The sequence below is a fragment of the Manis pentadactyla genome, chromosome Y (assembly GCF_030020395.1).
Source record: "Manis pentadactyla isolate mManPen7 chromosome Y, mManPen7.hap1, whole genome shotgun sequence".
NCBI classification, from domain to species: domain Eukaryota; kingdom Metazoa; phylum Chordata; class Mammalia; order Pholidota; family Manidae; genus Manis; species Manis pentadactyla.
In genome coordinates this window covers 6,427,158-6,499,246 of record NC_080039.1, presented here as the reverse complement: position 1 = coordinate 6,499,246, position 72,089 = coordinate 6,427,158, and the positions used below count along the sequence as shown (strand labels likewise).

Genomic DNA, 72,089 nt, shown 5'->3' with positions numbered 1-72,089 from the left:
AAGGGTTTGTTTGTGTTTATACAGAGGACCAAAGCCTAATTTGGCTACCCAGAAAACGAACTAAGATATGATATGAAGAAGAACTTGCAACATCAACATCCTCTGGAAGAGTCATTCCAGAAGATGATCATCAAAAATCTTCAATAAAGATCCTGGTGCTGTTGAAGTTGCAGCTGCATTTATCGCACCGGTTCCTGGACTTGCCATTGGCATGAAGATGGAGATATCTAAGCTGGCCTGTGCATGCAGTAAAACAACAAATTTGACTGGATCTGTACTGTCGGAACTCAACCAAGAATTAGGAGAAGTGAAAGTTGCAGTTCTCCAAAATTGTGCGACTATAGACTATATACTGTTCAAAGAACATATGAGATGTGAACGGTTCCCAGGAAGGTGCTGTTTTAATTCGTCTGATTTTTCTCAAACTATTCAAATTCAGTTAGACAATATCCATCATATCATTGATAAGTTTTCACAGATGCCTAGGGTACCTAACTGGTTTTCTTGATTTCACTGAATATGGCTGGTAATTGTAGGTCTGCTTTTGTTATGTAGCTGTATTCCTATTATGTTAATGTCTGTACACAATTTAATTAGTAGCTTAAAACCTATACATGCTGATGTTACTCTTCAAGAAGATATGTCAAAGAAATAATCAATCTTCCCATGTTTTCTCCCGTCTGCTACTTCTATAGCTTTTCTTCCTTCCTAATTACAACCCTTTAGAAGAATTCGTGCCTAATATCGAAAACTGCCGACTATCATAATTCTTCCAAGTGGTAAAGATACCTCAAGACAAACGCTGGGCGTAGAAGCCACAGGGCATAAATCTGCAAAGAAGTAAAAAGCTAACCTCTTCAAACAATATTGCTTCTCTCTCACTTACCAACTTTACATTTCCAAGCATGGCCCTGGAAGATGAATGGTTAGCCAGAGACAGGTAAGATTCCTCAAGGGAGGAACAACCTAAGACAGGCACAGTCACAGGGGGGGCCATCAGGTGAGAAATTGGGGACCAACAGAGGTGAGGCTTAGAACCCCAGCCCCCCTGTTTTGAGAGAAATCTTCTGCATCTGTGGATGTTTTGTTGCCCTTGTCTAGCTTGGATTAACACATAGGCTACAGGCACACACCTGATCATCTACATTTGCCTTCTTACAGCACTAAATCATGTTTTCTACCTTTATCTTGCATCTACCTACCACTTCATCACTTTATAAAAAAATAATAATAAAAAGGGTAAAATGTGGGATTCACATATAAATCAAGTATAAAAATCAAACGAATAATTATATCTGACTTGTTTATAGTTCATGATGCGTGATCAAAACTGAAAGTTCCTGTGATATGACTGCCCTTGCACTGTTCACCATGTAAGAACTTATTCACTATGTAAGAACTTGTTTGTTATGCTTCAGAAGATTGGAGACTGTTGAGAATTAGGCTTGGGGTTGATTAATGATTGTGCATTGAGTCCCCTATACAGAATTTTATTGTTAACAACTATTTTGTCAATAAATATGAGAGATGCCATCTCAAAAAATAAAAATAATAATAATAAACAGATTGTCCATATTCCCCCTCAACCATAGTTATATTATTTTGTACGAAGTTAAATATACTTTTTTGACTTTATGGTTTTAGCTGTTTCTTGTAGAATTTAACCAAAGAGTGTGGTTGAAAATGATTAATATCATACAAAAATTCAATGTAAATTTTTAAGTTTCCTTTATCTTGTGTATTAACATTGATTATTTTACAGTATCTCTATAGCACTAAAATACTAAATACTGCATCTTACACTGTACTTTCAAGATACTCTTCAGATCTATGTGAAAACTATGCCTTAGTTTATTGCCTGGCCCTTTAAATTTGTTTTCTGTATTCCTCTTCCTGAAAGTAAAAATTCCCTCTCCTTACTCCATGCATTTAGCTGTTTGTCCTAAATAGGCTCACTATGTTTAATGCCTTCATTTTAAAAGCCTCAAGTATTTGTTGCTAATATACTTATTTTTTAAGTCTTCTATGTTAAAGATTATAGTGTGCTTTATGAAGTAAAGTTAAAAATGAAACATTATCGAGCTGAGGCAGAGCAAAGATGGTGACATGAGTAGAGCTGCAGAAATCTCCTCCCAAATCCATATATATTTTTGGAAACTCAATAAATACAACTATCCCTAAAAGAGAGACCAGAAGATACAGGACAACAGCCAGGCTACATCTACACCTGTGAGAACACAGCACCTCACAAAAGGAGTACGATAAAAGCTGTGTCCTGGCGGGACCCTTGTGCCCCTCACCCCAGCTTCCGGTGGGAGGAGAGGAGTTGGAACAGGGAGGTAGAGGGAGCACAGTACTTCTAAACACCCAGCCCTAGAAATATGCACTGGAGGACAGACATACAATGTGTGGAGTGCTGGATACTAGGGGAATGGGACAGTAGAACTTGAGAGTGGGTCCCTGCAGCCAGTGCCCCTGGGAAAAAAAGAAAAGCAAGTGCTTTTTGAAAGACTTAAAGGAACAGGGACCCCACAGGTGGACAGAAACATCATGGGACACTTAGCCTAGCAGCTGGGAATCCAGGGAACTCTGGGTGCCCAGCAGTGCAGCTCAGAGGCCCGAGCAGCCTCCCATCTGTTTCCCCTCTGATTCCACTCCACAATACAGGAGAAGCAGACTGAGGCAGCAGGGAAGAGCTTCTTTCACAACAGCTGGGCAAGAATTAGAAAGACTGTCTGCATGCAGCTGCCCAGCACAAGCCAATAGGGGTCACTGTTCTCCCAGGAAAAGAAGGACACAACTAGCAAGAAGAGATGTTCTCCCAGCCAACACATGCGCCAGTTCCCCACAACTATCTCTATCGCCATGAAAAGGCAGAAGCATTTGATACAGACGAGACTAACCCAGACATCCTCTCCTGAGAAGCAATCTGGGCAGATATACCTAACCAATATCCCTGAAAAAGAATTTGAAATAAAGGTCATAACCATGCTGTTGGAGCTGTAGAGAAATACACAAGAGCTAAGGGATGACGTCTGGAAGGAGATTACAGAAATGAAAAAACCTCTGGAAGGATCTATAAGCAGAATGGAATTAGAAGCAAGATACCATTGATGGAAGAATAGAAGCAAAAGAAAAGGAATGCATACAAGCTGATGCAGATACAGATCAAAGGATATCCAGGAATGAATCACTATTCAGAGAACAGTGTAACCAATCCACGCAGAAAAGTATTCACATTATAGGGGTACCAGAAGAAGAAGATAGAGAAAAAGGGATAGAAAGTGTCTTTGAAGAAATAATTGCTGAAAACTTCCCCAAATTGGGGGAGGAAATGATCATTCAGACCACAGAATTACACAGAACTCCCAACAGAAGGGACCCAAGCAGGACAACACCAAGACACATAATAATTAAATTTGCAAAGATCAAAGACAAGGACAGAGTTTTAAAGGCACCTACAGAGAGGAAAAACGTCACCTACAAAGGAAAACCCATGAGGTTATCAGCAGCTTTCTCAACAGAAACTCTCAGGTCAGAAGAGAATGGCATTATATATTTAATGCAATGAAACAGAAGGGCCTTGAACAAAGAACACTGTGTCCAGCACGATTATCATTTAAATATGAAGGAGGGATTAAACAATTCCCAGACAAGCAAAAGTTGAGGGAATTTGCCTCCCACAAATCACCTCTACAGGGAATTTTAGAGGGACTGCTCTAGATGGGAGCACTCCTAATGCTAAACAGATGCAACCAGAGAAAATAAAACCAAAGCAAAGAGAGCAGACCAACTAGATACTAAATAAAGGCAAAAGGGAGGCAGTGCCAAGAAGGCGGCATGAGTAGGACAGTGGAATCTCCTCCCAAAAACATATATATTCTCAAAAATACAATAAATACAACTATCCCTAAAAGAGAGACCAGAAGACACAGGACAACAGTCAGACTACATCCACACCTGTGAGAACCCCATGTCTGGTGAAAGGGGTAAGATACAATCCAAAGGCCAGCAGGACCCGAGGCCCCTCACCCCAGCTCCTGGTGGGAGGGGAGGAGTCAGGGCGTGAAGGGAGAGGGAGCCCAGGACTGCTAAACACGGCAAATGAAGATAACATTGAACATTTGGTAAACACGAATCTAAAACCTGCAATGGCAATAAGTACATATCTTTTAATAATTTCCCTAAATGAAATGGACTGAACGTACCAATCACAAGACACAGAGTAATAGAATGGATGAAAAGCAAGACCCATCTATATGCCGCTTACAAGAGACCGACCTCAAACTCAAAGACATGTGCAGAATAAAAGTCAAGGGATGGAAAAAGATATTTCATGCAAACAACGAGGAATAAAAGCAGGTGTTGCAGTACTAGTATTTGCAGACAAAACAGACTTCAAAACAATGAAAGCAAAAGTGATAAAGAATGACCATACATAATGATAATGGGTTCAGTCCAACAAGAGGATATAACCATTATAAACATATAAGCACCCAAAAGAGGAGCACCAATATATGTGAAACAAATATTAACATAATTAAAGGAGGAAATAGAATTCAGTGCAATCATTTTGGGAGACTTTAACACACCACTCACTCCAAAGGACAGATCTACCAGACACAAAATAAATAAGGACACAGAGGCACTGAACAACACACTAGAACAGATGGACCTAAAAGACATCTATAGAACTCTACATCCAAAAGCAACAGGATATACATTATTCTCAAGTGCACATGGAACATTCTCCAGAATAGACAACATACTGGGCTACAAAAAGAGCCTCAGTAAATTCAAAAAGATTGAAATTCTACCAACCAACTTTTCAGACCACAAAGGCAAAGAACTAGAAATAAATTGTACAAAGAATGTAAAAAGGCCCGCAAACACATGGAGGCTTAACAACGTGCTCCAATAAAATCAATGGATCAACCACCAGGTCAAAATAGAGATAAATCAATATATGGAAACAAATGACAAAAACAACACAAAGCCCCAATTTGTGTGGGATGCAGCGAAAGCAGTCTTAAGAGAAAAGTATACAGCAATCCAGGCATATTTAAAGAAGGAAAAAAATCCTAAGTGACTAGTCTAATGTAACAATTATCAAAATTGAAAAAAGAAGAACAAATGAGGCTAAAAGTCAGCAGAAAGAGGGACACAATAAAGATCAGAGAAGAAATAAACAAAATTGAGAAGAATAAAACAATATAAAAAATCAATGAAACCAATAACTGGTTATTTGAGAATATCAACAAAATAGATAAGCCTCTAGCCAAACTTATTAAGAGAAAAAGAGAATCAATACACATAAACAGAATAAAAAATGAGAAAGAAAAATCACAATGAACCCAATAGAAATATAAATAATTATTAGAGAATACTATGAAAACCTATATGCTAAGAAGTTGGAAAACCTGGAAAAAATGGACAACTTCTTAGAAAAACAAAACCTTCCAAGACCTTCCAAGGAAGAAACACTAAATCTAAACAAACAAAATACCAGCAAAGAAATTGAAGCAGTAAACAAAAAACTACCCAGGAAAGAAAAAGCCTGGACCAGACGGATTTACTTCAGAATTTTATCAGACATACAGAGAAGACATAATACCCATTCTCCTTAGAGTTTTCCAAAAAAGAGAAGAGGAGGGCCTACTCTCAAATTCATTCTATGAGCCAACATTACCCTAATAACAAAACCAGGCAAAGACCCCACCAGAAAAGAAAATTACAGACCAATATCCCTGATGAATATAGATGCAAAATTACTCAGCAAAATATTAGCAAACTGAGTACAAAAGTACATCAAAAAGATCATACATCATGACCAAGTGGGATTCACCCCAGGGATGCAAGGATGGTACAACATTCGAAAATCCATCAACATCATCCATCACATAAACAAAAAGAAAGACAAAAACTACATGATCATCTCCATAGATGCAGAAAAATCATTCAACTAAATTCAACATCCATTCATTATATAAACTCTAAGCAGAATGTAACAGGGCAAGTTACTCAACATAATAAAGGCCATATATGATTAACCCACAACCAACATCATACTGAACAGTGAGAAGCTGAAATCTTTCCCTCTGTGTTCAGGAAAAAGACAGAGATGCCCAATCTCCCCACTGTTACTCAACATAGTACTGGAGGTCCTAGCCATGTCAATTAGACAAAACAAAGAAATACAAGGAGTCCAGATTGGTAAAGTGGGAGTTAAATTGTCACTATTCACAGATGACATGATACTGTACATAAAAAACCCTAAAGACTCCACTCCAAAACTACTAGAACTGATATCGCAATACAGCAAAGTTGCAGGATACAAAATTAACACACAGAAATCTTTGGCTTTCCTATACACTAAAAATGAACCAATAGATAGAGAAATCAGGAAAACAATTCCATTCTCAATTGCATCAAAAAGAATAAAATACCTAGGAATAAACCTAACCAAGGAAGTGAAAGATCAATACCCTGAAAACTATAAGATGCTCTTAAGGGAAATTAAATAAGACACTAACAAAGGGAAACTCTCCCCATGCTCTTGGCTAGGAAGAATTAATATCGTCAAAATGGCCATCCTGCAAAAGCAATACAGATGTGATGCAGTCCGTATCAAATTACCAGCAACATTCTTCAACAAACTGGAACAAATAGTTCAAAAATTCATATGGAAACACCAAAGAACCCGAATAGGTAAAGCAAGCCTGAGAAGGAAGAATAAAGTGGGGGGGGAGGGATTTTGCTCCTCAATTTCAAGCTCTACTACAAAGTCACAGTAATAAGACAATTTGTACTGGCACAAGAACATTGGCACAGACCAGTGGAACAGAATAGAGACTCCAGACATTACACCAAACATATATGGTCAATTAATATAGAATAAAGGAGCCATGGACATACAATGGGGGAAATGACTGTCTCTTCAACAGATGGTGCTGACAAAACTGGACAGCTACATGTAAGAGAATGAAACTGGATCACTGTATAACCCCATACACAAAAGTAAATTTGAAATGGATCAAAGACCTGAATGTAAGTGATGAAAACATAAAATTCCTAGAAAAAAAACATAGGCAAAAATCTCTTGGACATAAACATTAGCGATTTCTTCACGAACTTATCTCCCCAGGCAAGGGAAACAAAAGCATAAAGTAGCCAAGTGGGGCTAAATCAAGCTGAAATTCTTCTGTACAGCAAAGGACACCATCAAAAGAACAAAACGGTACCCTACAGTATGGGAGAATACATTCCTAAATGACAGATCCGATGAAGGGTTGACATCCAAAAGATATAGAGAGCTCATGCACCTCAACAAACAAAAAGCATATAATCCAATAAAAAATGGGCAGAGGAGCTGAACAGTTTTCCAGCGAAGAAATTCAGATGGCCAGCAGACACATGAAAAGATGCTCCACATTGCTAGTCATCAGAGAAATGCAAATTAAAACCACAGTAATATATCACCTCACACCAGTAAGGATCGCCACCATCCAAAAGACAAACAACAACAAATGTTTGCAAGGATGTGGAGAAAGGGGAACCCTCCTACACTGCTGGTGGGAATGTAAATTAGTTCAACTATTGTGGAAAGCAGTGTGGAGGTTCCTCAGAAAGCTCAAAATAGACATACCATTTGACCCAGGAATTCCACTTCTAGGAACTTACCCTAAGAATGCAGCACTCAAGTTTGAAAAAGATAGATGCACCCCTATGTTTATCGCAGCACTATTTACAATAGCCAGGAAATGGCAGCAACTTAAGTGTCTATCAGTAGATGAATGGATAAAGAATATGTGGTACATATACACAATGGAATATTATTCATCCATAAGATGTAAACAAATCATAACATTTGCAACAGTATGGATGGAACAAGAGGGTATTATGGTCAGTGAAATAAGCCAGGCAGAGAAAGACAAGTATCAAATGATTCACTCATATGTGGAGTATAAGATTAAAGAAAAACTGAAGGAACAAAACAGCAGCCGTCTCACAGAATGCAAGAGTGAACTAACAGTTACCAAAGGGAAAGGGACTAGAGAGGATGGGTGGGAAGGGAGGGAGAAGGATGTGGAAAAAGAAAGGGGGTATTATGATTAGCATGTACAATTAGCATGTAGGGGGAGAATGGGGAGCTGTGCAACACAGTGAAGACAAGTAGTGATTCTATAGCATTTTACTATGCTGAAGGACAGTGACTGTAATGGTGTGTGTGTGGGGGGACCTGATGAAGAGGGAACCTACTAAACATAATATTCTTCACGTAACTGTAGATTAATGATGACAAAGTAAAAATTTTTTAAAAAGGTAGCTGAAAGATGAAAAAAAGTCACATTATCATAATATCTTATTTCCAAAAGTATAGTTCCATTTTTGATGTGTTCTTTTAAAGTGGGGATCTTTTATAGAGGCCATTTTATTGGAAGTTATGGCAACTGATGGACCAGACCAATACTGACAACTTCACATTTGAAATATATAACAGCTAGCACTTTTCAGCCACAGTGTATAGGATGGTTAACTCTGTGCTATACGTATGCCATATTACTACAGTATGGCCCAGGTGAGGTCTTGTCACAGTCTACAGCTAAGCAGAAAAATCTACTAAGACATCATCTTAAACAAAGTACACCAAAGGGAAAAGCCACACTAGTGAGAGGACCAGCAATATTGAATGAAGACAAGGGGGCTGTTTGCTTTTGTTCACCAACTTAACTGAATATTTGTTCATTTCTTTTCAGTTTATTTCTATGTGAAATATAGCTAACAAAACAGATGAGTCCATTTCCAAAGCATCTCTTTACCCCTAAGAAAAAAGTAAATATTTATGTAATATGGATACAAATATTTCAAAAATAAAAAAAAATAATGTTTATTGTTTAGGCATTCTTTGAGCTGAATTTTTTTTCATCTGCTGGAGCTGCAACAACAAATTAACATAGACTAGGTGGCTTAAAGGACAAATATTTATTTCTCACAATTCTGGAGGCTGGAAAATCAGCAATCAAGGTGTCAATAGATTCACTATCTGTTAAGAAACCTCTTCCTGCTTTAAAGACTGTCTTCTTGCTATATCCTCACATTATGGAGAGACAGTGGATTCTGGTCTTTTTCTCTTCTTGTAAGGCCTCTAATCCCATTGTGGGGGTTCTATCATTATGATATCAGCTAATCTTAAATGTCTAATGAAGTTCCCACTTCTAAATGCCATTACATTGGGCTTCCACAAGAATTTTGAGGGGACACAAACATTCACTCCATAGCAATTAACAGTATTATCAAATCATTAACAGAGATATAAGATACATTTATAATGAATTATTATAATCAGATATATAATAGACTAATAAAATTTAAGCAAGTGAAGTGTTTAAGAAATTGTCCTATAATTAAAACTGGACAGGATAAATTCCCGGTGTCCTATGCACTACCTAGCAATTCATCTGGGCATTATTTTATTTAAAAGTTTTACAGAAATAGTGCTTGCTTCGGCAGCACATATACTAAATTGGAAGGATACAGAGAAGATTATCATGGCCCCTAAAAAAAAATAAAGAATAAAGTTTTACAGAAATAGATTCGTATACACGGAAAACAAGACTGGTGGTTGTCATAGTGAGATGGGTGGGGTGGTGGATGAAATAGGTGAAGGGTACAAAGAGATGCAAACTTCAAATCGTAAAATAAGTTAGTCACAGGAATGAAAGTACAGAATAGGGAATATAGTCAGTAAAGTGTGATTTCTTTGTATGTTCACAAATGGTAACTACACTTAACATGGTGAGGATTTAATAATGAAGTGTAATTGTTGAAAAGCTATGTTTTATGTATGAAACCATTAAATATAGCATATTACCTATATTTCAACTAAAAAATTGAAAAAAGGATGAATTTAAAATTTGATAATTTTATATTCACTAGGTTATTTCCTATTTTGTAGAGGTAGAATTATGTGCTTTATGAAGTTGAAAACTGGTAGAAATACAGATGACTTTTTATCTAAGCTATGCAAGTGGATTATGTCCAGTAAATGTACATTTGATTGCCACTCAGAAGGAAAAATTAAGCCAACATACTACATTTCATTGTTTTACAAGATATAAACCCATTTTATACATATTGACAAATTTATGTCAGTATTTCTACCAACTGTCTTTCATTTAAGTTCTCCTTTGAACCAGTCTGATTATATTACTTGTCCTATCATTAGCTACTGTATTAAATACAATTTTTGACTAACGTTCATTTTATATTTGTGAGTTATGATTTCAAATTTCTGAAAATATACTTGAGCAGATATATAAAATACAGTGAATTAAAAGGTGTAACATATACTTCACTCACACACTGTTCTGTATTGGGTGCTGCTTTACTGGTCTGACCATTATTTCCATCAGAATCATCAGTGTAATTGTCAGTTGTGTCCTTTCAGTAGTGAAATTTATTTTAAAATGACTGATGTGATTCTTTTGCTTGTTGTATATATAAAATCCCAATATAATTGTAAAATAATGTATGAGCCCCATGGCCCAGGAACAAAAAAATGTATAAAATATACTTAGTAGTTAACTTACATATCTAACTATTACAGAATAAAATTAAAACATATATAATTTTGAGTCTTTTACCTATGGTTAAAGGAAATGGTTGTGCAATGGTCCTCTGTGGATTATCCTTTCATTTTGAAATTCTTTCTGACTTTGTGGCGTTCACTTATCATCTTCTCTATCCCAATACATTCCAAGTTCCAAAATATTAAAATGAGCATGAACTTGGCAACTGGATTTTGCATTAATCACAGGGTGTTTTCAATATATCTGTGTACAGTTCCTTCAAGTTCAAAATTTATTACAGAGTTGTGACTAACTGTAACTTGGACATGTCTGGGTTAGATTTGGTGGGAGAAAAAACAAAATATCTAGGTAAGGTAATGAGCCGTGAAGGAATTTCAATGTAGGATGTGCTTAGGTAGGTTTGAAACACTCTGACAGGAAGGGGACTAAGGAAGTTTTCTTCAAACTGCCTTTGGAGGGCAAAATATTTCTATTGAGATTATTTATTTGGAACAACAATGGAAGGCCGGTGAGATGAGGAGAATGCCCCAAGCCAGTCTTTGGCAATGCTACTTAGTAACATCTACAGTGAGCCAACTTAGGCACACCTGTTAGTTTTCAAGATAAAAATTCTATACTAAAAAGAGCACCTGGTTTGTTCTTCTGGCTCAGCCCTCATTCTATTAGTGTCATGACCTAGGTTATATCAATTAACCTAAACCTTAGCTTCCTGAATCTGTAAAAGTGACTCAATTGCCTTTGCATCCTCTACAGCTTTAAGATCCACATATATGGGATCACTAGTCTGTCTCTAAAATTTTTCTATATAAAAGCAAATGCAGAAAATAGATGGGTCAGGTTGATAAATTATTTTAAAATATACAAGTGGAATATGTCTCCTCTTTTATAATTAGTAGAATAATGATAAAATTCAAATTTATTTGCCTTTAGTATTTGCTTGACTCTGGGTGAATTTTGTCGTGTAATTTGGCCTTAGGATCCATTCCCCCCAAAATAGAGGGCTTTGTCTTGCATCTCTTTTACTCTCCTTAAGGTCTTTGTTTTCAGAAATGAAAATAAAATCTCTCAGTGTGTTTAAAACAGCTTCAGAGACATTATTTTGCTATTCTCTATATTTAATGAAGGTGATTTCAATACAAGGTTTAGAGCCACTTCACCCTTTATCTCTCTTCTTTTTTATTCTTGATTGTGAACAAAAGTAATTTCCAGGTTGACAAGGAGGTAGAGGGAAAGGTAATTATGATAGCAGGTAAACCCACACTTAAGAGAGCAAGGCCCTTTTTTCTGATTTATATATGCTGCAATTATTTATACTCAGTAGTGAAGCATTAGGAAACTAAAATAAAGAATAGATTTTCATAAAGACAGGCTCTGAGCAAAACAGTATTGCCACATAGAGTGAATAACAATATAAGGTGCTAACTAAATTTGAATCTCAGATAATGCATATTTTTATCTCTTATTTTGAGGGGGCATCTCTCATATTTATTGATCAAATGCTTGTTAATAACAATAAAATTCTGTATAGGGGACTCAATGCACAAACATTAATCAACCCCAAGCCTAATTCTCAACAGTCTCCAAACTTCTGAAGCATAACGAACAAGTTCTTCCATAGTGAACAACCCACTGTTTAAAGTACAAATTTAATCTCCCGTATTTTGTGCAGTCACTTATCTGCAATTAGTGAGATAACGATTTTTCCAGATTGGGAAGATGTTAAACCCAACTTGGCCATAATTGGGTCTATCTTATGCCAATCAAATTTTACCGACCAATGAGAATAGCCTAGGACGAGAAACGAGCTGAAGGGGCATTTCTATCAGGCTCTTAACGGCCAAAAGGCAGTTCTGTCACTGGTAAGAGGGAAAGTAAAAATATTATAATTTATTGGTTTAATACAAAAATCCTTCCTCTCTTGGCAATAGTTGATGATATCGGGAGAAAGAACTGATACTTAATAAAGACTTAGAATGATTTTCACCACCTGCCTGATGTAAGTCCTAGGTAGGTCGGCGAAAACGAAGCTGCTGATCCACACTTAAGTTTCTGAGGAGACCGACGGGTGTAAAGATTTTTTTTTTTTGGAGAGGGCATCTCTTATATTTATTGATAAAATGGTTGTTAACAACAATAACATTCTGTATAGGGGACTCAAAGCACAATCATTAATCAACCCCAAGCCTAATTTTCGTCAGTCTCCAATTTTCTGAAGCATAACGAACAAGTTCTTACATGGTGAACAAATTCTTACACGGTGAATAAGTTCTTACATGGTGAACAGTGCAAGGGGCAGTCATCACAGAAACTTTCGGTTGGTTTGATCACGCATCATGAACTATAAACAATCAGGTCAGATATGATTATTCGTTTGATTTTTATACTTGATTTATATGTGAATCCAGCATTTCTCCACTATTATTATTATTATTTTTATTTTTAATAAAATTCTGAGATGGTAGGTAGCTGCAAGATAAAGGTAGAAAACATAATTTAGTGCTGTAAGAGGGCAAATGTAGATGATCAGGTCTGTGCCTATAGACTAAGTATCATTCCAAGCTAGACAAGGGCAACAAAACATCCACGGATGAAGAAGATTTCTCTCAAAACAGGGGGGGGTGAGGTTCTAAGCCTCACCTCTGTTGATCCCCATTTTCTCACCTGATGGCCCCCCTGCGACTGTGCCTGTCCTGTCTTAGGTTGTTCCTCCCTTGAGGAATCTTACCCGTCTCTGGCTAACCAGTCATCTTCCGGGCCGTACAGGGAAATGTAAAGTTGGTAAGTGAGAGAGAAGCAATATTCTTTGAAAAAGTTAGCTTTTTACTTCTTTGCAGATTTGTGCCCTGTGGCTTTTATGCCCAGCACCTGTCTTGAGGTATCTTTACCACTTGGAAGAATTAATGATACTCGGTAATTTTCTATATGAGGCACGAATTCTACTAAAGGGTTGTAATTAGGAAGGAAGAATAAAAGCTATAGAAGCAGCAGATGGAAGAAAATATGGGAAGATTGATGATTTCTTTGACATATCTTCTTGTAGAGTAACATAAGCATGTATAGGTTTTAAACTACTAATTAAACTGTGTACACACATTAACATAATAGGAATACAGCTACATAACAAAAGAAGACCTACAATTACCAGCCATATTCAGTGAAACCAAGAAAGCCAATTAGGCACCCTAGGCATTTGTGAAAACTTATCAATGATATGATGGATACTGTCTAACTGAATTTGAATAGTTTGAGAAAAATCAGACAAATTAAAACAACACATTCCCGGGAACTGTTCACATCCCATATGTTCTTTGAACAGTAGATTGTCTATAGTTGTGCAATTTTGGAGCGTTGCAACTTGCACATCTCCTAATTCTTGGTTGAGGTCCAACAGTATAGATCCAGTCAAATTTGTTGTTTTACTGTATGCACAGGCCAGCTTAGATATCTCCTTCTTCATTCCAATGGCAAGTAGGAACCAGTGGGATGAATGCAGCTCCAACTGCAACAGCGCCAGGATCTTTGTTGAGGTTTTTGATGATCGTCTTCTGGAATGACTCTTCCAGAGGATGCTGAGGTTGGAAGTTCTTCTTTGTATCGTATCTTAATTTGTTTTCTGGGTAGCCAAATTAGTCTTTGATCCTCTGTATAAACACAAACAAACCTTTTGCCCACACTTTGATATGACCTTTATACCATTGTGAAGAACTTATTGGAGATTGTCACACAGGAACTGCTTTTTTTTTAAGAGAAAGGAATATTATCAGAAAAATGTACTTCCATAGCTGATCATCTGACACCCTTTAAATGATCAAAATTAAGGATTTGTAAAGCATGTATTAGTCGTTGATTTGCAGTTAGTTTTATCCTATCAGGGAGTAATCCCCTTTTTCTTTCTCTTTTTCTTTTCTTTTTCTTTTCTTTTTGCTATCATTAACCTACAATCACATGAAGAATATTATGTTTACTATGTTCTCCACTATACCAGGTCCCCCCCACAAACCCCATTACAGTCACTGTCCATCAGCATAGCAAAATGTTGTAGATTCACTACTTGTCTTCTCTGTGTTGTACAGTCCTCCCCTTTCTCCAACACCCCCCTTTATGCCTGCTAATTATAATAACCCCTTTCTTCTTCCACCCCGCTTATCCATCCCTACCCACCCATCCTCCCCAGTCCCTTTCCCTTTGGTACCTGTTTGACCATTCTTGGGTTCTGTGATTCTGCTGCTGTTTTGTTCCTTCAGATTTCCTTTGTTCTTATACTGCACAGATGAGTAAAATCAAATGGTATTTCTCTTTCTCCACATGACTTATTTCACTGAGCATAATACCCTTTAGCTCCATCCATGTTGTTGCAAATGGTAGGATTTGTTTTCTTGTTATGGCTGAATAATATTCCATTGTGCATATGTACCACATATTCTTTATCCATTCATCTACTGATGGACACTTAGGTTGCTTCCAATTCTTGGCTATTGTAAACAGTGCTGCGATAAACATAGGGGTGCATCTGTCTTTTTCAATCTTGAGTGCTGCATACTTAGGGTAAATTCCTAGGAGTGGAATTCCTGGGTCAAATGGTAAGTCTATTTTGAGCATTTTGAGGAACCTCCATACTGCTTTCCACAACGGTTGAACTAATTTACATTCCCACCAGCAGTAGGAGGGTTCCCCTTTCTCCAAAACCTCGCCAAGATTTGTTGTTGTTTGTCTTTTGGATGGTATGCATTCTTACTCATGTAAGGTGATACCTCATTGTGGTTTAATTTGCATTTCTCTGATAATTAGCGATGTGGAGCTTCTTTTCATGTGTCTGTTGGCCTTCTGAATTTCTTTTTTGGAGAACTGTCTGTTCAGTTCCTCTGCCCTTTTTAAAATTGGATTATTTACTTTTTGTTTGTTGAGGTGAGTGAGCTCTTTATATATTTTGGATGTCATACCTTTATCGGATGTGTCATTTACAAATATATTCTCCCATACTGTAGGGTACCTTTTTGTTCTATTGATGGTGTCTTTTGCTGTGCAGAATCTTTTCAGCTTAACATAGGCAAACTTGTTCATTTTTGCTGTTGTTTTCCTTGCCCGGGGAGATATGTTCAAGAAGAGGTCACTCATGTTTATGTCTAAGAGATTTTTGCCTATGTTTTTTTCTAAGAGTTTTATGTTTTCACAACTTACATTCAGGTCCTTGATCCATTTCAAATTTACTTTTGTGTATGGGGTTAGACAATGGTCCAATTTAATTCTCTTACATGTAGCTGTCCAGTTCTGCCAGCACCATCTGATGAAGAGACTGTCATTTCCCCATTGCATGTCCATGGCTCCTTTATCAAATATTAATTGACCATATATATTTGGGATAATGTCTGGAGTCTCTAATCTGTTCCACTGGTCTGTGGCTCTGTTCCTGTGCCAGTACCAAATTGTCTTGTTTTCAATGGCTTTGTAGTAGAGCTTGAAGTTCGGGAGTGAGATCCCTCCCCACTTTATTCTTCTTTCTCAGGATTGCTTTGACTATTCGGGGTCTTTGGTGTTTCCATATGAATTTTTGAACTATTTGTTCCAGTTCATTGAGGAATGTTGCTGATAATTTTGTAGGGATTGCATGAAATGTGTATATTGCTTTGGGTAGGATGGCCATTTTGATGATATTAATTCTTCCTACCCTCGAGCATGGGATGAAATTCCATTTGTTAGTGTCCCCTTTAATTTATTCTTAAGGGTGACTTGTAGTTTTCAGGGTATAGGTCTTTCACTTTTGTGTTTAGGTTTATTCCAAGGTATTTTATTCTTTTTGATGCAATTGTGAATGGAATTGTTTTCCTGTTTTCTCTTTCTATTGGTTCATTGTTAGTGTATAGGAAAGCCACAGATTTCTGTGTGTTAATTTTGTATCCTGCAACTTTGCTGTATTCAGATATCAGTTCTAGTAGTTTTGCAGTGGAGTCTTAAGGGTTTTTTATGTACAATATCATGTCATCTGCAAATTGTGACAGTTTAACTTCTCCTTTACCAATCTGGATTCCTTGTATTTCTTTGTTTTGTCTGATTGCTGTGGTTAGGACCCCCAGTACTATGTTAAATAACAGTGGGGAGAGTGGGCATCCCTGTCTTGTTCCCGATCTCAGAGGAAAATTTTTCACCTTTTCGCTGTTCAGTATGATATTGGCTGTGGGTTTATCATATATGGCCTTTATTATGTTGAGGTACTTGCCCTCTATACCCACTTTGCTGAGAGTTTTTATCATGAATAGATGTTGAATTTTGTTTAATGCTTTTTCAGCATCTATGGAGATGATCATGTGGTTTTTGTCCTTTTTGTTGATGTGGTAGATGATGTTGATGGATTTTCGAATGTTGTACCATTCTTGCTTCCCTGGGATGAATTCCTCTTGGACATGGTGTATGATCCTTTTGATATATTTTTGAATTCTGTTTGCTAGTATTTTGAGTATTTTTGCATCTACATTCATCAGGGATACTGGTCTGTAATTTTCTTTTTTGGTGGGGTCTTTGCCTGGTTTTGGTATTAGGGTGACGTTGGCTTCATAGAATGAGTTTGGACGTATTCCCTCCTCTTCTATTTTTTGTAAAACTTTAAAGAGAATGGGTATTATGTCTTTTCTGTATGTCTGATAAAATTCCATCTGGCCTCGGGGTTTTGATCTTGGGTTGTTTTTTGATAACCGTTTCAATTTCTTTGCTCATAATTGGTTTGTTTACCTTTTGGGTTTCTTCCTTGGTTAGTCTTGGAAGGTTGTATTTTTCTAGGAAGTTGTACATTTATTCTAGGTTTTCCAGCTTGTTAGCATATACGTTTTCATAGTAGTCTTTAAAAATTCTTTGCATTTCTGTGGAGTCTGTTGTGATTTTTCCGTTCTCTTTCTGATTCTGTTGATGTGTATTGATTCTATTTTTGTTTTAATAAGTTTAGCTAGAGGCTTAACACATTTTCTTTATTTTCTCAAAGAACCAGCTCTTTGTTTCAGTCATTTTTTCTTTTGTTTTATTCTTCTCAATTTTGTTTATTTTTTCTCTGATCTTTATTATATCCCTCCTGCTGACTTTAGCCCTCATTTGTTCTTCTTATTCCAGTTTCGATAATTGTGATGTTAGACTATTCATTTGGGATTTTTCTTCCTTCTTGACATATGCCTGGATCGCTATATACTTTCCTCTTAATACTGCTTTTGCTGCGCCCCACAGAAGTTGGGGCTTTGTGTTGTTCTTGTCATTTGTTTCCATATATTCCTTGATCTCTATTTTAATTTGTTCGATAATCCATTGATTATTTAGGAGCATGTTGTTAAGCCTCCATGTGTTTGTGAGCCATTTTGTTTTCATTGTAGAATTTATTTCTAGTTTTATACCTTTGTTGTCTGAAAAGTTGGTTGGTAGAAATTTAGTATTTTGGAATTTACTGAGGCTCTTTTTGTGGGCTAGTATGTGGTCTATTCTGGAGAATATTCCTTCTGCACTTGAGGATAATGTATATCCTGTTGCTTTTGGATGTAGAGTTCTATAGCTGTCTATTAGGTCTATCTGTTCTAGTGTGTTACTCAGTGCCTCCTTGTCCTTACTTATTTTCTGCCCAGTGGATCTATCCTTTGGGGTGAGTGGATTGTTGAAGTGTCCTAAGATGAATGCATTGCATTCTATTTCCCCCTTTTGTTCTGTTAGTATTTGTTTCACATATGCTGGTGGTCCTGTGTTGGGTGCATATATATTTAGAATGGTTATATTCTCTTGTTGGACTGAGCCCTTTATTATTATGTAATGTCCTTCTTTATCTCTTGTTACTTTCTTTGTTTTGAAGTCTATTTTGTCTTATACTAGTAGTGCAACCCCTGCTTTCGTCTCTCTGTTGTTTGCCTGAAACATGTTTTTACGTCCCTTGACTTTTACTCTGTGCATGTCTTTGGGTTTGAGGTGAGTTTTTGTAAGCATTATATAGATGGGTCTTGCTTTTTTATCCATTCTATTACTCTGTGATTTAATTGGTGCATTCAGTCCATTTATATTTAGGGTGACTTTTGAAAGATATGTTCTTATTGCCATTGCAGGATTTAGATTCGTCGTTACCAAATTTTCAAGGTTAGCCTCTTTAGTACCTTACTGGTTAACTTAGCTTGCTTATTGAGCTGTTACATACGCTGTCTGCAGATTCTTTTCTTCTCTCTCTTCTTATTCCTCTTTCTCCATTCTTTATATGTTGGTTGTTTTATTCTATGCTCTTTCGTGTTTCCTTTAACTGCTTTTAGTGAGCAGTTGATTTTATTTTTTGCCTTTAGTTGGTATTTGGTTGGTCTGCTTTCTTTGCTGTGATTTTATTTTCTCTGGTGACACCTGTTTAGTCTTAGGAGTGCTCCCGTCTATAACAGTCCCTCTAAAATACCCTGTAGAGGTGGTTTGTGGGTGGCCAATTACCTCAACTTTTGCTTCTCTGGGAATTGTTTAATCCCTCCTTCATATTAAATGATAACCGTGCTGGATACAGTATTGTTGGTTCAAGGCCCTTCTGTTTCATTGCATTAAATATATCATGCCTTTCTCTTCTGGCCTGTAAGGTTTCTGTTGAGAAGTCTGACGATAGCCTGATGGGTTTTCCTTTATAGGTGAACTTTTTCTCTCTAGCTGCCTTTAAATCTCTGTCATTGTCCTTGATCTTTGGCATTTTAATTATTATGTGTCTTGGTATTGTCCCCCTTGGGTCTTTTCTGTTGGGAGTACTGTGTATTTCCATGGTCTGTTTGATTATTTTCTCCCCCAGTTTGGGGAAGTTTTCAGCAATTATTTCTTCAAAGACACTTTCTATCTCTTTTTCTCTCCCTTCTTCTTCTGGTTCCCCTATAATACGGATATTGTTCCTTTTGGATTGGTCACACATTTCTCTTAATGTTGTTTCATTCCTGGAGATCCTTTTGTCTCTCTGTGTGTCAGCTTGTATTCATTCCTGTTCTCTGGTTTCTATTCCATCAATAGCCTCTTGCATCTTATCCATCCTGCTTATAAATCCTTCCAGAGTTTGTTTCACTTCTGCAATCTCCTTCCAGACCTCTGTGATCTCCCTCCAGACTTCATCCCTTAGCTCTTGTATATTTCTCTTCATATCCGTCAGCATGTTTACGATTTTCATTTTGAATTCTTCTTCAGGAAGACTGGTTAGGTCTGTCTTCTTCTCAGGTGTTGACTCTGTTATCTTGGTCTGCCTGAAATTTTGCCTTTTGATGGCGATAATGATATTTTGCAGAGCTGGCATGATTGACGGCTGGAAGAACTTCCCTTCTTGTTGGTTTGTGGCCCTCCTCTACTGGGAGAACAGCGACCTCTAGTGGCTCATGCTGGGCAGCGGCGTGGAGACGGGGTTTCTGATTCCTGCCCAGCTGCTATGGAATTTATCTCCCCTGTTGCTCTGGGCATGGCGTGCTTCAGGCCGCTACTCTGATATGGTGGAGCCGTGTTGGAGGGGGAGCGGCCAGAAGGCTCTTTATCTCCGTGACGTGCCTCAATGCTTCCTGCTGCCTGGAGGGTTAGTGTGCCCAGAGTTACCCAGATTCCCTGCTGCTGGACTAAGTGTCCCAGGATGATTCCTTCCGGCTGTTGGGTCACTGTCCCTATAAGACTTCCAAAAAGCACTCACTTTTCTTTGTCCAAAGAGTGCCATCCTCAGGTACCCACTCACAGGTCGTACTGCCCTGTTTCCCTAGTATCCAGGACCCCACGCATGCACTGTGTCTGTGCTCTGGCCTCAATGGCTGGACCTGGGTGTTCAGCAGTCCTGGGATCCCTCCCCCTCCTTCTCCGTCTCCTCTTCTCCCGCCGGTAGTTGGGGGTTGGGGATCTCGGGTACCACCGGGCTAAGGCTTGTATCTTACCCCCTTCATGAGGCGCTGGGTTCTCGCAGGTGTGGATGTGGTCTGGATGTTGTCCTGTGTCCTCTGGTCTCTATTCTAGGAAGAGTTGTCTTTGTTATATTTTCATAAATCTATGTGGTTTTGGGAGATTTCCGCTGCTCTACTCACGCCGCAATCTTGGCTCCACCCCATAAAGCTTTTTGTAGAGGGTTACAGCAGTACACACAAAACCTGTTTGTGACATTCGTGGTTACGGAGAAATCTTGAGACAAATTTTTTTAAATTCACATAAGGTACACCTGGACAAGACAGACACCAAAGTCTGAGGAGAATTTTCCCAAAACTGAACCTAGAAGATGGGGAATTCATTACAGATAAAACTAAAACTCCTTGAGGCCAAAAAACTGCCTGTCTTGGTAGAAAAAATTAAAAGCACTTGATGATGAAAAACTATATCAAGCAAGAAATATGTAATTAAAGTTTATTACCAGTAATAAATAGTAATACATATCCTTCTGTTTTTGTTTTAGGTTTTTCAAATCAACATTTCGTATTTTTTCTTTGACTGGGTCAGTGGTTTTGATGTCCTTCAGTTACATAAACATATATTTTTCTTGGTTATTTGTGTTTACACTTACCTTTAAAACTAAGTTTCAGTAGGTGGGTAATTCAAATACTTTTCAAAAGTTCATATTCTCTTTAATTTACTAGATCTGCAGGTATTCCCCAAAGAGAAAAATAAATGTCACAAATGTGTGACTGGGTTTTTGCTTCTTTGTTTTCTTTTACTTACCTTTAGTTTTTGTGTGGTTTCTTAGAAAAATTTCCCCAGAAAAATACTGATCTTAAGAATTTCTCGAAATCTCTAAAGTTAGCTTTTTAATGCCTGTAATAATTCCAGCAGGAATAAATGAGACCAGGAAGCAAATTACTTTGTTCTACCCTGAATCTCTTTATATATAGGATGATTTTGTATACCCAAAACTCCTTGGCCAAGATTATATTCTTAAAAATATTTTTACACATATTGCTGTAAGTGGTGTCTGTGGGTGAATGATTGCATTTACTGTTCCCATAAATGTAGAAAATTAAATCTCTATTTGTATAAGATGAAATATATGCATGAGTCAAATTATAATGTTCATAATTGTTTGGTTTGTCTAAAGGTTTCCTTCACTTCAGTTAAAATACTTATAATTAAAATTCTCAACTGCAGATGTAAGTAAGCCTCTACAGCTGCTTGTGAGGTGTTTGCTTCTCTTTTTAACATCTATATAGTTAAGGTATTTGTGTTTCTTTTTAGATCATGAGATATTTTAATAACTTTCATATTTCTCCTGAGGCATTTTACTCTATACCATAATAAACAGAAGTGCAAATAACACGTCTCTGGCATGACCTTCAGAAGAACTGGGAGAAATTTGATTCCTTGACCCTGAAATAATGTCTTATCTTCTGTGCACAAGCTTGGCCTCAATACAAACTCTGTGATTAGAGAGGCTTGGTCCCTGAAACAAGTATGCAATATAATATGGTTATGCAGCTAAATATATTTTGCCACAAAGAAGGAAAACAGTCAAAATTCCCATGAACAACTACAATACAGGCCTAATTTTATAAAAATTTAAGGTTAATTGTGAACTCAATAAGTAGAATAGATTTTTACTAAAAAAATTCTGAATTTTAAACCAGACTCCCTGAGATGAAAGAAATTTATCTTCTGCAATATAGCCTGGCTTTAAATAACTGGTGCTAGAATTGTACCTGCATTTCCTTTCTGCCCCCTGGAAACACACAGTTCTTATCAGTACAGAGCCTTCATCAACCCTGTTCATCTGGGGCTGTCTAAACCTTAACCCAATTATAAAAACTGCTTGCCCTTAGAGGGCACTCTTGAAAACTTTGATACTTTTAACCAAATAAGCTAAAAAGAAGGGAATTAGATACTCGTAACTCAAATATTTATCAGTTTATGTGTCTGTATGTTTTTATGAAAAGTACTGCTAATTGTAGTCATTACATCTCAATCTGTATGTTTGTGTGTCTAATTGTGTAAATGAAAGATTTTTCTACCTCCAGATGGTATTAATAAAAATTGACTTAAAGACAAGCACTTGTGAAAATTGAGCATTCTAAAACTTCCAGAAAACTCCAATAAAAATATAAAGAATTAATGCTAATTTAAGTTGAACTGAAATGGACATGTACTTATGGTTATCAGCTGCCTGGTTACCTAAAGTCATTTAAGTTGATGTTACCTGTTAAATCTTTTAAGAAAAAATGTTTAGGATTGACTTTGTCTAGTGTTTGGTATAAAAGTTTTGTGAGTGATCTAGCATAGTTGTTAAAAATGAGTAAACGAAATAAGTGTAGCAAGTGAACATCTTAATTGTGTGTTACAGTGTGTATACCTACAAACCACCTGAGAATCTTTGTAGTAATCTAAAACCTTAAACTATTGCTAAGTAGACATATTATATGCTTAGAGATTTTGCTATAAAGCACACACTTCCAGAAATTATGAAAGGTGTCCATAAATTTGTTAATCTAAGAATGCTAGTGTAATAGTTTACAATAGCCACTTATCAGTGTTCACTGGAAATTAACGTTCCTAATGGTTTTAAGTTCTAAATAAAACTACTTAAAATAATAAAGAAAACATCTCTGCTTGCTAGAAAAGATGTGTGTTTTAATAAGAGAAGGTGTAAGGAATGGGAATTCATTTTGTTGATGATAAAAGAAGGTAACTGTTCTAAAGTCCAGCTGTTTATTTTAAGGGGGAAAACTCTGAATATGAAAAGAAAGTTGTAGAAAGTTTGTGGAAGAATTGACATAGTCATGCTGTGTGCAACTAAAGCAAATGAGTCTTGATATCAAGTACAAAGCAAAATTAGAATTTTGTTCTGTTAAAAAGACAAAGTTTTCTTAAACTGTTAGTCTGCTCTTAATGTTGAAAGATTGCAAAGAGCTTTCTAAGTGCTTTATGAAAGCAGTTTCCCATGCTTAAAGTCTCAATGAGTTGTCTGAGTATTTAAGAAAATTAGACCCTACTATTAAAAGGACCAAAAGCTAAGGTTTGCTAACAACTGTGTAGCCTTCTATACTTGCTTTTAAAATATTTTATTGTCATTCTGGTTAAGTAGATAAGTATTATTTCATAGTGACTTACTATTCTATTTAGACTATTTAGGCAAGTGCCTTAAAAACTTTCTGCCAGCTTCCCAAAATCAAATTCAAAAAAGGTGCTTTTACCTCTAATTAACCAATATTTTCCAGAGGGCCCCTGGAACATGTCAGAGGAATTTTTCCTCTACATCGGTGAAAATATTTGGCTAAATCGACTTACTTATCTGATATATATTTACCTGGAAAGCACTGTCAAAGATAATGATGATAAACTTTGTTACTGAATGTTTTATGTTACAAAAATATCCAAATTTCGTATGTCAATCATCCTATAGTAAGCGTCCATCAGCATTTTAAGCATTTCCATTTGTAAGTCTTGTCACTGTTTGATTACTCCTAAACTAGTAAAGAACGAGACTCTAACAGAGCAAGTATTAGTTACATAAGATTAAGTAAGCTAAGGAAAATAATTTTATGACTTTATTTCAAATGTTGCTGTCAAAGTGTTGTAAGTTTTTTCTCTTTAAGCTGACAACAATTTAGTAAAGGAAAATACCTTTAGAAGCAAAATTGAAACAATTGTATTTCTACATAATCCCTCCAGAATTTAAAAACTCTCGTGAACATTTTTTTATTTTATGGCAGTATGTTTATTTGCATAAGCTGAATAAGAATCTACTTTCCTTGTAACAAGAACAACTAAAAACACTGGTTATATTACAAAGGCTTTGACTGGAATGTCACACCTGAGAGACACATGCTCAAACTCAGATATGAACACACAGCTGTAAGGAATTAAGGTTGATGTTCTAAAGCCAACAAAGCTCCTCGGAAGAACTGGCCTGGTACCTTGCTTACAGGGTTCCCAGCAGCCTTACCAGGTGAGTAAGTAAGGCCACTTCCTGGCAGGTGCAGGATCCTCAAAATGTCTTGGGGACCTCAAGAAGAGAGGAATTCATGAAAATCTACAGGTACTGCAGGCAAGACCTGATAGCAAGTGTCTCTGGCCCTGAGAGGCCTTTAAAAGTCCAATCTGAAATTCCTTACCAAAATTTCCAGCAGAGCACATTTAAAAGAGCATTTGTAATCAATTGCTCTTCTTGTACACTTAAGCAAATAATCAAGTCAAGTGTTAAGTATTTTCTTAATCTGGTTACTTCTAATAAAATTGAGGGTAATTTTGGAGAAAAGAGTTGTTTCACTAAAGCAGCCTTATTTATACTGAGTCCCAATATGAATCATTGGGACATAGACTAGATCTAGAGTATTTTAGTTTCCCCAAGATAACTGGCTATGATGTTCAATTACAGCTTCCCTATTTCTAATTCTCATATTCAGCCATGCATTCTTAAACTCCTTGTCAAGTCTGTTCTTCCAGAATGGAAAATTCAACTTCAGATGTTGCTACTAAACCTAATAACATGATCTGTTCTGTCTTGCCTAAGAAGCCATAAGACTGCAAATAGTGATGGAAATGGAATGCAGGACGGAAGTGCCCATTTTCCAAAGCCCTCTTGACTGACCACTGGTGGAGACCTAACTGCACCCCTTCTCAGAATGAAGCAGCTATAGTGATCGTTGCCCCCTTTCCTCTAGAAGAAGCTATGGTCTCCAGCTGCTGAGGGGTAATGAGACCGGATTCATGGGCTTACACAGAGTAGGGTGAGGGCCTCTGGAAAGAAACAAAAGCAAGATAATCCATGTGACATTTGCTTTGGCCTCCTAAGGGGGCCCCACTTATTTTACCCAGGTGCTGCTTTTCTTCCTCCAGCCCCAAACAAATAATTTGTTGCAACTTAAGTAATGTAGCTAGCAAGCCCAAAACAACAGAGTAAAAACAGGAAGGTTTCTGTATTAAAACCCAATTAGTTAAAAAAGTTTCTTAGCCAGCATCACTCTAATACCAAAAGCAGGCAAAGACCCCATCAAAAAAGAAAATTACAGGCCAGTAACCCTGATGGACATAGATGCAAAAATAATTAACAAAATATTATCAAACTGAATTCAAAAATACATTAAAAAATCATCCAACATGATCAAGTGGAATTCATCCCAGGGATGCAAGGATGGTGCAACATTCGCAAATCCAGCAACATCATCCACCACATTAACAATAGGACAAAAAACCACACGATCATCTCCATAGATGCTGAAAAAGCATTTGACAAAATTCAATATCCACTCATGATAAAAACTCTCAATAAAATGGGTATACAGGGCAAGTATGTTGTCAACATAATAAAGGGCATAGATGACAAGCCCACAGCCAACATCATGCTTAATGGCAAGAAGCTAAAGCTTTTCAGCTAAGATCAGGAACAATACAGGGATGCCCACTCTCCCCACTGTTATTCAACATAGTACTGGAGGCCCTGGCCGTGGCAATCAGACAACACAAAAAATAAAAGGCATCCACTATGGTAAAGAGGAAGTCAAACTCTCCCTGTTTTCAGATGACATGATATTGTATATAAAAAACCCTAAAGACTCCTCTCCAAAACTACTAGAACTAATATCTGAACTCAGCAAAGTTGCAGGATACAAAATTAATACACACAAATCTGTGGCATTCCTATACACTAACAATGAACTAGCAGAAAGAGAAATCAGGAACACAATTCCATAAACAACTGGATTAAAAAGAATAAAATACCTGAAAACAAACCTGACCAAGGAAGTGAAAGACATCTATATCCTGAAAACTGCAAGACACTTTTAAGAGAAATTAAGGAGGACACTAACAAATGGAAATTCATTCCATGCTCTTGGCTAGGAAGAATTAATATTGTCAAAATGGTCATCCTGCCTAATGCCTTCTACAGATTCAATGCAAACACTATCAAAATACCAACAACATTCTTCAATGAACTGGAATAACTAGTTCTAAAATTCATATGGAACAACAAAGGACCCTGAATAGCCAAATAATCCTGAGAATGAAGAATAAAGCAGGGGGGATCTCGCTTCCCCACTTCAAACTCTACTACAAAGCCACCGTACTCAAGACAATCTGGTACTGCACAAGAATAGACCCGTAGACCAGTGGAACACAATAGGGACTCCAGATATTAACCCAAACATATATGGTCAAATAATATACAATAAAGGAGCCACTGACATACAATGGGGAAATGACAGCCTCTTCAACAGCTGGTGTTGGCAAAACTGGACAGCTACATGTAAGAGAATGAAACTGGATCACTGTCTAACCCCATACACAAAAGGAAATTCAAACTGGATCAAAGGCCTGAATGTAAGTCATGAAACCATAAAACTCCTTGAAAAAAACATAGGCAAAAATCTCTAGGACATAGACAGGAGTGATCCCTTCATGAACATATCTCCCTGGGCAAGGGAAACAAAAGTAAAAATGAACAAGTGGTAATATATCAAACTGAAAAGCTTCTGTACAGCAAAGGACACCATCAATAGGACAAAAAGGCATCCTACAGTATATATTCATATATACATATTCATAAATGACATATCCAATAACGGGTTGACATCCAAAATATATAAAGAGCTAACCCACCTCAACAAACAAAAAGCAAATAATCCAATTAAAAAATGGGTGCAGGATCTGAACAGACGATTTTCCAAAGAAAAAATTCAGATGGCCAACAGACACACAAAAAGATCCTCCACTTAGCTGGTCATCAGAGAAATGCAAATTAATACCACAATCCTGAGATATCACCTCACACCAGTAAGGATGGCTACCATCTAAAAGACAGCCAACAACAAATGTTGGCGAAGATGTGGAAAATGGGGAACACTCCTACCCTTCTTGTGGGAATGTAAATTAATTCAACCATTGTGGAAAGCAGTATGGAGGTTCCTCAAAAAACTCAAAGTGGAAATACCATTTGACCCAGGAATTCCAATCCTAGGAATTTACCCTACGAATGCAGCAGCCCAGCACTATTCATAAGAGCCAAGAAAAGGAAGCAACCTAAGTGTACATTAGTAGATGAATGGGTAAAGAAGATGTGGTACATATACACAATGGAATATTATTTAGCCATAAGAAGAAAACACATCCTACCATTTGCAACAACATGGATGGAGCTAGAGGGTATTATACTCACTGAAATAAGCCAGGTGGAGAAAGACAAGTATCAAATGATTTCACTCATATGTGCAGTATAAGAACAAAGCAAAATCTTAAGGAGCAAAACAGCAGCAGAATCACAGAACTCAAGAATGGACTAACAGTTACCAAAGGGAAAGGGACTCGGGAGGAGGGGTAGGAAGGGAGGTATAATCGGGGGAAGAAAGGGGGCATTATTATTAGCATGTATAATGTTGGGGGTGCTGTACAACACAGAGAAGACTAGTAGTGGCTGTACAACATCTTGATATGCTGATGGACAGTGACTGCAATGGCTATGTGGTGGGAACTTGGTGATGGGGGGAGTCTAGTAAACATAATGTTTCTCATATGATTGGAGATTAATGATACGAAAACAAAAGTCATTACCATGTCCAATTTCATATACGTTTTATTCTATGTTATCATCTAGGAGTTTTACAGTTTTGCACTTAAAAAAAAAAAAGAAACACAAGTTGCTTCGAGGAAATGGAGCAAGAAGAATATCTTGCCAAACAGAAGTGCAGGGGTAGCGTTTTCCCTTTTTGAACTAAAGTGTGTGAACTTTAGTGCACATTATCCATTGGGCAGGTAGAGTGAACGCTGTTGAAGTATTGGCTTTTATAGGCAATTGGTGTGCATGTGAACCGTGTGGTGTCACAAAAGTTAGGTGTACACTTTCCATCGAAGACTCTCTTAGAAATTTCCTCTAGTCACATTACTTTGCTCATTCATTTCAGTTCTTGGTCCTCACCTCATATTCAATCGTTTTTACATGAAGATATCAAATAGTACCATTTAACATTTTTTCATACATATTTCTGTTAAGCTCCACAAAAGGAGATTTCCAATAGTCAATGGTATTAGTTTTCATGGTCTGGTAAGTTAGCTCTTAGGAGGAAAGGCCCAGAGGCCATCTAGCTATTAGTAGACTGGGTTTGGAATTTCCCAGCAAACTCATTGTGCCTTCAAAAATTAAAGTCACTAGTGTTCAAATGCTCTTTCATTTGAAAGCAAAGTGAAATGAATAAAAATAATCACCATTAACTGTTTGCTGCTGAACTAGCCTATGATGGGGCTAATTAAAGAGGCTGGACAAGAAAGGGGTTACAAATTACTTTTGCTGGGGCACTCTGGTGGAGATGAGTGTCTTGGAGGATAAACACTCAGTTTTTCACTGGGCTGTGAATTTAACTGGAGTGTATCAAGCTCAATTTATTAACCCAAAATTTGTACCCTGTAAGTTAACTGGGCAATATGGGGCCCGGACATCATAGCTCACTGCCAATTTCCATAAAGTCTATTTAGTTTGGTTGGTATTCTAAAGGAAAAAATTGTGTGTGTGTATACACATACCTCAGAGATAACTGTTAAGTTCAGTTCCAGACCATTCAATAAAGTATCTCAGTAGAGTGAATCAAATGAATGTTTTGGTTTCCCAGTGCACATAAATGTTGTTCACACTACACTCTACTGTTAAGCCTGCAATGAAATTTATGTATAAAAATACAATGTACAGACTTAATTAAAATTACTTTATTGCTAAAAAATGCCAACCATCATCTGAGCTTTCAGAGAGTCATAATCACTGATCACAGATCATCATAACTAATATAATAATAACGAAAAAGATTGAAACGTTACAAGCATTACTAAAACCTGACACAGAGACACACTGTGAGTAAATGCTGTTGAAGAAACTATGTAAGGTTGCCATAAAACTTCAATTTGTAAAAACGCATTATCTTCAAAGTGAAATAAAACGAGGTAAGCCTATATATACACTCCAACACACATACACATGTGACAGATATATGTATTACACTGGCTTTGTTGTTCATACCGATGCTCAGTGAAACGTGTTCTGGAATCAACTGTCCCTCCTCAGGGAGGTCAACCAGAGGCAGAAGAAAGAACGAGGTCTCCTGTGCAGTTTAGACGTGAGCAGCCTCACTAACCGGAACGATGGACGGATCCGCTGCTCCACCGGCCTCTTTATGCCGATACACACATCCTGTTCCTCTGGGGGACGGCCTAGGTCCGGGGGGGGGGGGGGTTTGCGGAAGTACCCGGAACTGTTTGCAAGGTTCCGGCAGCCCGGCAGCTGAGAGCTCCTTCGGTTCCGTAAGCGCCCGTTTCTCCTGCTGTTTCGGAGAACGAGCGGCAGTGATGGCTCCGGTGTCTGGTTCGCGCAGCCCGGAGCGGGAGGCCGCAGGCTTCGGGTGGGGAACGCCGCAGTTCGTTGAAGAGCCCCAAGCCCAATAAAGCCACCCTCTCCCTGCGGCGCCGCCGCTCGCGCTCGCGTTCTTGCTCTCGGTCGGGAGACCGGAATAGCCACAGCCAAGGCTCCCGAAACCAGTCCTGTCGCTCCCGCTCGCGGTCACGCTCTCGAGAGCGGCCCTCTGCGCCACCGGGCACCCCCTTCGCTTCTGCCTCCTCGTCCGCCTATTACGGCGGCTACTCGCGCCCCTCCGGGGGCGACAAGCCGTGGCCTAGCCTTCTGGACAAGGAGAGGGAGGAGAGCCTGCGGCGGAAGTGAGTGACACGGGCGCACCTTCGCTGTGAGGAGCCCACCTGCCTTCGGAGTCCGCCTCGTCTTTCATCTTTCTAACTGTTGGCATTTCGTGCTCGCTGCCTGCCTGTGTCCATTTTCTTCCCTTCCTTCAGTCTACCCGCGACAACACCTTATTCGCCCTTTTCTTCCCTTAGACTTTCACCCACCCGAGGGCCGCATCATTCAGTGCCCTGGTCTCTCCCTCCTCTCTTGTCCCCCCCCCCCTTATTGTAGCAGACATGGCCGAGAGCCAGACCTACGGGAATTGAAGCGTTTGCTTGGTTTTGCCATAATTCGCGATCATGTTTTTATGCCCCACAAGTTCATGGAAAGGAGGAGCACTACTTAACTGATCATAAAATTAGCAGTGCCAGGCAACTTGTTGAATGGTCAGACAGGTTTGAGATACCATGATATGTAAGTGGCAATATTTTTTTAGTGAGATGGGGAAGACTGAGATAAGGGGTTTAAATTGGAGGGTAGAAAAGCCTCTGAGAGAAGATGACTGAATGTAGAAAAACTGATCTTCTAAACTGTAGGTTAGCCTAAATTGAGAAAGGTCTTGTTGAGATCAGCCTTCATTGACAAAGACCTTGTCAGTCTTGACTATGAAAAGTGAGGTCAGGGTGTTCAGGTCTCCTATAAGGAGAGTGAGTACTGGAGTGGAAGAACGGATAAATTAAGAAGCAGAAAGGAAAAGGGTTATAACTTTCGCTGTGTAAGTGTTAATATCTAAAGCTTATATGAGTGTTAAATTATCAGGCACTGTAGTAAGTGCTTTTACATGTACTGTGTTTAAGAAAAAACAAGAAATATAAAAGTATTACAGGCATTGAGGGTCAGGTTAATGTCCAGTAGCTGGGAGATGTCTTCTTGAATCTTTTCCCTCCAGAAGTGGGAAGTAATAAGGCATAGTGATGAAGAGGAAAGGCTTCAGAATTAGATCGCCCAAGTTGATGGGAGAAGCAAAGTACGGTTGATAGCAGAACACATTTCACTGAGCATCAGTGCTTTACTAGGTAATAGTGTTAAGTTACTTAACCCCTGTGGGCTTAATTGCTTAACAACTTAAAAAGGGATAAAATTAGCACAAAGTCTCTCAGAGCTATGTGATGATTTAGGGCCTGGAACATAATAAATAGTCCTTAATTGTTAACTGTTAGGGTTTGGTGCATGGGGGCAGAAAAAGGAAAAAGAGGCCTGAGTTAAGTTTGGAGACATAACTCTCCAAATAACATTTTTCAGGAAGTTACCCCCACACTGTGTCAATCAAAAAGCAACCAGCTTCTTAAGGGACAATCCTCACCAAAGGATGTTTGGAACCTCTCACATGAAATTTGCATTTGTACATTTAATACATATAAGATAAATAATTTATCTAAGAGTACAGATAAAGCCAGGTGGCAGCAGGGATGAGACCTTGACTGCATACTCTTTCCTGCCTGTCAGGCATTCTTTCCCCGGTATGCATGTCCCAGTTTCAGGTTTTTAAGTGTGTCCCCTTATAGGCTGTTTCCTCAAGGGGGTAAACTGAGTCTAACTGTGTGATTATACCACGTTTTCCCATGAATAAAGAAGTAAAAACTGGTTTATTCAATCAAACCAAAATAAATTACATTTACTTTGTAAAGGTGTTTTTTTAAAAAGAGTCACAAGCAGCTAAACTTTGTGGAATTGAGCCCTAGTTTTTTGTGTTTGTTTATTATGAGAGAGAGCAAAAATTAAGAGAAGAAATAAAAAATAAATGAGAAAAATTTCCCATGTCCTCCAAGAGCAGATAGAGAATATATTCCTTTTCTAAAAAGGAACTAGGGAAAACAGAGAAAACTAGCCCTGTATGCCACTGAGTACAATTTTTATTTAAAAGTTTGTTTCATTTTCAGTGCTCCTTTGATTTTCTACTTGTAATGCTTTATTTTTTAGCTATCTTCTTTAATTCCTGAGTTTCTTTGAATGGAATGTTTGACCAAATCACAAGAAGAGACTTCTCTTTACTCTCAAGAATGTGTATAAGCAAATGAAGTTACTCCCAAATGTAAAACTGTTTTCTGTCACATATTGCAGAAGATGAAATGGGCAATTAGGAGCTCTGCCGTCTTTCAGCAGAAGGGACACACTTGACAGCCTCCTAGCCTCTTTGTAGTCTATACCATTTGATAATACTATCAAAACATCAAATTCTCTGAGTTTACATTTACACAAAGTTTTCATTAATTTAAAGTTTAAAATGTAAAGGGAAAATAGGACTTAACTGGACTTCTTTGAATTTGATGATATATTTAGTAAACAGAACTTAGGCCATGGAGTTATAATTTACACACCTATATTTCTAGGAGATTAAGTGAGAAAGAGGGGATTGGAGAATTGGGAGCTCCTGAAGTATGGGAACTTTCTCCAAAGAATCCAGAACCAGAGTAAGTGATTGAAAGCTTTTTGTAATAAATTCCACTTAGTGATGATAAATGATCTTTTCAATGTATTTTTAAATTCAGTTTGCTGATATTTCTTGTTGAGGATTTTTGCATCTATGTTCACAAGGGATACTGGTCTGTCACTTTTTTGTAGTGTCTTTGTATGGTTTTGGTATTAAGGTGGTGTTGGCATCATAGGATGAATGTGGAAGCTTTCCTTCCTCAGTTTTTGGAATACTTTGAGGATAGGTATTAACTCTCTAATGTTTGGTAGAATTCTCCTATAAAGCCATCTGGTTCTTGAATTTGTTTCTTGGGAGTGTTTGATTACCAATTCAATTTTGTTACTAGTAATTGGTCTGTTCAGATTTTCTTTTTCAGACTTGGAAGATTGCATGTTTCTAGGATTTATCCATTCCTTCTTGACTGTCCAATTTGTTGGCATATAATTTTATAGTAATCTCTTATAAGCATTTGTACTTTTGTGGTGTCAGTTGTAACTTCTCTTCCTTCATTTCTGAATTTGAGTCCTCCTCTTTTCTTGATGAGCCTAACTAAAAGTTTACCCATTTTGTTTATCTTTTCAAAGAACCAGCTCTTCGTTTCATTAATTTTTTGGTGTTGTTTTCTTGTCTCTATTTCAATTATTTCTACTTTAATCTTTTTTTTTTCTTCCCATTACTCACTTTGGGTCATCTTTTTCTTTCTAATTCAGTTAGGTGTAAAGTTAGATTATTTATTTGAGATTTTTCTTGTTTCTTTAGGTAGGACTATATTGCTATTCCCTCTTAGAACTGTTATTTTTGCATCTCAAAAAATTTTGAACCATTGTGTTTCTATCTTCATTATTCTACAAGTATTTTTAAATTTCCTGTGATTTTTCTTTGACCTACTGGTTGTTTAGTAACATGCTGTTTAACTTCCATCTGTTGGTGTTTTTTCCAATTTTTTCCTTGTAATTTATTTCTAGTTTCATATCATCATGGTCAGAAAATTTTCAGTCTTCCTAAGTTTATTTAAGTGATTTCTATTTTTTAAAATTTATTGAGACTGGTTTTGTGGCCTAACATGTGATTTGTCCTGGAGACTGTTCCATGTGCATTTGAAAAGAATGTGTGTTCTGCTGGTTTTGGATGTAATGTTCTGTATATGTTAAGTCCATTTGGTCTAATGTGTTGTTCAAAGCCAGTGTTTCCGTACTGATTTTCTTTCTGGATGCTCTATCTATTGATGTAAATGGGGGTATTAAAGTCCCCTACTATTACTGTATTACTGTCAAATTCACCCTTTATGCCTGTCAATATTTATATATTTAGCTAGCCCTATGTTGGATTCCTAGGTATTTACAGTTATTATAACCTCTTCTTAGATTATCCCCCTTATTGTTATGTAATGCCCTTCTTTGTCTATTGTTACAGTCTTTGTTTCAAAGTCTATTTTGTCTGATGTAAGTATTGCTACCCCGGCTTTGCCCATTCAGATAGAAAGTTCTACCACTTAAGCACCTTCACATTTAGTCTGTTTGTGTCTTTAGGTTTGAAGTGAGTCTCTTGTAAGGAACATATAGAGGGGTCTTGCTTTTTATCCATTCAGTCACCCTGTGTCTTTTGCTTGGAGCATGTAGCCCATTTACATTGGAAGTAATTACTTGTAGATGTGTACTAATTGTCATTTGATTCTTTGTTTTCTGGTTGTTTTTGTAGTTCTTCTTTCTTGTTTTCTTCTCTTGCTCTCTTCCCTTGTGATTTCATGGCTTTCTTTAGTGTTATGTTTGTTTTCCTCCTCTTCATTTTTGTTTATTTATTATAGGTATTTGGTTTGTTTTTACCATGAGGTTCATATATAACATCATATGTATAGAGTTGTCTTTTATAAGGTGATGGTCACTTAAGTTCCAACACATTCTAAATGCACTACATATTTACTTGCCTCACCCCACCCATGTTTTCTGTATTTGGTGTCATATTTTACATCTTATTATTTTGTGTATCTCTTAAGTAATTACTGTAGATATAATTAACTTAACTACTTTTGTCTTTTCACCTTCATACTAGCTTTGTAGGTCGTTGGTCCACTATTTTTACTACATGTTTACCTTTGCCATTGTGATTTTCCTTTCATGATTTTTCTGTTTCTAGGTATGGCCTTTTCTTTTCCATTACATAAGTCCCTTTAACATTTTTTAAAGGGCTGGTTTGGTGTTGATCAGCTCCTTTAGCTTTTGCTTTTCTGGGAAATTCCCTGTTTCTCCTTCAATACTGATTTAGAACCTTGCTGGGTAGAATAGTGTTGGTTGTAAATTTTTTTCAGTGCATCGAATGTATCATGCCACTCCTTTCTGGCCTGTAAAGTTTCTGCTGAAAATTCAGCTCATTCAAGAAATAACAATTATTGTGAGGATGTAGAGAAATGGGAAACCTCCTACACTGCTGGTGGGACTATAAATTGGTGCAGCCATTGTGGAAAGCAGTATGGAGGTTCCTAAAAAGACTAAAAATAGAAATACCATATGACTCAGTAATTGCACTTCTAGGAATTTACCTGAAAAATCACAATCTCTGATTCAAAAAGATATATGCGCCCCATGTTTGTTTCATGTTATTTACAATAGCCAAGATATGGAATTAACCAAAGTGTCTGTCAATAGTTGAATGAATAAAGAAGATATGGTACATATATACAATGAAATATTACTCGAAGCATAAAAAAGAAAGAAATTATTCCATTTGCCACAACAAGGATGGAATTAGAGGGTATTATGCTAAGTGAAATAAGCCAGGCAGAAAAAGATGCCATATGATTTCACTTGTATGTGGACTCTAAAAACCAAACAAACAAAACAATCGACTCTGAGACACTGAGCAGCGACTTGTGGTTACCATGGGGGAAAGTTTGGGGTGGGCGGATGAAATATGTGGTGTGGGATAAAGAGGCCCAAAATCAGGGATGAAAGTGTAGCATAGAGAATACAGTCAATTCTGTAACATTTCTGTGTCGACAGATAGTAATCACACTAGTTGGGGAGAGGATTTAATAATGTGTATAACTGTTGAATCACTGTATTGTATGCTTGAAACCATTGTGATATTGTATATCAACTATACAACAAAGTACTTCAATTTTTTAAAAATTAGTTCATAGTGTTTTGGGGTACACTTACATGTAACTAGTTGTTTTTCTCTTACTGCTTTTAAGATTCTCTGTCTTCAAATATTTACATGTTGATTATAGTGTGTGGTGTGTGAATCACTTTTGGTTCATCTTATTTAGGACTCTCTTTGCTTCCTGGACTTGGATATCTCCTTCATCAAGTTTGGAAATCTTTTAGACATTATTTCTTCCAATCGGTTTTCTGTTTCTTTCATTCTTCTCCTGAAACTCTGATAATATGAATGTTAGTATGTTTGACATTCCACAGGTCCCTTAAGCTTAATATCCTCATTTATATTTTTTTGTCTTTTCCTGGTTCACTACTGTACCTTTCAGATCACTTCTGCATCATTTAATCTGCTGTTGATAACCCTATTACCCTCTTAATTAAAAAAAATATTTTTTATTGACATATAGTCAACATATTAGTTTCAGGTGTACAGAATAGTGATTTGACATTTATATACATTACAAAATGCTCACCATGGTAAGTGTTGTTACCTTCTGTCACCATAAAAATATATTACAATATTATTGGCTATATTCCCCATGATTTATTTATTTTTAACTGGAAATTTGTACTTCTTAATCCCCTTCATTTATTTCACTTTCCCCTTTCCCCACCCCTCTGACAGCCACCAGTTTGTTCTCTGTATGAGTCTGTTTCTAGGTTTGTTGTTTGTTTGTTTTTTAGATCCTGCGTGTAAGAGAAATCATATGGTATTTGTGTTTCTGTGTCTGACTTATTCCACCTAGCATAATACCCTCTAGGTCCATCCATCATGTCACAGATAGCAAGATTTCATTCTTTTTTATGGCTGAGTTATATTCCTTTGTGTGCATGTACCACATCTTTATTCATTCATCTATCGATGGACACTTAGGTGGGTTCCATATCTTGTCCATTGTAAATCATGTTGCAATAACCATATAGGCTCATGTACATTTTCAAATTAATATTTTCATTTTCCTCAGGTAAATACAGAAGTGGAATTACTGGATTGTATGATATTGCTGTTTTTAATTTTTTGAGTAATCTCCATATTGTTTTTCACAGTGGCTACACCATTTTGCATTCCCACCAACAGTGCACAAGAGTTCCCTTTCTTCCGCATCCTTGCCAACAGTTGCTGTTTCCTGTCTTTTGGATAGTGGCCATTCTGACAGGTGTGAGGCGATAGCTCAGTGTAGTTTTGATTTGCATTTCCCTGATGACTACTGATGTGGAGCATATTTTCATGTTTTGTTGGCCAACTAAATAGACAGATAAATGTGTATTCAGTTCCACCAGTACATTGGATATTCACCCCTTATTGGATATATCAGTTGCAAATGTATTTTCCCATACAGCATTTATATGTGCTCTAATATAAATATCCTCTCTAATGTGTTTTCCATTTTAGTTACTTTTTAGCTCTGAATGTTTTTTTAAAATATTTTTTTATCTCTTCTTTAAAGTTCTCACTGTGTCCATCCATTCTCCTCCTGAGTTTGGTGAGCTTCTTTATGACCACTACTTTGAACTCTTTATCTGGTGGATTGCTTATCCTCTGTTTCATTCAGCTCTTTTTCTGATGTCTTTGGCTTACCTTCCCTTTGGAGTATACTGATTTCCTCATTTTGTCTGATTCTCTGTCTTTGTTTCTATGTATTAGGTAGATTAGGTATATTTCCTGGTCTTAAAGGAGCGGCTTAATGCAGAAGATGTCCTATGGGGCCTCCTAGTGCAGACCTCCCTGATCACTTGAGTCAGGTAACACAGGGGAGTCCTCTGTGTCAGCTGCATACACCCTCCTGTTCTGCCTGGGTCACAACTGGTGTAGACATGCTGATGCACAGGGCTGTACCCTGGTCCACTGTCTGCTAGGCCTGACTGTGAGTGCTACAACATGCTGGGGTGTGGGGCTGGCATCTGGCCCATCTGCAGTTGCTGCAGCCCACTGGTGGGCAGGGTTGGCCTTCAGTGCAACTGGCCATGAGGCCCATCTGCAACAGCTACTGGCACTGGTGTGTGGAGCAGGCCTCTGCTGTGTGGGTGGCTGTGAGGTCCAGCTGTGAATGTTGCAGGTGTTCTAGTGTGTAGGGCTGATAGTCTGGGGTGGGAACACTTAGCCACTTAGCGGCTGTACTGGTGCTGGCCAGGGTCATCCACCAGGTGTGGCAGGGTGAAGAGCTAATTGGGAGGAGTTCCAGGGCAGGCAGGTTAGTGAGACAAGTCTTCAGGGGAACACCAAGGACATGCAAGTGATTCCAGTCGATAGAGAGGTCATAAATGGCAGCACCAGGTCAGCCGGGTAGAACGGAATTGAAATAAAAATGGTGTCCATCGACATTTCCATCCCAAGGGAAAATTGCAATAGATCCCTGCCCTGCCTGCACATACACAAGATTAGTCAATAGGTCATGTTCATGTATAATCCAGGCACTTTTCAAAATGCTCCCTCTGCACTGAGCCTCAGAGCAAGGGATATTGTATGCACACCATTTAAGATTGGACTCAGTTTCTCTCTGCCCTCTGGGTATCACAGACATAAGTCCTATTGGTTTTCAAAGCCAGGTATTATTGGTGCTTATCTTCCCAGTGCAGGTCCACCAGGCTGTTGTGCTTGGACATCTTGTTTCTCAGAGAGGATTTCTGTGGTCATGATATCCCTCCTCCTTGTGGGTCACAACCCCAGGGGTGTTCATTCTGACTAGACCATGTCTCTATTCCTCTTACCCGTCTCACTGTGGCTTTTTCTTTATGTCCTTAGTTGTGTAAGATCTGTTCTTCTAGTCTTCTGTTTTTTTTCTCAGCTATAATATCTCTATAGGTACTTGAAGATTTTGGTGTGTCCATGGAGGGAAATAAGCTCACAATATTCCTGTTATGCCATGTGGATCCCCTCTCCTATACAACATTTTCTTCATTCATTCATCCACCAGTGGACTCTTATGTTGTTTCCATATCTTAGCTATAATAAATAATGCTGCTGTGAACATGGGGGTGCATATATATTTTCAAGTTTGTGTTTTGTTTTCTTCAGATAAATACCTGGAAGTGGAATTGCTGGACTATATAGCAGTTGTATTTTTAATTTTTAAGGAACCTCCATACTGTTTTCCATAGCGGCTGTACCAATTTACATTCCCACCAACAGTGCATGAGGGTTCCCCTTTCTCCACATTCTCACCAACACTTGTTATTTCTTGGGTGTTTGGTAATAGCTATTCTAACAGGTGTGAGATGTTATCTGCATTTCCCTCATAATTACTGAAAATAAGCATCTTTTCATGTACCTATTTGCCATCTATATACCTTCTTTGGGAAATTTTCTATGCAGGTCCTCTGCTCATTTTTTAATTGGATTGCCTGGGTTTTTCCTTTTGCTATTTTTTCTTATTGAAGTGTAGTTGATATACAATAGTACATTGGTTTCAGGCATAAAACATAGTGATTCAAAAACTAAATTCATTAGTAAATGCTCACTCTGATAAACTGTCACACAAAGATACTACACTATTATTGACTCTATTCCCTATCCTGTACATTTATCCTCATGATTGGTTTATTTTTGTTTTTTATTGCTGAATTGTATGAGTACTTTATATATTTTGGATATTAACCCCTTACCAAATAACATGATTTATAAATAATTTCTCCCAATGTATATTCATTGTTGATGGTTGCCTTTGCTGTGAAGAAGTTTTTAGCTTGATACAGCCCCACTTGCTTATTTTTGCTTTCTTTGCTTATCTTTTGGTGTCAGATTTAAAATCATCTCCAAGACTATGTCAAGGAACTTCCATGGAAGAAAATAAGCTCAAGATATTCCTGTTTTGCCATGTTGATCCCCTCTCCTATACAACATTTTCTTCATTCATTCATCCACCAGTGGACACTTATGTTGTTTCCATATCTTAGCTATTGTAAATAATGCTGCTGTGAACATGGGGGTGCATATATCTTTTCAAGTGGTGTTTTCTTTTCTTCAGATAAATACCTGGAAGTGGACCTATGTTTCCTTCTGGGAGTTTTATGGTTTTAGGTCTTAAATTCAACTCTTTAATCCATTTTAAATAATGTTTGTGTATGGTGTGAGATAGTGTTCCATTTTTATTCTTTTGCACATGGCTGTCCAATTTTCCCAGTACCATTTATTGAAAAGATTGTCTTTCCCGATTATATATTTTTGCCTCCTTTGTTGTAAACTAATTGACCGTATATGAGTAGGTTTATTTCTGAGCTCTCTGTTCTATTCCCAGAGGCATTTTTAAAAATGAATATTCCAATATGGTTTTGTTCAGAAGATTTTCCTATATCAAATTATCTGAAGGCTTAATGCTTTCTTTTTTTCCTAACTTTTTCTCTCTTTGGTGCTATTGATAAGCTTCTTCCTCCCTGTCTTCCATTTCTGTGTCATCTTTAGGTTGAGTTGATACATTGAGTTTACAAGTAAACTTGTCATTTGTGACGGGGTGATAAAGCATTATTATCTAAAGTTATTCTTATAGATGCCTTTGGAAACACTCATAGAATCTGCACTCGAAAAATTAAGAGTTCGAAGGAACCCTAAGAATAATTTCTAGGCAATTCCTGAATTGTTCCGGATGTGATCTTCAGAGGAAAAGATTATATGATATAGAAATTCCCTTTTAAATTATTGTAGAATTTTAATAACGCCCATTTGCAGAATTTTTTGCAACAGAATGATATCTTCTGCTGTAGTTTGTCAGGTGCTTCATGCTCTGGGGAGACAGACAGGTGCTGCTCTGCCGTGTGGCCTTTGCACACAGAGAATAGAGTTAGGAAGTCCTCCCACAGCCTTCTTGACTACAGTTCTTTGAGTTTCCTTATGGTTCATGACCTTCACCCGGTGGTTTCTTTTGAAAATACTAATCTCATGTGCTGCTTTCACTCAGGAAATAGCACTTTGTAAACTCTAAGGCATTATGCAATGTAAACGATTATTATGTGATTATGAAGGTGGTAGATCCTTGAACTGTACAATTGTAAATGCAGTCCAGTGTTTGCTTTTAATGTTTCTCAATCAATTTGTTCCTGAAAATTTTCAAGCCTATACTTTTATACTCCGTGGTCTATATTTCATCACTTTTCTGATGCTTATAACTGTTTTCCTTAAATTCACCTCTGATGAACATACACCAGTAGAGGACGAAGGGCCAAAGAAATGTATCACTTCGTCTTCTACCTGAGAAGGTATTCTTTAAATACAGAGCTTTTTTTATTGAGGAGTTACAAAACACATTTATATATAGTTGAATATTGGACGTCGCTTTTATTCAAATTGCCTGTCATATATTCCTTTTCAGTATTTCAAATATAATAAAATTGGTACTCAGAAATTCCTCTTTAGAAGTAAGTTTTTTATTTCTGCTTTATGTAGAAGAAAAGAAGAAGAAGAAATCTAGTCATTCAAAAGAAAGGTCCAAGAAAATGAGAAAGAAAAACTCATCTAAAAGAAAACATAAGAAGTATTCTGATGATAGTAACAGTGACTCTGATTCTGAAACAGACTCCAGTGGTAAGAAAGACAGCATCATTCTGCAAACCTAGCTTCCAACCAAGTTGTGGTTCTTAAAGCTTATTTTAGAGGAAGGTTTTAAAAACAACAATAAGGGACAAGAGTTTATGAACACTCACTCACTGTGCCAGCCACCCTGCTTAGTACTTGATATTCACTATTGCTGTTCAGTACACACAGTGGTAACTGTTGGATACATCTTAGAGATGGGAAATGGAGGCAATAGAGCAGTTTCCAAGTACCGCACTCAGGGACACACAGTTGGGATTCACACCTAAGCAGTATGGCTCCAGATTGGTTGTGTGTAATCGCACAAGGCATGTGGCATGGGAGCAAGTTGGGGTTGGGTTCTGAGACACGTGGTGCTGAACCAAACCATACAGGCTGTGTCTGCTCAGCAGAGCAGCTCTTCTGTGAAATTCTCACACTCAGTGGGCACCTTTGTGCAGTTTTCAAAAAGGCACATCGTAAAAGACCCCTTCCCGGCAGCTGATTGTGAAAGACACCTCCTGTAGGGTGGCACATCACAATAAGCCATCCTTTTGTGCCCTCTCCTGGCTGTTGCTGGACAGAGGGCGCCTCCACTGGGGACACATGACACAAAGGTGCTCCTTCCGCTGATGTCACCAGGGTTTCCTGGCCCCCCTTGTCACTTTCCTTCCTCACTGCCGGAAGACGGAACTTCTGTAAAGCACAAATCCTAGCAGGTCAGTCCCCTACTTAAAGTCCTTCAGTAGCTCTCCATAGCCGTCAGGGTGAAGTTGGGTCCTGACCGATGCCTCAGTAATCACATAGACCTGGGTCTCTCTCTTGCAGCATCCTGTAGCCTGAGAACTACTTTCTGTCTCCTCAGTATTCCATGGCCTTTCTCTTGATTCTGTTACTTGGCACAGAGAGTCTTATCTGCCCATGACACCAGACCCTCCCTCCATGTGGCTTGGCTTACTCATCTCAGCAATGGGTGTGCATTGCTTTTTTAAAAACCTGGTTTTTGAAAGAACTAGCTTAAGAATCACCTTCTCCTGGGCAACCATTCCTCAATTACCCTCCCCAAATCAGCCTGCTTTTGAGACTCCTCTATATGCCCAGAGCACCCAAGATTTTAACATTTGTTAGCATTTTGACATATTTGTTTAAAAAATGTGAGTTTTTGTGGAGATACTGAAAGTAAATTACAAATATCACTGTACCATCCTAAATATTTCTGTATACACCTCTAGAACACAAGGACATTTCCTACTTAATCACAATACTATTATCTCATACAGTAAAATTAATAACAACGTCCTGTATCACCTAATACTTTGTGTGACTTTAATTCTGTGTCCCCAATGCCTAGCACATTTTGTGATGAGTAGCAATAAATGTTTGAATTAATTTCTATGTTTCAGCAAATCGGGCAACAGGATATTTATCTACTCAAAAGTTTTGGGGTTTTAGAGTTTAATTTTTTTAACTATAATGTGGTTTAATTTGCAGATGATGATGCAAAAAGGAGAGCAAAGAAAGCCAATAAAACAGAAAAGAAGAAATGCAAATTGTCAGTTTTTTCCTTCAATTTTTATTTTGAAAAGTTCAAATATATATAAAGTTATGTAAGATATTAAGTAAAATAATATGATGATCCCCCATGTAACTATCACCCAGCTTGATAATTTTCAACTCACAGGAAGTCTCCAGTGACCCCATTATTTTGAAACCAATCCAAGATATCATTTCATCCGTAAACCAGCATGTTTCTCTAAAAGATAGATGTTAGTTTTGTAAAAAAAACTGTAAGCACAATATTACTATCATGTCTGAAATATTTAACAGTACTTTGTCAGTTCTCAGTTTCTTGTCCAGTTTATTCAAATTGGGACCCAAAGTGCAATTGGTTGATATATCTTGTACATCTCTTTAAATCAATAGGTTCCCCTTTTTGTTCCTGCATTTTATTCATTGAAGAAATCAAATCATTTACCTTAGAATTTCCTGCAGTATGAATTTTGCTGATCATAGTCTTATAGTGTACTTTTAACATGTTCTCTGGCTTCTATGTTTCCTATAGATTGATAGTTAGGTCTAGAGACGTGATGAGGTTCAGATGTAAATTTTTGGCAGGAGTACTTTTTAGCTGGTATTGCATACTTCTATCAGGAGGAAAATAATGTCTGGTTGTCTCTCTTTGTCATACTAACAGCCATTGATGGTCATTGCCTAAGTGGGATTGCAAAATATTGATAGTCTAATTCTGGCCTACATTCTTCATTTATTAGGTAGATAATTCTATAAGAGAAGCCTACCCTCAGCTATTTGGTTACCATGAAATTTAGTTTATATAACAAGGGCACAATAATGGCTTACTTCAATTTTTTTTGTTTTATGACTTTTCAAAATAATGATTTGGTTTCACTTCCTTGATTATGAAAACAAATTTGATACGTATTTAAGCTATTACACTTTAAATTATTGATGCTCAAATTGGTAAAAGCTGTTTTTTAAACACTTTATTTCCATTATCTTTCCGTAACATGAAAATTGTATTTCATTTGTCTCTGAAGGGATCCTTTTTTATCTCACATTTTTAAATTTTGTTATCATTAACCTACAATTACACAAAGAACATTATGTTTACTAAGCTCCCCCTTCACCAAGTCTCCCCCACAAACCCCATTACAGTCACTGTCCATCAGTGCAGCAAGATGCTGTAGAATCATAACTTGTCTTCTCAATGTTGTACAGCATTCCACATTTACCCCCTCCACATTATACATGCTAATAGTAATGCCCCCTTTCTTTATACCCACCCTTATCCCTCCCTTCTCAACCTTCCTCCCCAGTCCCTTTCCCTTTGGTAACTGTTAGTCCACTCTTGGATCCTGTGATTCTGCTGCTGTTTGGTTCCTTCCGTTTTTCTTTGTTCTTATACTCCACATATGAGTGAAATCATTTCGTACTTGTCTTTCTCCACCTGCCTTATTTCACTGAGCATAATACCCTCTAGCTCCATCCATGTTGTGGCAAATGGTAGGATTTGTTTTCTTCTTATGGCTGAATAATATTCCATTGTGTATATGTACCACATCTTCTTTATCCATTCATCTAATGACGGACACTTAGATTGCTTCCATTTCTTGGCTATTGTAAAGAGTGCTGCGATAAACATATGGGTGCATCTGTCTTTATCAAACTGGGCTGCTGCATTCTTAGGGTAAATTCCTAGAAGTGGAATTCCTGGGTCAAATGGTATTTCTATTTTGAGATTTTTGAGGAACCTCCATACTGCTTTCTACAATGGTTGAAATAATTTATATTCCCACCAGCAGTGTAGGAGGGTTCCCATTTCTGCACAACCTCACCAACATTTGTTGTTTGTCTTTTGGATGGTATCCATCCTTACTGGTGTGAAGTGATATCTCATTGTGGTTTTAATTTGCATTTCCCTGAAGACAAGTGATGTGGAACATCTTTTCATGTGTCTGTTGGCCATCTGAATTTCTCCTTTGGAGAACTGTCTGTTCAGATCCTGTGCCCATTTTTTCATTGGATTATTTACTTTTTGTTTGTTGACGTGTGTGAGCTCTTTATATATTTTGGATGTCAACCCTTTATTGGATCTGTCATTTATGGATGTATTCTCCCATCCTGTAGTGTACCTTTTTGTTGTATTGGTGGTGTCCTCTGCTGTGCAGAAGCTTTTCAGATTGATAATGTTCCACTTGTTTATTTTTGCTTTTGTTTCCCTTGCCCAGGGAGATATGTTTGGGAAGAAGCCACTCATGTTTATGTCCAAGAGATTTTTGCCTATGTTTTTTTCTAAGAGTTTTGTTTTCATTACTTACATTCACGTCTTTGATCCATTTTCAGTTTACATTTGTGTATGGGGTAGGACAGTGATCCAGTTTCATTCTCTTATGTGTAGCTGTCCAGTTTTGCCAGCACGATCTGTTGAAGAGACAGACATTTCCCCATTGTATGTCCATTGCTCCTTTATCGTATATTAGTTGACCATCTGTGTTTGGGTTAATGTTTGGAGTCTCTATTGTGTTCCACTGGTCTGTGGCTCTGTTCTTGTGCCAGTGCAAAATTGTCTTGATTACTATGGGTTTGTAGTAGAGCTTGAACTTGGGGAGTGAAATCTCCTCCCACTTTATTCTTCCTTCTCAGGACTGTTTTGGCTATTTGGTGTCTTTTGTTGTTCCATATGAATTTCGAACTATTTGTTCCTGTTCATTGAAGAATGCTTTTGATAATTTGATAGGCATTGCTTCAAATCCATATATTGCTTTGGGCAGGATGGCCATTTTGACAATATTAATTCTTCCTAGCCAAGAGAATGCAGTGAGTTTCCATTTTTTAGTGTCCTCTTTAATTTCTCTTAAGAATGTCTTACACTTTTCAGGGTATAGGTCTTTCACTTCCTTGATTAGGTTTATTCCCAGGTATTTTGTTCTTTTTGATGCAACTGTGAATGGAATTGTTTTCCTGATTTCTCTTTCTATTAGTTCATTGTTAGTCTGTAGGAAAGCCACAGATTTCTGTGTGTTAATTTTGTGTCCTGCAAATTTGCTGAATTCCAATATTAGTTCTACTAGTTTTGGAGTGGAGTCTTTAGAGTTTTTTGTGTACAATATCATGTCATCTGAAAATAGTGACAGTTTAACTTCTTCAGTACCAATCTGGATGCCTTGTATTTCTTTGCTTTGTTGAATTGCCATGTCTGGGACCTTCAGTATTATGTTGAATTACAGTGAGGAGAGGGGCCATCCCTGTCTTGTACCAGATCTCAGAGGTAAAGCTTTCAGCTTCTCACTGTTTAGTATGATGTTGACTGTGGGTTTATCATATATGGCCTTTTTATGTTGAGATACTTGCCCTCAATGCCCATTTTGTTGAGAGCTTTTTTCATGAATGGATGTTGAATTTTGTCAAATGCTTTTTCAGCATCTATGTATATGATCATGTGCTATTTGTCCTTTTTCTTAATGTGATGGATGATGTTGTTGGATTTTCAAATGTAATGTAACATACTTGCATCCATGGAATTTATCTCACTTGGTCATGGTGTATGATCCTTTTGATATATTTTTGAAATCAGTTTGCTACTTTTTTGTTGAGTATTTTTGCATCTACGTTCATCAGGGATATTGGTCTGTAATTTTCTTTTGTTGTGGGGTCTTTGCCTGGTTTTGGCATTAGGGTGATGTTGGCTTCATAGAAGAGTTTGGGAAATTCCCAAAGGTTCTGTTTTTTGGAAATCTTTAAGGAGAATGGGTATTATGTCTTCTCTGTATGTCTGATACATTTCTGAGGTAAATCCACCTGGCCCGAGGATTTTGTTCTTGGGTAGTTTTTTTGATTACTGATTCAGTTTCTCTGCTGGTAATTGGTTTGTTTAGATTTTCTGTTTCTTCCTTGGTCAGTCTTGGAAGATTGTATTTTTCTCGGAAGTTTTCCATTTCTTCTAGGTTTTCCAGCTCTTAACATATAGGTCTTCATAGTAGTCTCTAATAATTCTTTGTATTTCTGTGGAAAGCACTGTGATTTTTCCGTTCTCGTTTCTGATTCTGTTGATGTGTGTTGACTCTCTTTTTCTCTTAATAAGTCTGGCTAGAGGCTTGTCTATTTTGTTTATATTCTCAAAGGACCAACTCTTGGTTTCATTGATTTTTTTCTATTGTTTTATTCTTCTCAGCTTTATTTATTTCTTCTCTGATCTTCATTATTTCCCTCCTTCTGCTGACTTTAGGCCTCATTTGTTCATTCCTGGAGATAATTTATCTCTCTCTGCATCAGATTCTATGCATTCCTGTTCCCTGGTTTCTGTTCCATCTATGGCTTCTTGCCTCTCATCCGTTCTGCTTTTAAATCCTTACAGAGATTATTTTATTTCTGTAGTCTCCCTCCCTACTTTGTTAGCTCTTGCATTTTTCTCTGCAGCTCCTTCTGTATGGTTATGACCTTTATTTTGCATTCTTTTTCAGGGACATTGGTTAGGTCTATCTCTCCATGCTCCTTCTCAGCGGTTGTTCTTTTTCCAATTTTGATCATTATGATGTTAGACTATTCATTTTGGATTTTTCTTCCTTCTTTAAATATGCCTGGATTGCTATATACTTTGCTCTTATGACTGCTTTTGCTGCATCCCACACAAGTTGAGGCTTTCTGTTGTTGTTGTCATTTGTTTCCATATATTGCTTGATCTCTATTTTAATTTGTTCATTTATCCATTGATTATTTAGAAGCATGTTGTTAAGCCTCCATGTGTTTGTGAGCCTTTTTGCTCTCTTTGTGCAATTTATTTCTAGTTTTATACCTTTGTAGTCTGTAAAGTTGGTTAGTAGGAGTTCAATCTTTTTGAATTTACTGTGGCTTCTTTTGTGGCTTAGTATGTGGTCTATTCTGAAGAATGTTCCATGTGCACTTGAGAAAAATGTGTATTCTCTTGCTTTTGGATGTAGAATTCTGTAGATGCCTTTTAGGTCCATCTGTTCTAGTGTGTTGTTCAGTGCCTCTGTATCCTTACTCATTTTCGGTCCGGTGGATCTATCCTTTGGAGTGAGTGGTATGTTGAAGACTCCTAAAATGTGTGCATTACATTCTGTTTCCTCCTTTAATTCTGTTAGTATTCGTTTCACATATGTTGGTGCTCCTGTGTTGGGTGTATATATATTTATAATGGTTACATCCTCTTGTTGGATGGAACCCTTTATCATTATGTAAAGTCCTTCTTTATCTCTTTTGCTTTCTTTGTTTTGAAGTCTATTTTATCTGCAAATACTAGTACTGCAACACCTGCTTTTTTCTCCTGGTTGTTTGCATGAAACATCTTTTCCCATCCCTTGACTTTTAGTCTGTGCATGTCTTTGAGTTTGAGGTCAGACTCTGGTAAACAGCATATAGAAGGGTCTTGCTTTTTTATCCATTCTATTACTCTGTGTCTTTTGATTGGTACATTCAGTCCATTTGCATTTAGGGTGATTATTGAAAGATATGTACTTATTGCCATTGCAGGCTTTAGATTCATAGCTACCAAAGTTTCAAGGGTAGCTTCTTTAGTATTTTACTGTCTAACTTAACTCGCTTAATGAGCTCTTATAAACACTGTCTGATGGTTCGTTGTTTCTCTCCCTTCTTATTCCTCCTCCTCCATTCTTTATATGTTGGGTGTTTTATTCTGTTCTCTTTTGTGTTTCCTTTGACTGCTTTTGTGGGTAGTTCATTTTATTTTTTGCCTTTATTTAGTATTTGGTTGTTCTGCTTTCTTTGCTGTGATTTTATTTTCTCTGTTGACATCTGTTTACCCTTCAGAGTGCTCCAATCTAGAGAAGTCCCTCTAAAGTACCCTACAGAGGTGGTTTGTGGGAGGCAAATTCTCTCACCTTTTGCCTGTCTGGGAATTGTTTAATCCCTCCTTCATATTTAAATGATAATCCTGCTGGACATAGTATTCTTGGTTCAAGGCCCTTCTGTTTCATTGCATTAAACATATCATGCCATTCTCCTCTGGCCCATAAGGTTTCTGGTGAGAAGTCTGATGATAGCCTGATGGGTTTCCCTTTGTAGATGACCTTTTCCCTCTCTCTCGCTGCCTTTAATACTCCGTCCTTGTCCTTGATCTTTGCCATTTTAATTATTATGTGTCTTGGTGTTGTCCTCCTTGTTTCCCTTCTGTTGGGAGTTCTCTGTACTTCTGTGGTCTGAGCGACTATTTCTTCCCCCAGTTTGGGGACGTTCTCAGCAATTATTTCTTCAAAGACACTTTCCATCCCTTTCCCTCTCTCTTCTTCTTCTGGTACCCCTATAATGCGGATATTGTTCCTTTAGGATTGGTCACCCAGCTCTCTTAATATTGTTTCATTCCTGGAGATCCTTTTATCTCTCTCTGCGTCAGCTTCTATGCGTTCCTGTTCTCTGGTTTCTATTCCATCAATGGCCTCTTGCATCTTAGCCATTCTGCTTTTAAATCCTTCCAGAGATTGTTTCATTTCTGTAGTTTCCCTTTCTACTTTGTCCGTTAGCTGTTGGATTTTTCTCTGCAGCCCCATCAGCATGGTATGACCTTTATTTTGAATTCTTTTTCAGGGAGATTGGTTAGTTCTATCTCTCCGCGCTCCTTTTCAGGGGTTGTCTCTGTGATTCTAGTCTGGATCAAATTATTCTGCCTTTTCATGGCGATAGAGGTAGTTGTGTGGAGCTGTCGCGTGTGTCGGCTGGGAGAACATCCCTTCTTGCTAGTTTGTGGCCTTCCTCTCCTGGGAGAATGGCGACCCCCAGCGGCCTCTGCTGGGCAGCTGCATGCAGATAGGGTCTCTGATTCCTGCCTGGCCACTGTAGATCTCCACAAGGTTGCTGTGTGTGTGGCCGCTCTCAGGCTGCTGCTCCGCTGCGGCAGAGACCCCCTCTTGGAGGGGGAATAGGCGGGAGGCTGTTTATCGCCATGAGGGACCTCAGAGCTGTGCTGCCGCCCGGGTGGTTAGGGTGCCTGGAGTTCCCTGAGATTCCCAGCTGCTGGGCTAAGTGTCCTGGGATGCTTCCGTCCAGCTGTGGGTACCCTGTTCCTTTAAGACTTTGAAAAACTACTTGCTTTTCTTTTGTCCCAGGGGCACTGGCTGCAGGGAGGCACTCACAGGTTACTGTCCTGTTTCCCTAATATCCAGCACCCCACGCACTGTGTGTCTGTGCTTCTTGTGCGGATGACTAGGGCTGGTTATTTAGCAGTCCTGAGCTTCCTCTCCCTCCCCACACTGATTCCTCTCCTCCCACTGGGAGCTGGGGTGAGGGGCGCTTGTGTACGGACAAGCCATACCTTGTACCTTACCCCCTTCATGAGGCGCTGGGTCCTTGCAGGTGTATATGTATCCTGGCTGTTATCCTGGATCTTCTGGTCTCTCTTTTAGGGATTGTTGTATTTGTTGTATTTTCAAAAATTTATATGGTTTTGGGAGATTTCCACTGCTCTGCTCACGCTGCCATCTTGGCTCTGCTCCCCTGTAGGAATCTTTTTAATAGGGAAACATGATTTAGTTAAATAAGTTAGAAAAAAAATTAATAAAAATCCTTTAACAAGTTTGAATAAGATGAGAATTTAAATCATTTTAATCAGTCTTTTCATTGCCTTGACAAAATGAGATGGCCTTTAACATGGGAATATTAAATCAATTTGTGTCAAATTATAATCATTACAGGAAGAAATTCAAGAAAAAGAAGTCAAAGAAGAGCAGAAAGATTCCAGTGATTCAAGCTCTAAAGCTTCTCAAGAAGAGTTTCTGGGGTACCCCTGGAATGATTGATTAAGTAGGTTGCTTCTGATAGACCCAGATTCAAAACCCAGGAAGCATACTAACTGAGTAGTCAAAGTGTGAGTATGTTTCTGAACGTCCTTCAAGCAGAGCCTGAAGGACTCTCAGATTTAGTCGGCCCAGAGGCTCCAAAAACACTTGTCTCTCAAGATGATAAACTTCTGAAGTAAGTAACAGTATATTTATAATATCTAAAGTACCTTCCCAAAAGTATGGCCCTAACTTACCTTTCTAAGCTTATCTCCTTCTACTCCTTTGTTTATACCCCAGGTTCCAACTGAGAAGAACTGAAACTTCCCTGTATTTACTGTTCACTTTCCGACTTTGTGCCTTGTTCACCTTATTTCTTCTCCCAACATGCCTTACCTTCTATTCCCAGCCCTGGTTTCTTTACTGCCTCCAATCTCGCCCTGTTAAAATCCTTACCTTCCGTCAAAGCCCTTTTCAAAAGGACGGGGCATGTGCAGATTCCCAGTACCTTTCCTCCATAGGTAGGTATGATTCCTATCCCTCTTTAATCCTGTAGTCTTCACAGCATTTTCTATTTCTTTTGTGCAGTGTATTGTATATCCTATTTTGTGTTGCTATTAATATCCTTATTAATATGTAAATTCCACAAGAGCAGATATTACTTTTATATTACAGGCTTTGAGTTTAATAGGTATTCAAGAAGTAGTCAGTGAATTAAATGAAGGGATGGTAGTTTTTAAAGTCCCATTGAATGAACATTATTACTTGTTATTATATAGCATTGTTATTGGTTATAAGTCTAAAAGGTATGCAAATTTGAGATACATTTTTTCTTTTTTTATTGAAGTATAGTTGATGGAGAAATTTATGTTGGTTTCAAGTATACAGCACAGTACTTCAGGAATTACACACATTATTAAATCCTCACCCCAATGAGTGCAGTTACTATCTGTCAACATAGGAAGATGTTACAGAATCATTGACTATATTCTCCATGCTGCACTTCCATCCCCATGACCTATTTATATTATGATTGAGATTTTTGTACCCCTTTATCTCTCTTACCCTCCACACTCACCCACCCCAACCCTTCCCCCATGGTAACTACCAGTCACTTAGCTCTGTGTCTCTGAGTCTACAGCTGTTTTGTACATTCTGTTTTGTACTGTTTTTAGATACCATGAATAAGTCATATGGTATTTGTCTCTCTGCCTGGCTTATTTGTCAGTGTTGTCACAAATGGTCCGGTTTCTTTATTTTTTTAAGACTGAATAATGTTACATTGTCTATATGTATCACATCTTCTTTATTCATTCATCTGTTGATGGACACTTTGGTTGCTTCCAGAGATATATTATTTCTTTACTTTTTTTAATAGAAAAGGAATTCACTAGAGGCAGAAGCCATAAACTCAAGGTCTATGGGGATAAGTTGATGGTTATAAATCTGTACTCAATACCATAGTTCTTTTGTTCTTCCAAAGTATGTCTGTATTTCTGGATAGTTATTTAGGACACAGTGCAATGTTCACTAACTCAAGAAAAGTAATACTGGGTTTCTCAACATGCTGCCACTCAGCAACAGTTATTCCTACTGTTTTGTGAGGGAAGGTGGTTTTTTTGTGCTTTCTTTAGAAGATCACCTTTTTGTAATGGACCTTTTTTGAATTCAGAATTACTTTGTAGCTATGATCATGCGCTGCTACCTGGTGAAGGTACAGCTATGACTGAACATGTAAAAGCTGGAAACATACCCCACAAAGAGGTGAAATTAGCTTGACAAGTGAAGAAATTGCATCATTTGAGCACTCAGGCTATGTAATGAGTGGCAGCAGATATGTTCTTTCCACTGAGGTCTGTTTCCATGATTAGATATTTTCCTCTTTCTTAGTTCCAGAATTATGTTTTGGTGATTGGTTTTCATTAAGTGACTTTTCCAAATGAAAAGTAGAACATAAATATTAGTTTAGTATTGGTTTTATTGTTACAAATGTGGTTGCCTAAAATTCCAAATATGTATGTACCTCTGCCTCAAACTCAGTTGTATCTCCAGCTTCAAAGAATCCATCTTTCCAGTGTCCTTTCCTAGTTTGTCTTTTAGTTTAGACAGTTTATCCTCTGAGGATATAGTTAAATTCAGGTATTTATCACTGCCCTATGAGGAATGTGGCATTCTGGTAGTTAGGAAAGCATTTTCATAAGTCAGTGTTCCTGTTTTCTGAGTTTTTCTCCAGTTCTCTGTGGAGTCAGAGAATGTGGACCCTGTAGTTCTCTGTGAACACTGAGATTTGAGAGCAGAAAATGGTAATGACAGACATCAGATTCAGCATGGGAAAATGAATATAAAGTTATGGAAGATAAAGAAAAGTACCAGGAGGAAAAGGAATAATGAACTGATAGGGCATCAGGACCAAAACAAAACTGAATTTTGGATTTTTTTAACTTTTATGGGCTTTTAAAGTAGGTGCATATTTTAAAATGATGTTGGAGGCAAAAGTGTGCAGAACCCCTGGAGCACCTCCAGAATCTTGGAATTCTGAGGATCAACATTTGAAAATGTTATATCTGAGTTGTAGCACAGTATGAAAAGAAAAATAAATTAGAGGCATAAGAATTGGAAAGGAGGATGTAACTCATTTTTTGTGAATATGATTTTTTACATAGAAAAATGATTTTACATAAAAAATATGAATTTTTTCATAGACACATACTAAAGAATCTTCAGATGAATTATAAATAATAGAAGGGAGTAACAAATGGTTGGATGTAAGGTTATCCGGCACAAAAATCAGCTGCATTTTTGTGTACCAGGAAACAACTGGAAAACGTATTAAGTAAAAAGGAAACATTTATATTAAGTTCAGAGAATATGAAGGATTTAGGAATAAACCTTAAGAAAACACATCCAATGCCTCTGTAGGGAAAACTATAAAGCACTTTTAAGAGACATTAAAGAAGACCTAAATGAATGGAGAGGTACCTTGTCCCAGGATAGGAAGGCAACATTGTAAGTTTTTTCCAAGTTTATCTGTTCATTCAGTGCAGTTCTAATCAAAATCACAGAGTTTTTCATGAAACTTAATAAGATGGCTCTGAAATTGATGTGTCAGACGAGAGAGCCGAAAAGAATGGCCAGGTCACTTCTGAAGAAGAATAGGAAGATGAGATTTGCCCTACCAGACATGAGGATCTATTATGAAACATAGCACTTTACAAAGCATGGAGGGAACAAACGAGTTGTTCAGTGGGATGAAGTAAAGAGCCCAGAGGCAGAGCCATACATGTATGGACATCGTTTTATGAAAGAGATGGCATGTCAGATCAGTGGGGAAAGAAAGGTATATTCAGTAAATGGAGGAGGAAAAATGGTTATCCATATGGAAAATGAAGTAGAACCCTCACCAAAATCATACAGCTTAAGGACTTAAATGTCAAAACAACTTTAACCCTCCTTGTATAAAATATGAGCAGATATCTATTATATCTTAGGGTGGGAAAGCATTTCTTAAGGAAAACAATAAACATATACTAATCAAAATAAAATGACAAGTTCCAAGCTAGGATAACGTCTTGCAGTACACACAACTGATAAAGAGTTAGTACTGAGAATCTTTAAAGAATACCTGTAAATAACTCAAAAGAAGAATGAGAGAAAGACACAAGCAGGCATTTGATAGAAGAAGAAATATACGTGGCCTACACATATACAAAAATTACTCACTATCATGGGAACTGAAGATCAAAAGTGTACTGATGTACCATTTTACACCCATTTGATAGATAAAAATTCAAACAATGCCAAGCATTTGAGAGGATGTGGGTCTACAGGATCTCTTAAATATTGCTATTAGTGATATAAATTGGTACAGTCATTTTAGAAAACAGTCTGAGATTGTCTTGGGAAGTTGAGCATTCATATGCTTTCTGACCCAGCAACTCTATACCTAGAAACCCAGGAGAAAATCTTTCCCATTTACTAGGAGATGTGAGCATAGATGTTTATTTCAGCATCATTCACGTAGCACTTCTTTCAAATAAACAGCCCTTCTCACTGTACCCTGAGCAACCTAAGTGCATTGTCATCTCTTTGACTGTCCATCCTGCCACTCCCCAAGCTTCACACTAACTTAAAATGATTTTCCCCTCTTGCCCTTTCTTGGTTTTCTCTAATTTCCCAGACATAGGTAAAGCTTAATTTTGAACTGGTTTTGTGGGATTGAGTTACATACACAGTTGACCCTTGAACAATGCAGGAGTTGGGGTACCAATCCCCATGCAGTCCAAATTATATAACTTTTGGCTCCCTACAAACTTTATGAGTAGCCTACTGTTGTCCAGAAGCCTTACAGATAACATAAACACGTATTTTATATGTTATATGTATTATATACTGTTGTATGCTTAGAATAAAATCAGCTAAAGGAACAACAGTGTTTTTTCAAATTGTTACAAATCTACAAAAAACTTCTAAGTATATTTATTGAAAATAATCTGCATATAAGTGGACCCTCAAATCCATGTTGTTCAAGAGTCAACTGTGCATTAAAGAGGCAAGTTTTCATGAAATTTTCCCTCCAAACCAGTAGGCCTTTTGAAAGTAATGTAACGGTTTCCCTCTGCCTCTGCCCTTATACTTCCGTATTTGACCCTTGTGTTAAATCTCTATTTTCTGAGATACTACTGGATTCTAAGGAAGTTAAATTCATCCATAAAACTCACTAGAGACTCAACGATAGATTTAGACTTGGTTCATTTGGTTATATGATAAGTTAGAACCTTGAAGAATTTTGAGTTGATCATCAACTTAAATCTTTTCATCTGTCCTACTATTAATTCCACAAAGGCAAATGCTACATATCATATAGAAAGTTTAATAATTTTCCCGTTTCTGATTGTTCTACAGGAAACAACAGAAATAGACTTATGCCTGTAGTATCTGAAATTTAATACATTCCTGATGTTGACAGAGCCTCAGAAATCATTATTTGAATACTAGAAATGAACCAAAGGATGCATCAGTTGATAAAACAAGTGATCTTTTAAAAATTGAACCCATAAACCGTTCCTATTTGTCAGCTTTCAAAATAGAACACCCTTTGTTAAAAAATGATTAGTGTGGAAGTACCATGAGAAGAATTCCTGAGAAATTAAGCCAAAAATAAAATTATCTCCAGGCATCACCAAATGGAGGCTGTGCAACTGCAGAAAGAAAACCAGATCAATCATGCTGATGAGAAGAGAGCCCTGGCATCCTTTAACCAAGAAGAGAGGTGAAAGAGAGAAAATGAGATCCTGGCCAGTGTTTGAGAGATGGTATACAAAAAAAATTAAAGGGAAAGATGACAAATAAGTATTTCCTAATTGTTCAGCAGACATTTTTAACAACAAGAGAGAAAGTATAGGATACACACACACGCAAATATATACACAAAAAGATTACTATGATTTGAAATATTTCAGTGCTACTGTGCCTTCTATTTAATTCCTTCAGTCCTTCAGTTAGAAGCTGATCATTGGTAGAACTTTAGCATGTTCCTTGGGTTATTTTGGATTGTCCATAATAACTTTCTGGTTTAAATATCGAGATTATGAATGGAATCATACCGGGGGAGGTGAAATTGAGAGAAAGTGTCAGTGAGAGAGAAACTTTACTCTCACACCATGGGACAGTACTACTATTAGCTCCATGTGATTCCCCACCCTCACCCCCACCCCAAATGCACTCATGGGAAATTATTATTCATGTACATTGAATATGTTACAAATGGACTTGTAGAAACTCACAGGGGGCCACTTTTGTTAACAGAATGAAGGCATTGCTGAAAAAAGCAAATCTGGAATTTGGAAATTGACTTGTATAATACCATATATAGTCTGCTCTGGAAATTATGTATATTGGTTTTAGTCCCTACCTCCACCCCCAAACCAATAAACAAACCAAAAAGCAGACTAACCCATAGACTTATTGAGTTGAAAATGTGAACATTAGTTATTAAAATTCTTAATAGGTTACTTAAAAATGGTTTTCAAATATAAACTATTGGGTCTACTGTTGTTCCAATGTAAGTACCTTATTTCCATCTAAGCTGTGCTTAGGTCACTATTTGAATACTGGAAATGATTGACAGTGAACTATGATCACGTTTTGTAAGGATAAAGCTACAGTGATGTTGAACATATTTTAAGTCTGTCTGTTATGTAATAAGCACATTTCATTTTAAACATTATTAAACCTTTCAGTTTATTTTTTGTATCTGACATTTGGTTTAATCTTTTGCTTTCTATAGTACCCCCACACTTTATCACTTTTTTATGGCTGCTATTGACTTAAATTTGGGAGAAAGGAAAAATTCTGAAACTAGGAAGTTGTGGTCTGTTTCCATCCTTTGTTCAACTTCAGTTGGTAGATAACAAGTATGTTAAGGGAAGAGGACAGTGGAAGTTTTGGCTGTTTGTGTTAAGATTGTTTAGAGTTGTCTTATTACTTTGGGCCTAGGATAAATTTAAATAACCTGAGTGATGGGGAAATTTGGACACTGCTGTTACAAAATACCCTCCTTTTGTAATAGTTCAGTGTGGTTTTTTTCAAAGTTTTAAAATACAGCAGTCATATTTCAAAGTATAGGTCAAAAGTTTTACTGTTTGACATATGCTCTAGGAAAATGTCTACCTTTAATCCAGTTGGCATGTAATAACACTTAGGACCCCTGAATTTGAAGTTATTTCTGTTTATCATTGTTGCTGCCTAACCTAATAAATCTCTCATTTCCAAAAGTTAGGAGAAAACTAGGCCCCAAATTTGTGAATCGTAATCTATCTAGTTCCTGTGTAATAAAACCTAAATTTATAAACCCTACTTAAAAATTTTGTTCTCGAAGAACATAGTTTTTGGTAATGATTCCTGGAGACTGTAAGAGTTTGTTCTCTTACTTTAAATCAGCAAGGTAGTTTATATGCAGTAACTTCATGAAATATGAATATTGTGTATTTTCAGTGGATTCTCCTAAGTCTTCCACAGAGGAGATGCTTGTTGAGTGAATGAAAACATATTATTTCAGAACTTTAACCTTTCTTTCATCAGGTTTTGTTCAGCAAAGATCAGTCAAAGAATAACTTTGGGACCACATTCCTTGGGAAAGAGGAAGGAAGAGTAAAAGGGCTAACAGTATTTTCAGTTAGGAGAGTTACTGCTTGAAACTGTTCAGGCATCTGAGCCAGAAGTCAAATTAGGAGGGCTGTTGTATTTGAAATGTTTTTTGTTCTCCAAATAGACTTACCTTGTTTTCTACCCCCTCACCTGTTGCTTTAATAATATTTTCCCTACTTTTATATTTACCGTACAAATTTAATGGTTAGAAAAAACAAAGAATAATTACCCAGTCTTACCACAACAACTGTCTTTAGGATTCTGTGTTCCCTTCCAGTGCTGGTCTACATAAATACATATTCTGAGATGCCTGCAAGTAACTGCTTGTAATATAATCTTGTCTTTGGTGTTTTAAAACTTTGCAGCCAGGCAAGGCAGCCTCAGAGGGATGGTAGGAACAAGTGACGATCTGTGCGAAGATGGAAAGAAGACAAAAATAAGTAAGGGTGGTGATTGAACCTTCCCAGTTTCATTGCCTCCAATCCTCAAGTCACCTTGCTGCCATCACAGTGTGCTGCTATGGGGTGAGGCAGCATGGCCCACTTCAGGTTCAGAATATATTGAACAGTGAGGCTGAGCTTGCAATAAGTGGAAGGGGTCTGTGAGTAGGGAAACCCTTCAGACTGGTTGTATTAAGAGCTATAGAAATGTTGCCATTTTCCTTTCCCCAGCTATTGCTGTAAAGAGATGTGTCTGGGCTGGAGAATTAGGCTCAAATGGGAGAACAAGCAGCCAAGTACCATTTCAGTTTGGTCTGAGACGTAAATTTTAGTAACTGTGTAAACTCAGTTTCTGTTCTCTAAGGCTGAGTGATGATCAGTGATGGCGAAAACCTTTTAGAAGACAGAAAACAACTTACTGGTTACTCTGCTAATGTGATAGACGTTGCCAAATGCACAGTGAATGAATACAAAAAAACAGCTGGTTAATGTGCCACCAGTTGTATTATTCAATAAACATTCTGTGGTTTGATGTATTGTATTGAATTTTTAATACATCTGATTAGAAATGCAATCCTAAAACATTCTCTAAGAATCAGACACAATTGCATTAGAAGTCAATTGACTCCAATAGAATATTTTTGGACTTAGTAATGTTCTTCATCCATATTCCTTGAAAGTGAGTCATTCCTGGTCTCCAGAGGAAGAAAAACAAACACAGCAAAAGTTTTAAAAGTAAAACATAATATTGAGCCAGGCATTAATTCCCTATTTACTCTGTTACATTCTCTGTGAGCAGTAAGTCTTTTAGGGGTCAGAGGTGAAAGTTGTCTCAATATCTTAGGCTCAGTCGTGAAAAGGATTAGTGAGCATTTCTGTAAAGATTTTAAGATAGCTGCTCTGCAAATAAAAGGGATTATTATATAAGCTGATGCCATATGATTGTGAAGTTTCCCATAGAAACAGCATATGTGACTCATTTTTGCCCCACCCTGCTCCAAACAGCCAATCCTCAAGTTTCTAACCGTCAACAAAGGAGACATGAAAAAAATGCAGAATCCTTTCAACCATCCTAACGGGGAAGGTGGTCCAAAGAAGAGAGGTGACCGTGATGGGAGTTATCTCTGGCTGTAGGCCTGCTAGATTCCTGGAGTTTGATGACCATTTTCCAGCCACCTTTTGAAAATAAGTCTCCAAATGTCCATTACCTGTGAACTAATGAATAGTCCTCAAAGATGTAAGAGACTTCAATGGGTATATCCTATGAGAGAAAAGGACAACTGGCAACCTAGATCATACCGACTCGTAACTACCTCCATGCCTATACTTAGCAAACATACGTTTACTCTTACATTTCTGCAATTCGTTTTCCTTATAAATTAGTAGTCTCTAGATGGTAGTTCTTTGTCACTTCAAACTTCTGTTTCTGAAAATATCTTTTTGGCAACAGACACCTTAAAAGTCTTCACAAAATTAGAAACAAGTCAGGAGAGGCTTGTGCTCCTTGTTAATAGGAGTATAAGTTAGTCATTTACCTTCTTCCCGTCTTGCAGTTTGCTCAACTAACAGTGACTTCTTTATCTCTTAGGAATATCATAAGAATGAGATAATATAGATGAACAAGGTTCAAAAACACTTATAAAGAAGCATCAAGTGTAAGTTGTAACATTATCTCGGTGGTCCCCACCCATTCCCCCTTCAAAATTATACTTGCTGTTGTGAGCAAGAGCCCTTCTCCTAAGCCCTGTCTCTGTATGGTCTCTGGTCATGGTCTTGCTTACCTCCACCAACCTTACTTACTGATTTCTAACCCTGCCAGTTAGCAAGACAGCTGATGACAGGATATGTGATCAGGAGAAGTGAGAGCTCCACATATTTTACCTCTTTGTATTCCAGGCTCCAAACTCTGAATAGATAAGTTTCTACTAGGATGGGATGAATAAAGGGTGTAGTTGGCTCACTATGTGATCATATATAAATAAGGCCTTAGATTCAGGCAAAGCCTCAAATAACTTCTGTGAAAGAATATAAAGAACAGAGGGGAAATAAGATTTTTATGTCTGCTGTGTTCAAGGCATTATGCTTGGTACTGGCCCTGCTCCTCTGAGGACCCTGACGCAGGACTCATAGATGTTATTTTGTTTCCTTTCATATCAGCTATCAACGTACTTCATAATTTGGTCTATCTAGTAGCTACATTGGTCATTGCCTCAAGTATTTCTTGAGTGCCTGATTGCCAGGCCTTGTTTTACAGCAAGACAAAAATCCCTGCCTTTGTGGTGCTTAGTTTCTGGTTGAGGGAATGGACAGTAACAAGATAAAAATTATATTGAATACTGGAAGGTGATACAATGTTATGTAGAAAAACATGGGGTGAGAACAGAAAGTGTGATCTACGAGGTGGGGGACCAGGCCATGCACATACCTAGGGAGGTGTTCCAGTCAGCGGGAACAGCAAGTGCAAAGGCTCTGAGGCAGGACTATACCCGGATTATTACAGAGTAGCAAGATCAGAGTGGCTGGAGCAAAGTAAGTGAGGGAAGGGAGGGGGAGTGGGAAAGCGGGAATAACAAAGGCCAAATCACAGAAGGCCTTGTAGTTCTCACTACTCAAAGCTTAGTCAGTGGACCGGCAGCATCAGCATTGCCTCGGAGCTTCTTAGTAATGCAGAGGCTCAAGGCTCAGCCCAGACCTGCTGAAACAGAACCTTCCTTTTAACAAGATCACCAAGTAATGTGCATGCACTCTGAAGTTTGGGAAACGTGTTGGAACGTGTTAAACAGAGGAGTGACATAAATTCATTTTATAAGGCTTACTCTGGCTTCCTACTGTATTGAAAAGACACGTGATGAGGGCAAAGAAAGGTGGAGGCAGAAAGATGGGTTAGAAGGCTACTGGAATAATATTGGTGAGAGATGTTGGTGTTTTCGACCAGGGTGGTAGAAGTGGAATGGAAATAAATTGTTAGATTCAGGACCTATTTTTGAAGGTAAGGCCAGCAGGATTTCCTAATGGATTGAATGAGGGATGTGAGAGAGTCAAGGATGTTGCCAAGGACTTTAGCCATCAGCTGAGGTGAGAAAGATGCAGGTAGGCCAGGTTTGGAAGGGACAATCAGAAGTTCAGTTTTGGATACAGGAAGTGAGATGTTTGTCAAACATCCAAGCTCAGAGAGCTGTGCTGGAGATGCAAACTTGTGGATCATAACCTCAAGGTGGCATTTCAAGTCAGGAGACTAGATAAGATCATCAAGGAAGTAAGAGTCATCCTTGGAGGAGTCATCAAGGAAGGAGGAGGTGGTCCAAGGCCCGAGTGTTGGGACATTCCAACATGAAGAGGTTAATAGGAGGAGGAGGAGAAACCAGTAGAGACTGAAAAGCAATGGTGAGGCAGAAGGAAAACCGGGAGAGTATGTTGCTCTACAAGCAAAATGGAATGTGTCGTGGAGGAGTGAGTAATCAGCTATGGCAAGTGCTGCAGATAAGCCAAGCAAGATGAGGAGAGGAATATGACTGAAGTCTTACAAAGAAGGGGTCATCAGTGGCCTCAGCAGAAGTCTCCATTCTCACTGGAGGCTCACCAAAGGGGAGAGCGCAGGAAAGGAGCACATCCTGGTTTGCTTTCGAAGACCTTGATGGTGAGGAAGGCAGCAGCACCAACTTGTGTCATGGGTCTTGGAGCGGTTGGAATGCTCCAACATACACAGTAGATGTAGTGGAAGCTGTGAATCAAATATTTCCTCTCTATAACTTCTGTGTACTGCACCCAGTTGTCTTGAGGCTGCCAAGTCTGTTTCGTAGAAAAAAGAAAGTATACAGAGAAACCAAGGCAGACTTACATTCATATCCTCAAGATAAAGGCAGTGCACAACAGCAGGAGTTACAGCCTTGCTTCTGGAGTCCATTTCTAACATTTTTTATTGGGATTCAAATGGAGGGACATCCTAATTATTTCCACAAATGAAGGAGATAAAAGGTGGAGCGAAAATGAAATTAGTAATGCAGACATGACTAAATATTGGGCTTTGAATGCAGAGGTGCGCACTCAGGTGCATATGTGTACATACACACCGCACACACACTGACCTTTTGGACCCTTACTTGGGAGGCAAGGGAGACCTACCGGTGTGACTAGAAAGTCATAAGGCTGATTTCACCAGCTGTTTTTGAAAATCAGACTCACTATATTGAAGCCATAGGTGGCTGATCAAATAAGTTCGGAAAAGGAGTGAGTCAGGCAATACATCACCTAGATCCCTCACACCTGTGTCTCCACCCTGGAGAAACCTACCCTTGTAAGGCACAATCTTGCTAGCATCTGGGTCTCACAGAAGTCATAATGCAGCCCTGCTTTTTAGCACACGGCTTGAATACTGTAGGTACTCAACAAGTTCAGTTCAACTGAACCCCCTTGGGCTGGATATTGGAGCACAGGAAGTATCCAAATCAAATAATATCCGAAGAGATGATGGCAACACGACTAGAGCAGTGGAAATCTCCTCCCAAAACCATATATATTTTTGAAAATACAATAAATAGAGCTCTTCCCAATAGAGAGACCAGAAGACATAGGACAACAGCCAAGCTACATCCACACCTGCAAGTACCCCTCACCTTGCAAAGGGGGTATGATACAAGCCATAGCCCAGCGGGACCCAAGAGCCCCTCACCCCATCTCCTGGTGGAAGGAGAGGAGTCAGAGCTGTGAGGGAGAGGGAGCCCAGGACTGCTAAACACCCAGCCCTAGCCATGCACACTGGGGTGCAGACACAGAGTGCATGCATGGGGTGTTGGAAACTAGGGAAACAGGACAGTAAGACCTGTGAGTGGGTCCCCACAGCTGGAAACCCTGGGACAAAAAAAAGTGAGTGCTCCTATAAAGTCTTGAAAGGACAGTGACCCCACAGCTGGACAGAACTTTCCAGGGAGACTTAGCCTAGTAGGAATCTCGGCAACCTCCAGGTGCTCTAATTCCCTGGGTAGCAGTGCAGCTCAGAGGCCCCTAATGGAGATAAACAGCCTCTCAGCCGTTTCCCCTCCAATGTGGCTCCGCCATATCGGAGCAGCTGCCTGAGTCAGGCCACACCCATAGCAACCACAGAGCTTAACTCCATAGCTACCCGACAAGAATTAGAAGCCCCATATGCACACAGCTGCACAGCACAAGCCGCTAGAGGTCGCTGTTCTCCCTGGAAAGAAGGCCACAAACCAGCAAAAGGGATGTTCTCCCAGCCGTCACACACGCCAGCTACACAAACTATCTCTATCGCCATGAAAGGGAGAAGAATTTGATACAGACCAAGATCACAGAGCCAACCCCTGAAAAGGAGATAGACCTAACCAGTCATCCTGAAAAGAATTCAAAATAAAGGCCATAACCATGCTGACAGAGCTGCAGAGAAATATACAAGAGCTAAGGGATGATGTGTGGAAGGAGGTTACAGAAATGAAACAATGTCTGGAAGGATTTATAAGCAGAATGGATAAGATGCAAGAGGTCATTGACGGAATAGAAACCAGAGAATAGGAAAGCATACAAGCTGATGCAGAGAGAGATAAAAGGATCTCCAGGAATGAAACAATATTAAGAGAACTATGTGACCAATGTAAAAGGAAAAATATCCGCATTATAGGGGTACCAGAAGAAGAAGAAGAGAGAAAAAGGGATAGAAAGTATCTTTGAAGAAATAATTGCTGAAAACTTTCCCAAACTGGGGTGGGGTGGAGTGGAAATTACAATCAGCTCATGGAAGTACACAGAACTCCCAACAGAAGGGACCCAAGGAGGACAACACCAAGACACATAGTGATTAAAATGGCAAAGATCAAGGACAATGACAAATTTAAAGACTGCTAGAGAGAGGAAAATAGTCACCTACAATGGAAAACCCATCAGGCTATCATCAGACTTAACAGAAACCCTACAGGCCAGAGGAGAATGGCATGATATATTTAATGCAATGAAACAGAAGGGCCTTGAACCAAGGATGCTGTATCCAGCATGAATATCATTTAAATATGAAGGAGGGATTAAACAATTTCCTGAAAAGCAAAAGTTTAGGGACTTTGCCTCCCAAAAACTGCCTCTACAGAGTATTTTAGAGGGACTGTTCTAGATGGGAGCACTCCTAAGGGTAAATAGATGTCACCAGAGAAAATAAAATCACAGCAAAGAAAGCAGACCAACCAAACATTAACCAAAGGCAAAAAATATAATCAACTATGCACAAAGCAGTTAAAGGAAACACAAGATCACAGAATAAAACACCCAACGTACAAAGAATGGAGGGGGAGCGAATAAGAAGGGTGAGAAAGAATCACCAGACAGTGTTTAGAAAAGCTCAATAAGTGAGTTAAGTTAGACAGTAAGATACTAAAGAAGGTAACCTTAAGCCTTTGATAACCACGAATCTAAAGCCTCAACTGCAATAAGTACATATATTTCAATAGTCACCCTAAATGTAAATGGACTGAATGCACCAATCAAAAGACACAGAGTAATAGAATGGATTAAAAAAAAGCAAGACTCAACTATATGCTGCTTACAAGACACTCACCTCAAACCCAAAGACATACATTGATTAAAAGTCAAGGGATGGAAAGAGATATTTCATGGAAACAACAGCGAAAAAAAAGCAGGTGTTGCAGTACTAGTATCAGACAAATTAGACTTCAAACAAAGAAAGTAACAAGAGATAAAGAAGGACATTATATAATGATAAAGGGCTCAGTCCATCAAGAGGATATAACCATTATAAATATATATGCACCCAACACAAGAACACCAGCATATGTGAAACAAATACTAAAATGCATTCACTTTAGAAAACTTCAGCATGCCACTCACTCCAAATAATAGATTCACTGGACAGAAAATAAGTAAAGACACAGAGGCACTGAACAACATACTTGAAAAGATGGACCTAAAAGACATCTAGAGAACTCTACATCCAAAAGCAACAGGATACACATTCTTCTCAAGTGTGCATGGAACATTCTCCAGAATATACCACATTCCTGGGCACAAAAAGAGCCTCAGTAAATTCCAAAAGACTGAAATTCTACCAGCCAACTTTTCAGACTACAAAGGTATAAAACTAGAAATAACTTGTACAAAGAAAGCAGAAAGCTGACAAACACATGGAGGCTGAACAACATGCTCCTTAATAATCAATGGATCAATGAACAAATTAAATACAAATAAAAGAATATATGGAAACAGATGACAACAATAACACAAAGCCCCAACTTCTGTGAGACTCAGCGAAAGCAGTCTTAAGAGGAAAGTATATAGCAATCCAGGCATAGTTAAAGAAGGAATAACAATCCCAAATGAATAGTCTAATGTCACAATTATCGAAATTGGAAAAAGAACAAATGATGCCTCAAGTCAGCAGAACTATGGACATAACAAAGTTCAGAGAAGAAATCAACAAAATTGAAAAGAGTAAAATGATAGAAAAAAATCAATGAAACGAAGAACATTTTCTTTGAGATAATAAACAAAATAGATAAGCCTATAGCCAAACTTATTAAGAGAAATGTAAAATCAGCACACACCAAAAGAATCACAAATGAGAATGAAAAAATCATAAAGACTCCAGAAAAATACAAAGAATTATTAAATACTACTAAGAAAACCTATATGTTAACAAGCTGGAAAACCTAGAAGAAATGGACATCTTCCTAGAAAAATACAACAATCCAAGACTGACCAAGGAAGAAACACAATAGTTAAACAAACCAATTATGAGCAAAGAAATTGTAGTAGTAATCAAAAAACGACCCAAGAACAAAACCCCCAGGCCAGATGGATTTACCTTGGAAATTTATCAGACATACAGAGAAGACATAATACCCATTCTCCTTAAGGTTTTCCAAAAAATAGAAGAGGAGGGAATACTCCCAAACTCATTCTATGAAGCCAACATCACCCTAATAACAAAACCAGGCAAAGACCCCACCAAAAAAGAAAATTACAGACCAATATCCCTGATGAATGTAGAAGCAAAAATACTCAAAAAATATTAGCAAACTGAATTCAAAAATATATCAAAAGGATCATACACCACGACCAAGTGGGATTCATCTCAGCTATGCAAGGATGGTACAATATTTGAAAATCCATTAGCATCATCCACCACATAAACAAAAAGAAGGAAAAAAAACACATGATAATCTCCATAGATTCTTAGAAAGCATTTGACAAAATTCAACATCCATTCATGATAAAACCTTTCGACAAAATGGGTATACAGGGCAAGTAACTCAATAAAGGCCACATATGATAAACCCACAGCCAACATCATAGTGAACAGTGTAAAGGTGAAAGCTTCTCCTCTGAGATCAGGAAAAAGACAGGGATGCCCACTTTCCCCACTGTTATTCAACATAGTACTGGAAGTCCTAACCAGGGCAATTAGACAAAACAAAAAAATACAAGGAATCCAAATTGTTAAAGAAGAAGTTAAACTGTCACTATTTGCAGATGACATGATATTGTACATAAAAAACACTAAAGACTCCACTCCAAAACTACTAGAACTGATATCACAACACAGCAAAGTTGCAGGATACAAAATTAACACACAGTAATCTGTGGCTTTCCTATACACTAACAATGAACTAATAGAGAAATCAGGGAAACAATTCCATTCACAATTGCATCAAAAAGAATAAAATACTTAAGAATAAACCTTACGAAGGAAGTGAAAGTACTATCCCCTGAAAACTATAAACACCCTTAAGAGAAATAAAAGGGGACACTAACAAATGGAGACTCATCCCATGCTCTTGACTAGGAAGAATTAATATCTTCAAAATGGCCATCTTGCCAAAGCAATATACAGATTTGATGAAATCCCTATCAAATTACCAACAACATTCTTCAATGAACTGGAAAAAATAGTTCAAAAATTCATATGGGACCACCAAAGACCCCGAATAGCCAAAGCAATCCTGAGAAGGAGGAGTAAAGTGGGGGGATCTTGCTCCCCAACTACTACAAAGCCACAGTAATCAAGACAGTTTGGTACTTGCAACAAGAACAGAGCCACAGACCAGTGGAACAGAATAGAGACCCCAGATATTAACCCAAACATATATGGTCAATTAATATATGATAAAGGAGCCATGGACATACAATGGGGAAATGACAGTCTCTTCAAAAGATGGTGCTGTCAAAACTGGACAGCTACATGTAAGAGAATGAAACTGGATCACTGTCTATCCCCGTACACGAAAGTCAATTCGAAATGGATCAAAGACCTGGATGTAAGTCATGAAACCATAAAACTCTTAAAAAAAACCATAAGCAAACATCTCTTGGACATAACATGAGCAACTTCTTCATGAACGTATCTCCCTGGCCAAGGGAAACAAAAGCAAAAATGAACAAGTAGGACTATATCAAGCTGAAAAGCTTCTCTACAGCAAAAGACACCATCAATAGAACAAAAAGATACCCTACAGTGTGGGAGAATATATTCATAAATGACAGATCTGATAAAGTCTTGACATCCAAAATATATAAAGAGATCACCCATCTCAACAATCAAAAAGCAAATAATCCAATTAAAATATGGGTAGAGGATATGAATGGACAGTTCTCTGAAGAAGAAATTCAGATAGCCTACAGACACATGAGAAGATGCTCCACATTGCTAGTTATCAGAATAATGGAAATTATACCCACAATGAGATATCACCTGACACCAGTAAGGATCACCACCATCCAAAAGACAAACAACAACAAATGTTGGTGAGGTTGTGGAGAAAGGGGAACCCTCCTACACTTCTGGTGGGAATGTAAATTAGTTCAACCATTGTGGAAAGAAGTATGGAGGTTCCTCAAAAGCTCATAATAGAAATTATGAGCTCAGGATATTGGTCCTTAATTTTCTTTTTTGGTGGGGTCTTTGCCTGGTTTTGTTATTAGGGTGATGTTGGCTTCATAGAATGAGTTTGGGAGTATTCCCTCCTCTTATTTTTTGGAAAACCTTAAGGAGAATGGGTATTATGTCTTCTCTGTATGTCTGATAAATTTCCGAGGTAAATCCATCTGGCCTGGGGGTTTTGTTCTTGGGTAGTTTTTTGATTACCACTTCATTTGACCCAGGAATTCCACTTCTAGGAATTTATCCTAAGAGTGCAGCATCCCAGTTTGAAAAAGATGCACCCCTATGTTTATCACAGCACTCTTTACAATAGCCAAGAAATGGAAGCAACCTAAGTGTCCATCAGTAGATGAATGGATAAAGAAGATGTGGTACATATACACAATGGAATATTATTCAGCCATAACAAAAAAAAACAAGTCCTACCATTTGGAACAACGTGGATGGAGCTAGAGGGTATTATGCTCAGTGAAATAAGCCAGGTGGAGAAAGACAAGTACCAAATGATTTCGTTCATTTGTGTAGTATAAGAACAAAGAAAAACTAAGGAACAAAACAGCAGCAGAATCACAGAACCCAAGAAGGGACTAATGGTTGACAAAGGAAAAGAGACTGGGCAGGATGGGTGGGAAGGGAGGGACAAGGGCAGGGAAAAAGAAAGGGGGCCTTACGATTAGCATGTACAATGTTGGGGTGGCATAGGGAGAGATGTGCAACAGAGAGAAGACAAGTATTGAGTCTACAGCATCTTACTACACTGATGGACAGCGACTATGTTTGGATTAATGGGGGGTACTCGGTGAAGGGGGGAGTCTAGTAACCATATGTTCTTCATGCAATTTAAATCAATGATAATAAAGTGAATTAAAACAATTAACACAGAAATCTGTGGCTTCCCTATACATTAATAATGAACCAATAGAAAGAGAAATCAGGAAAATAATTCCATTCACAATTGCACCAAAAAGAATATAATACCTAGGAATAAACCTAACCATAGAAGTGAAAGGCCTATACACTGAAAACTATAAGACACTCTTAAGAGAAATTAAAGAGGGCACTAACAAATGGAAACTCATCCCATGCTTTTGACTAGGAAGAATTAATATCGTCAAAATGGCCATCCTGCCTAAAGCAATATACAGATTTGATGCAATCCCTATCAAATTACCAACAGCATTCTTCAATGAATTGGAACAAATAGTTCAAAAATTCATATAGAAATACCAAAGACCTAGAATAGCCAAAGCAATCCTGAGAAAGAACAATAAAGTGGTGGGGGACCTCACTCCCCAACTTCAAGCTCTACTACAAAGCCATAGTAATCAAGACAATTTGGTACTGGCACAAGAACAGAGCCATAGACCAGTTGAGCATATTAGAGACTCCAGACATTAATCTAAACATCAATGGTCAATTAATATATGATAAAGGAGCCATGGACATACAATGGGGAAATGACAGTCTCTTCAAAAGATGGTGCTGGCAAAACTGGACAGCTACATGTAAGAAAATGAAACTGCATAAGGCTGTCTAATCCCATACACAAGAGTAAATTCAAAATGGATAAAAGACCTGAATATAAATCATAAAACCATAAAACTCTTAGAAAAAAACATAGGCAGAAATCCCTTGGAAATAAAGATGAGTGACTTCTTCATGAACATATATCCCTGGGCAAGGAAAACAAAAGCAAAAATGAACAAGTGGGACTATATCAAGCCAAAAAGCTTCTCTACAGCAAAGGACTCCATCAATAGAACAAAAAGATACCCTAAGTGTGGGAGAATATATTCATAAATGACAGATCTAATAAAGTCTTGACGTCCAAAATATATAAAGAGCTCACCCACCTCAACAAACAAAAAGCAAAGAATCCAATTAAAAAATGGGCAGAGGATCTGAACAGACAGTTCTCCAAAGAAGAAATTCGAGATGGCCAACAGACACATGAAAAGATGCTCCACATTGCTAGTTATTAGAGAAATGCAAATTAAAACCACAATGAGATATCACCTCATACCAGTAAGGATTGATACCATCCAAAAGACAAACAACAACAAATGTTGGTGAGGTTGTAGAGAAATGGGAACCCTTCTACACTGCTGGTGGGAATGTAAATTAGTTCAACTATTATGGAAAGCAGTATGGAGGTTCCTCAAAATGCTGAAAACAGAAGTACCATTTGACCCAGGAATTCCACTTCTAGGAATTTACCCTAAGAATGCAGGAGCCCAGTTTGAAAAAGACAGACGCACCCCTATGTTTATCACAGCACTATTTACAATAGCCAAGAAATGGAAGCAACCTAAGTGTCCATCAGTAGATGAATGGATAAAGAATATGTGGTACATATACACAATGGAATATTATTCAGTCTTAAGAAGAAAACAAATCCTACCATTTGCAACAGTATGGATGGAGCTAGAGGGTATTATGTTCAGTGAAATAAGCCAGGCAGAGATAGACAAATACCAAATGATTTCACTCGTATGTGGAATATAATAAGAACAAAGTAAAACCGAAGGAACAAAACAGCAGCAGAATCACAGAACCCAAGAAGGGACTAAGAGTTACCAGAGGGAAAAGGACACGGGAGAATGGGAGGGTAGGGAGGGATAAGAGCAGAGAAGAAGAAAGGAGATACTATGATTAGCATGTATAATGTGGGGAGTGGGGGACAGGGGAGGGCTGTGCAACACAGAGAAGACAAGTAGTGATTCTACAATATCTCACTACGCTGATGGACAATGACTCTAATGAGGTTTGTGGGGGAATGAGGTGAAGAGGAGAGTCTAGTAAACATAATGTTCTTCATACAATTGTCCATTAAAAGTAACAAAATTAAAATTAAAAGAAATATCTGGAAGATGAAGGTTCACATATGGAAGTAGGATTGTCTTAACAATTCCAGTGATATGAAGAAGGAGAGTGGGAGGAGATGGTAAAAAGTTTTCTGGCCCTCTTAAAAACAAAGATTGGTCTTCTGCCTCAGCTTACTCTATTTCACACAACACCCAGTTGGCTGTTTCAGTCAGCCAGAGTAGAGCACCAGACTCAAGATTCCTTGAGATCAGGGACTACGGCTTATGTAAATCATTATTCCTTTTAATGATGGAGTCTGATAGTCAGACCCTTGAGGCCCATTGGAGCATGTCTTTCTTACATCCTTTCTATATGACTCAGCATATTTTTTCAGCTCTAGTGTTTAATCTGTCACACAATCACAGATTTTGTAGCATTGGAATGGTCCCTAGAGATCATATAACGAAGGCCCTTACTTTGCAGATGAGGATATTAGGGCCTAGCATGGGAAGGGACAGTCCAAAACAACAGCTGGGACTGGGACCCAGGGCTCCCAAGCACCTAGTTAGAGGCTCTCTCACCACCCCCACAGAATTCTCAATTCCAAGATTTTCATCCTCTCAACTTGGTGTCTTAGTGAAATGCTTTTTCCCCATTTAACTAAGGCAGCCTTAGATACATTAAACTCAACAATCTCCATCAGGCCTATATTCCCATTTTTACCACTGTGCAGGCAGCCAACTTATGTAGCTTCAGTGAATGTGTCTTAGTCCTTGTGTTTTGTAATTTTTTACGTAACATTGCTTCATACACTCACTTCCAGGAAACAGTATCTCATTGTGCTACTCTACCATTGATGGCTTAGGCAATTACCTATTATTGAACACTCAAAATCAACAGGTGCCTGGAATTATATGCACAAAACTGTTGTCAATTGTAAGTGACCTTTGAGGGTGTAGAACTGGGTACTGTGGTGGTGGCAGGGGAACTTTCATTTTGTAGTTTGTGTATTTTTGCTCACTGGGTTTTTTTTTAAAATATGATTTCTTATATTTATTATAAAAATAATTTTAACTTTGTTAGGCATTGGGGGTTTTCTGATTTTTTCCTCATAAAGACCTTATTGTTTATTCTTGTTACCAGGTTTCATTCCTAAGGAGAATAAACCAATTATTTTGCCCCCCTGGCAAATGTATAAATGTGCCCATTTCCTCCCCAGAAACACATAAGTCTTCTTCCTACTATGGTAG

The 72,089-nt window shown here is 37.9% G+C and overlaps 1 non-coding gene and 1 pseudogene across 1 annotated transcript; both read left to right on the top strand.

The window, feature by feature from the left end:
- Positions 1–9,494: 9,494 nt before the first annotated feature.
- On the top strand, positions 9,495–9,601 carry LOC130682223 (U6 spliceosomal RNA). The gene has a single exon (XR_008995442.1). It is a non-coding gene; the product is annotated as a U6 spliceosomal RNA (small nuclear RNA).
- A 20,227-nt stretch (positions 9,602–29,828) lies between these two features.
- Positions 29,829–55,902, top strand: LOC130682098 (NF-kappa-B-activating protein-like; annotated as a pseudogene).
- Positions 55,903–72,089: the final 16,187 nt, after the last annotated feature.